This window comes from Dasypus novemcinctus, chromosome 5 (genome assembly GCF_030445035.2).
Source record: "Dasypus novemcinctus isolate mDasNov1 chromosome 5, mDasNov1.1.hap2, whole genome shotgun sequence".
NCBI classification, from domain to species: Eukaryota; Metazoa; Chordata; class Mammalia; order Cingulata; family Dasypodidae; genus Dasypus; species Dasypus novemcinctus.
The window spans coordinates 672770-744858 of NC_080677.1; the positions used below are offsets into that span (position 1 = coordinate 672770).

A 72089-nucleotide genomic window follows, 5' to 3' on the forward strand; every position below is an offset into this window, starting at 1 on the left:
AAATCACAGGAGCTGGGGCTGGCCTTTTTCATTTTTTATTTCTACATCTTGGAATGGCAGAACTCACAATTGGCAAGACTGGCAATTTCCCTGCTGCTTCTTGTTTCTCTGCTCTGTAGCAAATACAGCTTTCTTCAAACTCTGTTATTGACTTTCCAAAGTTACTTCAGAAGGAGCTCTTACAAGGCGAGACTGGTGTGACTACTTTCAAGTCTCAGGAAATAAAATAAAAACACATTTTCTTCTATGCATGCTACGATTCATCAGCAGGCAGTATAAATATTACTTGTAGAAAGGCTAAATTTAGTTGTATGTCTGAAAAGGAGAGGAAAGTCCTTCATGTATTTTATGCCAACTGCGTGATAGCATATGTCTGCAATAGACACCAACCCAAACCACCCAATATACTAGTGGAAACACACACAAACACGCACCCTATATAAATATATATAGAACAGATAGCCTCTTCTTGTTATCTTACACAGAATTTGAAACTATTTTTAGTGCATTTTGTTTAGATACATGAATAAATAACTAGGGCTATGAATAAAAAATCACCAGGGGAAAAGTTAATCTGATTCAATATATCCAGGACAATTTAATAATTTGACTCAGATACAATAAGTACCACATTACATTTTGTTGGGAATTTCACTCTATTTTGATAAAATTAATTTGGTGGTAAGGATATAAATGGAAACAATTTTGACACACATTAATCTTCATTACAAAGTGCAGCTAATAAATTCCAGGGCATATGAGTAAATTTTAAGTCAATTATATGTTCTGTTTTAGTCAAGCATCTTCACTGTTCAGTTCATTTGGTTGTTCTTTCATTTTGACACATCAAAGTCATAAAAGCCTGGAGATTTGTTGACAAACATGTAATGATATCCTCTAAAAGATGGGTTAACAGTAAGCTCAATTAAAGCCTCAAATGAAAGTCTTTCGAAAACAAGATGAACCACGAGGTATACTCTTGCTTTCTTCTGGGGACCTTTGATGTCTAAAGCACCAGCTCTGGCGACATGCTGCTTTGTTGGGGCTTTGAGTATCTAGTTACTCAGGATCTGAGTCCCAGGTAATATAAACCTATATTCATTGCACCTGTTTTAATTTATAAGAGAGAAACTATATTAAAATAAACCTCCCAGTTTGCTCTTGCGAGCGGCTGCTTTAGGAGCCCGCATCTGGTTTGCGTGTTCGCGTGCTGGGGGTGGAGAGGATGCCCTGCACTCCTGTGGGGTGCACCCCTTGGCACCAGGACCTGTTGAAGGTGTTATTAGTGGTTAGAGCATGGCCACCTGAATCAGCACGTGTCTCCATCCCATCCCTGCAGGACTGATACTTAGAAAGCCGGGGGAGGAGCCAGAAGCTGAAGTCAGAGGGAACCTGGAAGAGAAAGGAACGAACATCGCTTGTGAAGCAAGAAACCCACGGATTGCCTGCCATGAGAACACTCCTGACCCCGAGATGCCCCGAAACTCTGAGACCACAAACTATCCTGCTGTTCAAGCCCATCTGTTGTGTGGTGTATGTCACAGTGACCTGGAAACTCAGGCAGGCTGGGACTAGACATCTGGGGATCTGATTGCTTTTTATGTGGACCTTTACTCAACCCCTTATTTTCAGCTGCATTCTGAGCCTGTCTTTTAGACATAGCCGGACTTCCAACTGCTGAGCCTTTCAGGATTCTGTGATGCAGACAGCTTGTTCTTTTCTGGTGCTTTCCACCCCGCCACCTGCTGCAGGGCAGTTGCGTCATCTTAATTCTGCTGAGCCTAAGCCAGTTGTCATAGACCATGTGCCTGTAGCAAGTTACAGTCACCTGCTATCTCCTGTTTTCCCACCCTCATTTTCTTTATCCTTTGGGATAAAGAATTATAAACATCTAAATTTCTATTTCTTTAACCATTTCTTGGAGTTTCAGGAAGGCTTGGAGGACCTCCTGTAGGTTCAATTTGCCATGCTTAACCTGAGTGTATGCACCATTATCTAATTCCAGAATTTGTATTACCCCACGAATAAGCCTAATACCCATTAGCAGTCACTTCCTCTTCCTTCCCACCCCCAGCCCATAACAACTACTGATCTACTTCCTCCTGTGTCTCTGGATTTGCCTATTCTGGAATATTCTGTATTTCAAGGAAATAGAATCATATAATATATGGCACTTTGTGTCTGACTTCTTTCACTGAGTGTAATGTTTTTCAGTTCCATCGAAGTTGTAGCATGCATCAGTACTTCATTCTGGGAGGGGGAGTGCACTGGGGAGGAGTTTCCCAAGTCAGCGCTTCCCAGATGGAACAAGGCCAGGGGCTCACACAGGGAGTACTAGCCAGCACCAGACTCTCCTGAGGAGGGGCCGGCGGAGTGCCAGGAAGGTGGCAGGAGCTTCTTCCAGGGCTCCCCAAAGCTGCAGTTTCTTATCGCAGCCCCTGCCCAGAAAATGAAGCCCTTCAGCTCTCCTCTGCAGCTCCAAGGAAACCTATAGTCTTCCAATCTCCTCTGGTGCTTTTTGTCCATGGTGGGTTGGAGCAACGTCCATCCTTAGAGCTGGGCCTCCAATGATCCAAAATAGCTAATCGAAACAGCTGATCAGAACAGCTGATAAGAATAGCATGGTAATGTTTGGATATACTCACAGTGGCAACAATTAAAAACTACAGCTGGGGGGGTACTGGGTCCCTGGCCGGGGGTGCTGTGCCGTGGTCCCTAGGGGAGCAGCGGCAGTCCCCCAAGTGCAGCGGCAAGGACCGAGAAGGAATGAGGGCCCAACAGTGAGCCCCTGATACTAATGACTATGCTTGTGAGCCTATATGCCTGAAATAAGAACAAGGCCTAGAGCAGCACTGTGCCTGGGAATTTCCTCCTGACAGCCTTCATGTTACTCAAATGTGGCCAGTCTCGAAGCCTAACTCAGCATCTAAATGCAATGCCTTCCCCACAGCGTGGGACATGACACCCGGGGATGAGCCTCCCTGGCACCGAGGGATCACTATCAACTAACAACTGATAATGCAACTGGAAAATGACCTTGAATTGAAGGTTCGATGCGGATCAGTAGAATATCCCTGTCTACATAGAATAATATGACTTTAAAATGCTGTTTGACCTAATGTAAGGGGGAAATAGAAAGGAGAAATGAGTTTATATGGCTATGAGTCTCTAAAAAAAAAGAGTCTGGAGGCTGTCAGAAGGATTGCCCTTATGCACAACTGAGCAGAGTCTAAGAGACAGATAAAGTAGATACAATCCCCAGGTATTGGTTCCTTTGAGGGCTAAAGGGACCCATGGGTTCTATGGTCATGGCAGATAGGGTTCACTGCCATGTCAGATGGCCCTTCTTTGGAGCTGGTGTTTCTGCGTGATGAAACTGGACCCAGAGGGGATCTCTTTTCATAAGACTATCATGCTACTTTACTGGAATTGTAGTTGGTATTGGGGTTTAAGATATATTTAGGGGATTGAATCTTTTTACTGACAATATGATAGCCAGGCCCTGAGCCTCAACAGACTCCAGCTCCTACAATCTGATTTATTGGACTCACCTCACTCAGCTAAGATGGAGTTGAAGAAGGACAACCACCACACCATGGAGCCTAGAGTGCCTACAACTGAAAGCAGGAGGATTGCATCCAGTAACCATGTGGAATCTGAGCCTCCTCTTGACATAGAGGTGCAATGGACACAACCAATCCAAAGTCCACAGAGAAAAGGTGGCATTGGAGTGGGAAAAGTGGACATGGTGGCTGATGGGTATGGGGAATGGCAGGAAGAGATGAGATGTGGAGGCGCCTTTGGGACTTGGAGTTGCCCTGGATGGTGCTTCAGGGGCAATCACCAGACATTGTAAATCCTCCCAGGGCCCACTGGATGGAATGGGGGAGGGTGTGGGCCATGATGTGGACCAATGACCATGAGGTGCAGAGATACCCAGAGATGTACTTACCAAATGCAATGGATGTGTCATGATGATGGGAGTGAGTGTTGCTGGGGGGGGAGTGGTGGGGTGGGAGTGATGGGGTTGAATGGGACCTCATATTCTTTTAATGTAATATTTTTACAAAATCAATTAAAAAAAAAAAAAGAATAGCTGATCAGAACAGCTGATAAAAAGCGGTGATTAGCAATTGGACCATGGCTCCTCTCCCTTGGATCTCGAGGAAAGGCATTTTTATGTCCTTCTTTGGCACCAGCAAGCCATGCTGCATGAGGGTCAGACTCCACTGCTGCCTCCAGCGAGGGTGGGCTGTGGGCAGTGGCATCCACAATTCAGAGAGAGCAATTCACTGGTGTTTAGCGCAATTTACCAGCTTTTGCTCCCCTGCTTCCCTGGATGCTGTACAGAGTTCTACTGGACTACAGAGATTGGAAATAGTTGATTGAGGCAGCTCCTGCCTGTTTAATAGTTGTTCTGGTGGAGGAACGGATTCCTGGAGCCTCTGACTCCCCATCTTTCCACAATTCTCTGTGCTTTAATATATATATATTTTAACAAATACCTCTGGAGAAAATGCTGTTTGCACTGGGCAGATTCTGAGTCAGGTGAAGGAGCGATAGCCTGTGAGTAGGATCTTCCAGGAAACCACCTGTCAGGAAACTACCCATTAATTATGACCCAACCGTATGAGCTGGGTGTACTGCACTTAAGAGTGGTACTACATAAACATGAGTGGGAATCCATCCCAGGGTGCCAAGTGGTATAATAAAAGCATAGGTTAGACGATATTAAGGTGGCATTTAATTGTATGTCATGTAAGATGGCAAATTTATTAAAGAAAAATCAGGAAAAAAATTCTCTGGAAATAGGGATTTGAAGGAGCTCCAGCCCTGTTTTTCTCCCTCCAGTGGCTGTAAGACTGCTGGTTTTCACCATGATTACAGACTGCTGGTTTTTAAGGCAATTGTGGCATGGAGAAGGGGGAGGAAACACTGCAATTTAAAATCCCACATGGCTTGCTGTTGCTAGATTCAGCTGTTTTTCTTGAGGAAACACTCCCAGATTGCTACAAACTTTGGTTAATTTCCAGTTCTGAAAATGTTGATTCTGACCATTTTAGTCAGTATTTTCATTGCTTTTGCAAAATAAAATATTTTTGGATGTCCTTACTCCTGATTTTCACTGATGTCACTCACTAAACATATTTTAATGATAAAAGCATGCATTTAATTACAAATCCTTGATATCTTAGTTCACTATTTCATTAGACTATTTTCTTAGAAAGCCAGATAATTTTAAAGACCTTGTTCATGAAGTTTGGGCATAGGAAGCATTCTAACAACACAATAAATGGTAATTTTGAAATACAATTGACATAGGCACTTTGAATGCTTTGCCAAAATCGGTGATCTTGAGGAACTGTGTACCGTGCACTCCAGCAGCTCATCCCATCTTTTTGTGCTCTTCCTCTAACGAATGGCTGCACTGCAGTGGGAGGTCTGGGCTGCAAAGATAAGACTATTATCTTGTCTCTACAAGTGGAGGGTGAGCTCCAAACCCTGATCACCACCAAAGGTCACCTACTCACCTCGTTACATAACCCTGGACAAGACAGAGACTTCTTCCAAACTTCCTTGCTTTATTAATAAATGAAGAAAAACAACCCCAAAACAAATCCACACCTATGGAGATGAAACTGAAGGATACAATGTAGAGACCTAAATATTCAAGCCAGAAAACAGAAGATGTACTTTTATCTGTTTTCAGATCCAAGACGGAAAATCTTTTTTATTATAGCTGTCAAATCATTTTGAATTGTTCAAAGAAAGGGATTAACTCCCTGGATACAGATACATAACCAAGTAGAACGCGCCCTTCCTTTTTACCTTCCCACCCTGCCCGCACCTCCATCCTAGATACACCCTGCATTTTTTTTTTCCCCATTCAGTCTTCTGTGGGAGATTGCTGGGAAAAGTGGGGAACAGATTGCCACATAATGAGTGAAGTTTTCCTTTTAGGTAACTTGGCTTAAATCAGTTGTTGGGTTTTTTGTTTTTGTTTTTGTATTTTTTTTTTTAGCAATAAATTTGACAGAGGTTCAGGAAGAGTTTTGGCCTGGACTCATCCTGGAACACTTGATGCCACACCTTATTTCAGAACTGCATAGCCCTGGTATGTACAAGGTGTGGCATGCAGGGCTTAGCTCAGTTAAAAGCATAAATTATGTGTTCCCAGTCTCCTCTTGGCTGCATTGTTTTCTTCTTATTGACTCTTCTTTATTACCTAACATTTACCCTTCTTTTTTAAAATTAAAACTCCTTTCAGGGAAAAGATGTGATAAAGTTATCAGCTGCATAAAAGAAATGGATGATAAGAGTGAATAAGTACTTGGTCTGGGAGCATTTTAAATTTTAGCTGGTAGTAAAACCTTAAGCTTAAGGATGAAGCTTTCCTAACAGATTTGGTATACCAGTCGGGCAGGCTGGGAGCTGCTTTTGGGGAATAGTGTGCTCCTCCTTTTCCCTGACTTATATGCCTTCTTTTTTTTCTTTTTCTTTACGATTTATTTATTTATTTACCCCCCCCCCCCCCCTTGTCTGTTCTCTGTGTCTATTTGCTGCGTCTTGTTTCTTTGTCCGCTCTGTTGTTGTCAGCTGCACAGGAAGTGTGGGCGGCGCCATTCCTGGGCAGGCTGCACTCTCTTTTGCACTGGGCGGCTTTCCTCACGGGTGCACTCCTTGCACGTGGGGCTCCCCTACGCGGGGGACACCCCTGCATGGCAGGGCACTCCCTACGTGCATCAGTACTGCACATGGGCCAGCTCCACATGGGTCAAAATTCTCTAAGAATCCTTGGAAATACATATAACCTGGCGTTCCTCTCTAAAAAAGAAATTTATCTCTTCATTACTGCTGAATATCTGAGATTAAATGTATATAGTCTCTTAATAGAGTAACCTCAAAGTTTTACTAAACTACTAAGTAAACCTGAAAGGATTACACCAGTTCCTAGATAACATCAAAATATTTGTCTAGGATTATGAAAGGAAGCATAGCACTTAGGTGAATTTGCAGAAAAATTCCCAATTAGGGGAATTTGCAGAAAAATTCCCAATCTCACAAAGGTAAACATAAGCATGTGGCATTTTATATTGTACCCACTGAGTAAACAGTAGCTCAACAATAAGGCATAATTACTGTAACTTCTTGACCAACTTTGCATCTTGAAATATATTTTCCCCCAACAGCTACCATTCCAATTCTCCAGTGAGATAAGCTCTACAATGACTTCCCTTTTCAAAATATTTCAGACCATTCCAATTTCATTGAATCATAATTCCTTGCTTTTCCACTTTCTGTTTTTTAAATATTATCTTTTCACATACAGATGAAGCCAGTTCTTCTGCTGACAGCTATAAAACACTGTTTGCTCCTAAATACTCTGCAAGATGATCACATTCTGGTTTACTGGCAATAAGCTCTTCTTTTATGGGAATGTTTATTTCCACAAAGTATGGATATCTAATTGGTGGTAAGGCTACTCAAATGTGTACCTCTTTTGTACTGGATTCTTTGAGCTATTTTATTATGGAAAATGGTATTGCTGCTCACAATAGAATCATCTACAAGAACAATTCTCTTGCCTATGAAGTTGTCTGACAATACTCCAAATTTTTTTGCAGCTCCAAGTTGTCTTTAACCACATACTTGGCTAGATGAAGGTTCTTCCTACATATTGGTCACATGGAAGCCTACCCCTGACTGTGTAGCCAAGGGCAGCATATGTAGCAGACCCCAGAACTGTGCTGCCCAAATCTGCACCCACAGGTGCTTCGGTTGCCAGCTGCTGACCCTTGCGGTATCTCACCTTGTAAACCATTTGTCCTTCACATACACTATCTGGTCTCACAAAATAAACATATTCAGATATCTAAAATGTCATTGGATTTCCTTCAGACCTTGAGTCTTTGGACATTGGATATTTTCACAATTTCTCCAGGCAAGATTTCAAGGTAATATATTGCACCGATGGATGCAAAGCTACAAGATTTTGAAGATACCACCCGTCCTTCTGCTTCTGACGGATTTTTCCCTTTTTCACCTGTATCGGATAGAGGAATAAGATGACCAGCGCATAGAGGCCAGTTTCCACAAGGTGCCAAGACAACACCTCCGTGTGTGATAAGTGGGGAGTGTGTACAGGTGCCTCCTCCATGAGGTTTTAATCCTTGCTACCCGGTCCGGGGTGCCAGCTCGTTCCTGAGGCAGGGTGTGTGCCAGCTTCCTGGCAATCATTTCACTACCGGAACTTGTTGACACGCCCACACCATGATGCCGAAGCTTTTCCTTAATCGGGCATCATTGACCAGTTCGCCATTATGTGCCACTGCTGCTTTCCCATGAAGGGTTTCAACCAACAACAGGTTGACAATTTTCTAATTCAGTTTCCTGCAGTAGTGTACCTCGTATGTCCAATTGCAAGATTTGAAGTATAGAATTTCTTTAAATTGTCTTCAGGAAAGACGTGATTTTCCAAGACCCATACCCTCATGTGTTTTGACTGTTGGCACTGGAGTACACAATACCAGCACTTCCTGACCCACAGGGCTTGCTTGTTGTCTGTGGAAGTGCCTCTGCATGCATCCTCTTTTCCAGGAATTTTGCAAATTCCAGCTAAATCTCTGAACTCCAATCTCTAGTCAATTTAGTGAGGCCACCGTGCTTTCTTTGGTTTCTCTCCTCCTCGTGTTGTGCAGCTCTGTGATGGCCACAAACATGATCTAGCTCTCTACTTTTTAAGTCTTATTTCATGTCTCTAATAAAGTTTAATACTTTTCTCCCAAAAGTTCCCATGTTTCACTAATTAACCTTATTCCTTGGCCTCTCTCTAGTTAGTGTGCATACTATCATTTGATTTTTAATTATTTCAAACACAGAAAATTTTGAAAGTATAGAGAAGTTTCAGTGATAGTGAAAAGAACTACTCCACAACCCAGACTTGAAAATTTTAAACATTTTGCTACATTTGCTTTATCATTGTCTATTTACATCTATCTATCTATCTAGACATATATTTCTCTGAACTATTTGAGACTAAATTTGGTTAGGTTTCCAGTATAGATTCCAGTCCAGAATCATGTGTTTCATCTAGTTCTCATGTCTCTTTAGTATAATTTTAATTGGGAACAGTTTGTTGCTCACGCCATGACATTTTTTAAGAATACTGGACAATTATTCTCTAGATTGCACCTCAATTTGTGTTTGTCTGAAATTTGCTCATGATTGGATTCAAGTTAGGCTTTTATGATATGTCCTCAGAGATGCACCTGACAAGCTTTTCCCCTTATTGGTGATCTTCCTCCTCCCACCCTTTAAAAAAAATAATATCCATTTATTACCACTGGGAAAAAGAACAGCGATATTAAATTTGATCTTGTGTTGGGTTTTTGTCTGGCTTTTCCACTGTTCCGTTACTATTTTTCCTTTTGTGATTAACTTTTAATTTAATAATGAATAAATTTAACAATTTCTTCCCTCCAGTCTTTCCCTCATAACACTGCTTTGATGAAGCACCATAAATTTTGATATGCTTCTTTTCTGTATTTGTTCACATCTAAGTATTTTTAAATGTATGTTATGCATTTCTCTATGACCTATGTGTTACTGAGTAGTGTGTTTTTAAATGTTCAAATGTAGAGGTTTTAAAAGGTGTCCTTCCATCACTGATTTCTAAATTAATTTCATTGTTCATGAAATATGGCCAATGTGAAGCTTGTTGATACTTGACAGTTTCTTTCTCTCCCATCCCAAATTCTAGCCATCAGCAATTCCTGTCATCACTGGCTTTAAAATAGACGCCCAGGATCTGAGTTCTTTTCCCACCTGCCTCCACATCACCCACAGAGTAGTGCTGCCTCCTCCCCCTCTCCCCCACAGGAATTATTATTATAAAAAAGACCAAGTTTCCGCCAGAGCCAGCAAGAGCAGGTGCGATGCCCCCTTCTTCCTACCTCTACCTTGCAGCTTGCTTTCCTGCTCCGTGATTGCCTCCTCTGACAGCACCCTCTGCACATGCAGTCCATTGACTGCTCCTTCACCACCGCAGGAAGGCCCTTGGTAGGGCAGAGAGGTTGCTGCTTCCTTCGTTTGTTATTCTTCTCCCCTCAACCCCATGCACCGCCATCTGTTTTCTCACCTCCTCTAACTTTTTGTTCAAATGCCACCTCTTGGTGAGGCCTTCCCTACAAGCCCTCTAAACCTGTCAGCCCTCTCTACCAGGCAATGCTGTGCTCCTTCTTCATCTTGTTTTTTCCATAGCTCTACTATGGAAGAGTCTACTATGGGCTACTACATCTACCATGGAGAGTCTACCTTGACTCTCTGTATATATATATATATATATATATATACACATATGTATGTTTGTATTTCATGAGCGCATGTATTGTTTGTACTATTTTCCTTTTTGTTAGTTTTCTTTTTATTTATTTATTTTTATTTTTCTCATTGTAGCATAGCATCCCCTGTAACTCAAAAAGTGCCTGGCGCATAATGAGCAATCTGGGAATATTTATTCAATTTATCAGTTAAATTTTTGTGTGTATGTGTGTGTTTGAGAAGAAGGCATATATTCTAATTGTGTAATGCTAGCTTATTATGTATATCCATTAGACCATTACATTTTTCAAACAGTTTAATCTTTTTTCTTGATAATTCTTTCATTGTGGTGGTAAATTTCTTAATCTGCTTTTGTAATTCTATATAGTTTTGCTTCTTAAAAATTTTTTAAGCTTTGTATTTTGAAATACTTCCAATCTCACAGGACAGTTACAAAAATGATGCAGACCCCATACAGAGAACTCCAACATATCCCTGTCCCTCCAGACACTAACATTCAGCCACATTTGCCATATCATTCTTCTATCTATCATCTACCTACCTACCTATCTGTCATCTCTCTAGTATTTCTCTATCAGCCATCTTCTATTCATTTTCTAACACTTAAGTGTAGACTGTGTACATCGTGCTCCTTGAACACATGTGCATTCCCTAAGACAAGGATATTCACTCTTGTAACCACATTAAGTGCAGTTATCAAGTTCAAGAAATCTAACATTGCCTCCTCTTGACATAGAGGTGCAATGGACACAACCAATCCAATGTCCACATAGAAAAGGTGGCATTGGATTGGGAAAAGTGGACATGGTGACTGATGAGTATGGGGAAAGGCAGGAAGAGATGAGAGGTGGAGGCGTCTTTGGGACATGGAGCTGCCCTGGATGGTGCTTCAGGGGCAATCACCGGACATTGTAAATCCTCACAGGGCCCACTGGATGGAATGGGGGAGAGTATGGGCCATGATGTGGACCATTGACCATGAGGTGCAGAGGTGCCCAGAGATGTACTTACCAAATGCAATGGATGTGTCATGATGATGGGAATGAGTGTTGCTGGGGGGGGGGAGTGGTGGGGTGGGGGTGGTGGGGTTGAATGGGACCTCATATATATATACTTTTAATGTAATATTATTACAAAGTCAATAAAAAAAAATTTGAAACAGAAAAAAAAAAAGAAATCTAACATTGATATAAACCTTACAGTTCATATTCTAATTCTTTTTTTTATTTAATTCATTTTTTTAGTATTACATTAAAAAAATATGAGGTCCCCATGTACCCCCCACCCCCTCTAATTATTTCAAATGTCCCAGTAGTGTCCTTTGGAACTTCCTCTCTCCCATCGTTAGATCCTCCAGGATCATGGATTGCTGTTACTGGTCATTGTCTCTTTAGTTGTTCTTTCTCCTCCTCCTCCTCCTCCTTCTTCCCCTTTTTATTGTGTGAAAATACATACAGCATAACTTTCCCATCTCACACACTCCCAGCAGAGTGTTGGTGGCGTGAATCACCTTGCTCTGCTGCCGGACCCTCACCGCCTTGCGCTGCTTTCCCCCTCCCCAAACAGAAACCCTGCAGCCTTTTGGCATTAACTCCCCACTCCCCTTGCCCCTTCCCCTGGCAACCGTGTTCTAATTTATATTTCTAGGACCTTGAATAGTCTCTGATATTTTCTCTGTGGTTACTATGTGGCTTTAAGTTAACATCCCAAATCTATAAAAATCTCATATGCTTTGATACAAACTTAACTTCAGTAATACACACAAATTATGCTGCTATAACCCTCCAAACCCTCTGAGCAATGCATTTGAGATGTTGTTTAACATATGCTTACTCAGCTTTTTTTAAAAATTTATATTGGGAAGGTTATCAGTTTTCCTCATTTGCCTTTCCTTCCTCATGAATTTTTATGCTACTCTAAAATAACATAACATTTGTAAAGTATCCCTCAGGTATATTGTATATTGTATATTGTAAAGTATCCCTCAGGTAATATACTTGGTATATTATTTGGTAATAAAAACACAATTTCTTTCCTCTTCCTCCATTAGTTCAGTCTTTATTATCTCTTACCTGAAATAATGTTATTTAATCGAAGGACCTCTAATTTCTCTGCTGCCTTTTCACCTTTATGCTGAGACCAGAATGTAGACAGGAGGTCTTGCTTCCATTTGCTCAGAAGCTTTCCTACTCCATGAAAAATCCAGAGTTTTCAGCAAGGCAGTCAAGATAATAGTCCCACTAATTGGCTGTAGTTAGTACATCTCTATAGTTATAGCCATTAATAATAATTGCCGTAGATATGGGTTATAAGCAACTTTTGTAGATAGCAGAAAACATAGCAGTTAACGTGTATAACAATGTGATATGCCATGAACAGTAATTTTGTCATGATTTCAGTCGCAAATTAATGTAGCAATTGTAGTTGACATAACTACTGTAACAATGTGAAATGTATTTTATTGAAAAATAAATGGGCGATGTGGAAAACACTGGAAAAGAGAATTCACGTGATGTGAGGGAAGATGGCTGCTATGTCTGGTACTCTTTGAGCTCCAGGATGAGTGGACTGATAAGGTTGGCTAGAGAGGAGAAAGCCTGTGAGTTGAGCAGGGATGAAGGATTTATAAGCTGAATTATCAGAGAAGAGTGCAAGCTGAGAAAAGGTTTTTAAATGTTGCTTTAAAAAAGGCTTTTCCTTAATGGAGTGCTTAAACACAATTCTACTTGAACTAGGTACTCTAGAACTGCATCAAGTAGCAAAACAGATTAAGTTTTAAAAGATGAGTTACTGGGACAATCCATCAAAAGTTGTGCCAGTTTTGACACATCATTACCAACTGTAGATTTAAAAAAAAAAACTACTAAACATTCTAAAACATTTTAAAGCAATATGTTCAAGTTCTCAGGATATTTTAAAAGAAGCATAAAACATCCTTGAAACTAAAAAATGGAACTTCTCTATGACATTGCATAGAAACCAAGGTCAAGTCTCTCCTCTAGCATAGTTACTAGCTACTAGCATAGTTAGTAAGCATGCCAGTCTCCAGAATTTTGACCTGATTAGACGTAAATGTGCTTGAGTACACACACAACAAAACTTACTTTGAACACTGGAATTTTTAGTTGCTTGATAATTTACTTAAACTTTTCAATTCTCGTTTTTCAAAATATATCATAAACTGCTTTTCAAACTTTCCTAACATTGTCCTATGAACCTATCTGTTTATTGCAGTTCTTTCTAATCTGTATTCTGTTTATTTTTCTTCACTTATATTGACCCCTTTCATTTCCCTGCTTTTTTTCTACAGCTGTGCAAATTCCCATTCCCAAAGCCAAATTTATTTCTTTCATCAAGTTTTTCCAATTGGAATATTTTTCTCCTTTTCTTGGGCTCCTCCAATACTTCATTATGCATCTTTTATCACACATACTACTAGAGTTAGTTTTATTAGAGTTACGTTCCTCAGTGTTTGCCCCACCACTGTCACTCCACCCCATCTCCCTGACCAACAACAACCTCTGTTGTTTAGACTCTGTGGAGTCTAAAACGTTTTTACTGATCTTTTATTTCCTACCATGTCTAGCAGGCATTGAAATATATTTCTTGTACTGAACTGAGTTCTGTAACAATGTATTTATTGTGGAACTATAAGTTAATTACTGATCCTATTAGAGAGCAATAGTAATTATTTTCACTGTTCCAATTTGCATTTCAGCAAAGCCTTATTTTATGAATATTGCTGAATAAAACCCCATACATTTAGGTACTAAAATGATCAAATAGTAAAAAGATTTTTGATCCTCCTAATATAAAAAGAATTTTAATCATGTTAAATTTTCTAAAAAAATAAATAAAGCAATGACAACAGAAAATAATTCAGCCTAAATCCTTCCTATAACGTACTGTTACAATCTCACAAACCTTTATTGAATACCTATGGTTTCTAAGCTAGGAGCAAACCAATTTGCCTAAAACTAATTTGCTTAAAATCCACTCACTTAAGGACAATTTGTTTTTAAGCTAGTGGTACATTTATCTGAAAGTTGTGTTTATCCTGTGCCTATATTTATAATCTAGGCTTGCCTAATAAGATGGTTTTAACCCCTTTTGTAAGTGTTTATTCTTTTATGCGCCTATTTATCAGAACAAGTCAAAGTTATTTTAGCCAGTCTTGAAGGGCATTGCCACCTAAAACTTAGGTAAACAATAATCATACTTGAATTTCTGTCACATGATAAAGTTGGTCATTTTTGTATTTTCGATGTTTTTTTTTTCTCACTAGCATATGTTTGAACCTTTCCAGAATTTTGAAAACCTGCATTTATACCATTTGTAAAAAAAAAATACTTAGTTTTTCTAGTAAAAATTTACAGTGCTTTATTTATGTGTCATCAAATCATGATTTTTAAATATTTTGGGGCCATTTTGAGGAGTGTTTAGTACCTTTAGACATTATACAAAATATGAACCACTGAGACTATACTCATTGCTTTCTTCCTACGTTATGAGGTATTTCTCTTCTGAGTAAAGACAACAAAAATATAAAGGCTGTATTATAAGTTTATTTAATTTCATTGTCCTTCATTTTCCTCTGTCCCCAAACCATGAAGCAATATTGCACCACGAATTGCAAAGCGACCCACGAATCAGAAGAGATGCCGCGCACAACTGCCTCTGCACAATCCCAGGGGCTAGATAAAGGCCACCCCATTTCCCACTAGGGATTTGTTTCCCCCGAGGCTGAAGTCCTCACCAGCCTGCTTCTCACCTGTTCCCTAACCATCCATTCCAGTTAGGGTCCAGGGCACTCGAGTTCTGCAGAATTAGGTGGCAGCCACAGGGTCCACCATCTGGGGTAGCCCAAGAGACATTATCATTTGTAAAGATCACACTGATGATTTTAGCAAGAGACTCCAGTGACCTCTCGGCACCATGCAGCAGTTCATTTAAAATATATTCCCTGGGGTTCTGCTGTGTGGCAGCCACTCTTCCAGGTGCAGGAGGTACAGTGCTGAGCAGAACAGTCACAGCCAAACAGTAGGCACATTTGTGGTGTGATTCTCAGTGCCTTGGGAACTGTAGGTCAGGGTAAGGGGACAGGGCTTCGGGGTGCTGTCTACACAGGGCGCGGGGAGCGCTCTCTGAAGGACTGATGAGAGGCGGTGGGGAGTCGGTCATGAAGGTGTCTTTGGAGAGAGCATTTCGGAGAGGGACCAGCACGGCAGAGGCGCCGAGACGAGGGTCTTCTGGTAGGTCCAAGGACTGGCAAGGAGGCCGTGTGGCCGGACTCGGTGAGAAGTGAAGACGGCGGGGGCACAGGGGAGGCCAGGGCAGCCCCCGAGGCTCAGGGGGCGCAGCCAAGACAAGGCCTTTGGACCTTGGCCCGTGTCTGAAAGAAAGCCATCTGTCTTCACCTGCCAGTGCTGTTGTGACAAGCACCACAGACCATTGGCAAAAAACCCAGAAGGTACTGTTGGGGGTTTGGGAGGCTGAAGACCAAAGTCAAGGTGTCCGCGGGGTGGTGCTTTCTCCGGGCGCTGTGGCACTCTGGTGGTGGCCCCCGGCCCCCATAATCCCCCTCTGCCTCGGTCGCGTGGCCGTCTCTCTCCCCTTCCATCTCTGCCTCACTGTGTCCAAGTTTTCTCTGGTCATAGACTCCAGTCCTGCTGGACCAAGGTCCATCCTGGCTCAGTTGGCTCCATCTCAACTAATAACATGTCCAAAGACCCTATTCACGCAAGCACTCACGTCACGGGATCAGGAGCTGGGACTTGAACGTGTCTATGTGGGGACCCAGTTCAGTCCATATCACCGTGGTACGGCGTTGATCGGGGGCTGCCAGGACTGCGATTCTAAAGGCTCCGTCTGCTGCCCAAGGTGGATAGCAGAGCCCTCTGCTGAAGGAGTCGAGCAGCCTTGTATTCCAAACGCTCTGAGTGGTCATAGAGCTACTTCTTCTCTTGGACAGCTTGCAATAGTATATTCAGTGTGGGGTCCTGTGGGTCCCTTCCCTGAGAGGAGCTCAGCCTGCAGCACGCAGCAGCCTGCGTGCCCAGGACACAAGGTAAAAGCTAACGAACCTCCTCTCAGGGAAACAGGGTGCAGATGGTTCTGTAGACTGCGATTTTCTCCTGGCCATACAGATCCTTCCTACAGTAACATCACCAGACCCCACTTTTGTAACCCTGTTATGAGATGTCTTTGTGTGGAGAGCCTGTGCATTGCCCCTCACTTGCCCGCCTCTTTGCTGAGCACTGTCTTCATTGTCTGGACTCTGCCACTAGAGAGGATCTCTCCTCTCCGTCAGCCCCAACACATAAAGCTTATGCCTGGCACTGCGGACGGCATCCTTTCATCTTGCTGCAGCAGCCCCAACCCCTGCCCTCACTTAATTAGATTCTGTGAAATGACTACACACAAATACATCGACCTCTCTGAGCTTCCGTGTCCTCTGTAAAAATGGAGTAGCAGTGGAGTTTACTTCTTGACTGTAAGCTTCACGAGCACCAGGACAGCCACGTGCGACCTGCTCGCCCTGTCCCCGCAGTGTCCAGCACAATGCAAGTTGGGGATATCCAGGAATATGTGATGACAATGATGGCCTCATTTGTAAAAACAAGACGAAAACACAAACACACGTGTTCAAGAAGACAATAATAACCCTTTATAAAACAAATTGAAAAAACACTGATCCTTAAATCTCATGGATGACCAGAAGTGTGCCGAAAGGTATTTTGCCCAATATTTTATTATGAAAAAATTTAAATATGCAGACAAATTGAAAGAATCCAATAATGAGTATCCATATACCCTCAACGTAGATTCTATAATTGTTAATATTTTGTTACATTTGCTTAATCACATACATGTAAATCTACCCATTCATGTATCCATCTATCAGTCCATCTTAATTTTCTAAATATTTACAAGTAAGTTGCAGATATCAATATGGTTTACTACTATTGACGGCCGGCTGGACTCGGGAACTTTCTGTTTCAATCCCAAGCCCCGAACAAGATTTTTTAGTCCATTTTATACAGAGAGGAAAGGCCAAATGGTCCTTTTGTTTCAGTTCTCAATAGGCTTGAATTAGCATATATTTCCACATCTTAGGTAAGCTTTTAGCATGGACCTCAGGCATTCGATAAGCTTTTAGCATATTTGGTTTGCATTTCCCCTGAACACTTAAAGTTTATAGACCTTGCATTGTTAAACTGTCTCCTGCTCACCAAGGGCAGGACTGCAGCCTTTTATCATCCCACACCCACAAGTCACAGATAGTTTAGGTTATCTCTGAAGAGACAAAGAGCCTCCCACTCATAACCCACATCAGTCCCACATCTTCAAAAGCATTTAGTGTTAATCATTATTTTTAATTTTAACTTTTCTGGTCAGTGGGTTGTGTTTTTCACTGGTATCTGCTTGATAACTAGTAATATTGAACACTTTTTCGTGTGTTTCTTGGCCACAGTACATCTTTCCTTTTGAAGTGTCTGTTCAAAGCCCAATAATTTTTAGGCAGAGTAATTTAAGAAAAAAAGAGATCTACATATTTCATTAAGTGCCATAATTTCCAAAAAAGTAATAGTCTTAAAAAACAGAGGGTTGAGATATAATTGATAAAATCAGAAATAGACAAATTAGTAGAAAGAAAATAATAACTTTAATAATTATAAAATCAGTCTTTAAAATATACACTAGACAATTCTCTGGAAAATAAATTTTGGAGGAAAAGCATACAAATTAGAAAAAACAATTCAAAATAATAACAACACATAAAATTAAAGATGGGGAAGTGAATATACTCTATGGCACGTAGAAAATAATTATTAGAGGGTAACATGAACAAATTCATGCTAATAAATCTGATAATTTCTGTGAAAAGATTCTCCTATAAATTAAAACAATCAAAACTAACACTTTAAACCAGAAAAAATGCCACTGTTGATGAACAGAAAAAGGAAATTTCCAACTCTGCTTGTCAGGGGTAGAACCTTTCCTGCCACCACAAAAATATTTACATTCAAAGCTCTTGTAACTATTGGTACTTTTACTCAGGAAACCACTCCTTGTTAACCTAGAACTCTCTCTGAATCAGCTACTCTGGATTTAACTCAGTGCCTTTTCTTCTTGGCCCATTATTAGGTAGCCCATATTGTATTATCTTGATAATTGTGCTTTGGGCTTCAGCACTGGGCTGGATTTTTGGTTTCAGTCTGAAAGGGCAAGCAAGGTGTCAGGCAGCATGTTGGCAGTAGTTGGCAACAAAGATCTGTTCCCCCCAGCTGATATCAGGGAGGTTTCTAGAAGTGCAGGACTGCTGGCTAAGGGGTTTCTAGCTTCATGATAAAGACCTGGACTTAAAGGCTCGGTTAGAAAGTTTGGGAAGGACACTGATGTTACCACATGAAAATGACCCTGGACTCTCAATTTTTCTGATCGTAAAGAAACTTCTCCAGTAAAAGAGATCCACTGGGGATGTGCCCCACCACTTTTGCAGCTACTAAAGAACATTTCCTGCCAAGACCAGATGGAGAAGCCTGTGTTGCTGGCAATCTGCACTCGCTGGGCTCTTGCCCCTGGAGCAGGTGCGCCATCAGGCATCGCGTCTTCAATTCCTCTGCGTTGGAGGAAGCAATTTTATCCAGTGTCTGATTTCCAGAAGGTGTGGTGGCACAATTGAGGGTCTGCATGGGTCTCTGGCAGGAGGAGTCAATGGAATTGGTTCAAGGAGGGGGTGACACTTAGAATTAGTGTTCTTCCTTCTAGAATGGAGTAATTTTAGAGTAAGGAGCTATGGGCTGCTTGGTGGACCCAGTCTTTTCTGGCAGTTACAACTCAGTCATTATACCCAAGGCTTCCCAGTGTTGAGTCAACCCAGTCAATGGATATGCTCAGTGGAAGTAGCCAGTGACTCATAAGACCAATAGGTAGAGGGGCATGGCAAGAGGTGGATACTGTTATATCCTCTGCTAAACACTTCTCCTAGAGTCTGCCTTTCCCAACCCAAATATCCCTGGGAAAAGCCCACATGCACCAAATATATGTTAAACTGAACAAATGATAATATGGAAAGGTCCATATAATAAATAGAAACATGTCAAACATTGTAAAGAAACTCTCCCAATATAGAACTAGTCCAGATTAAGTAAAGGACCTAGTAACTGTGATGACAGATGTTAGTAAGGAAGAGAAAATACCCCCAGTAGAACCTCGTTACAAGTTCCAGTGCTCAACATCAGAAGCTGGGCACATGGGCAGTCATGAGTCAGTCTTTACAGGGTAAATCTTGATTACACCAAAGTTTTTAAGAAAAGCTTCTGGTACTGGAGGCCATAAAGGAAAGGAATCTGAAAGAAGAAAATGGAGCAATAAATTAAGGGTTGAGAAAAAAATCTGTGACCCAAAGATTTCAATTATTGGGTATGCAATAAATTCATGTGTTAATTTACTGGAAGACATGTTGAAGAACATCACAAATCAGAATTTAAACAATGTCCACATTAAAAATAACTGTAGAGGGAAGTGGATGTGACTCAAGCAATTGGGCTCCTGTCTACCACATAGGAGGTCCAAGGTTGGATTCCCGGGGCCTCCTGGTGAAGGCAAGCTGGCCTGTGTGGCGATCTGGTCCACACGGAGTGCTGGTCTGTGTGGAGTACTGACCCACACAGGAGTGCTGGTCCATGTGGAGAGCTGGCGCAGCAAGATGGTGCCACCAAAAGAGACACACAGAAGAGTGACAATAAGAGATGCAGCAGATCAGGGAGCTGAGGTGGCGCAAGAGAATGACCGCCCCTCTCCCACTTTGGAAGGTCCCAGGATCGGTTCCTGGAGCTACCTAATGAGAATACAAGCAGACACAGAGGAGCACACAGAGAATGGACACAGAAAGCAGACACCAGGGCAGGGTGGGGAGGGGAGGGAGAATAAATAAATCTAAAAAAAAAAAAAACTGTAGAAAGTAAAGATATATAATATAAAAAATTAAAATTCTTCCTATAAAATTGGAGAAAACATGTTAAATATTGGAAGGTGTGATGGAAAACAGAATGTGCAAAAAGTATCTTAAGTATTTCATCTTTCACAAGGGGGGGATGGAATAGTGGATGTTATATTCTTTATAGTGACAACAGTTCTCAAAAATGTTTAATAGAAATTTAAGTATAAATAGAATGACACTTCTAACTTTCAAATGGCAAAAAAGATATAAAAGTACCCAGAACAGAGGATCAGATAGATATAACAGATAAGAACACAAGGTAAGAGAAAAGCAAGAAAAAGAACATGCATATCTAAGTCAAAAGTCAGACCAGTTGTCTGTTCTCTGTGTCCATTCACTGTATGTTTTGGGGGGTGGGGAAGGAGAGAAATAAATAAAAAATAAATCTTAAAAAAAAAAAGTAGGACCAAACATATCAATATATATAAATACAGATGCAAATATGTTAATACGTATGGTTGATCATATTAAAAGCCACATGTTGAGAAAAACCTTAAAATTTGACTATACAGATCCTCAGCCCCTAAGCAAAATGATAGAGAATCATTAAACAAAGGAACATGCCATAATACACTAGTAAAATGCAAAGTAAAGTGAGCAGGTTGGTGAGTTTGCTGGTCATGATGGCAATTTTAGTATCAGACAAAATGCAATTCAATAGGCAAAGCATCCAATAGCACAGAGGGTTAGGTTGTATTAATACAAGGTGGCAGATTCTACAGTGAAAATATGACATTCAGAAACCTTTATGTGAACTGTAATACAGATCACAATAAAACAAACTCTTAGAAACTAAGAAAAAATTGACACAACCACAACTGCAATTTGCTATTCTCCCATTCCTCTTGATCCTTTAATTGATAAGTAAGCAATGATAAATCTGGTTAGAGAGGGTTGAAAAATACAATCAATGAGCTTGTTTTAATAGGTACACTTAGAATTTCTAAAAACATATCAAAACTCTCAATTAATTTTAAAATACACTCAATGACATAATGAAAACATCTAGATGTTACTAAGGTATAGCTACCCCAAACCAAAATCAATCTCATCGAAAATTTTAAAGTAAAAGCAACATCAGCAACAACAACCTTCCTACATAAGTATTAAGCAAAGGCAAAATCAAAACTCCAGTACTAGACTCTTAAGGCATGACCACAATAAAAATAGTCTATATCCAATAATTGGAAGCCAGAGGCATGTTTTAAGAGATCTTATTTTTTTAAAGGAATGAATATAAATCGATTAAGTATCCATCTCAAGAAGTGGGAACAAGTGAAATCATCTAAGGAATGTAAATGAAAGAAACCAAAATTATAAAACAAAAAGCGATAAATTTGAAAGGAAATATTGATTAATCCCCAAACGTGTACTTTGGAGAGATCAGGGAAACGAATAGAAGCCATAAACACTCAGCTGTGGTGGGGGAGGGGGCCTCGGTCTCTGGAATACAAACTCACCCACAGATCTTTAAAAGGTAGGCACACAGGCGCCATTCCGGGGAGATTCTCATCCGGGAGGTCAGAGCTGAAGTGTGGGTTTCATTAATTTAAACTACACTCCAGCGTCGATGTGTTTTTCAAATGACAGTGAACATGGGCCACTTTTAAAAGGGAAAAAAAAAAAACCCTCAATGTATCTTATTTTGATATATTGTAGTTGTTAGAGGTTTGCAATAATTAACAAGCTGTACCTCAGTTTCCCCTGATATGCATTGGGAAAAAGGTTAACCCCTCCCCAGTGTGGCACTTTCCCACAGATTAAACGAAGGAACCCCATAGAGACAGCAGTAAAGGGAGATAGAGATCTTCACCATCTGCATGTCAGAGGGAGATGGAGCTCTTTACTACCTCTACCTGCTTATCAGAGAGAGAGACAGAAACCTTCACTTTTTACAAACCCTTTAAAACTTTACAAATGAAAAGAAATTTCTGCTCCTGCAGCATTCCAAAAAACCGTGGACTCCCTCAATCCCCTCCCTCTACCTCACTGGAACCCTCATCCCCTCCCACTACCTATCATTTCCCCACCTAAGAAAGTTCTGTATAAATTCAAGGCCCCCCTTCCAGGAGCGGCTGAAGCCTCTCTTTAGACCCCCACCATGCTGGTGGGGGGGCTGAAGTCTGTTCTTCAGACCCCTTCATTGGGAGAGCTTCTTAATAAATTCTTTGCCTGTGGTCAATCAGGTCTCCGTGTTTCAGTAAGAGCCGTATTTTCTCCAACAGTCGTCATTCTGTTATTTTCCTGTAGAAGTTCCCTCTATATGTAGCTCTTATTCGTCTATAAAACCAATCACGTTGACTAAATGAATACCATTAGCAACTTTCAGAAAACGGACAGCAACGTTAATTCAGCGACAGGTGATGGTCTGCTGAAGCTAAACATTGTTGGAATTCATACGTGGGAGATATTTTGTGCTTTATATGTCACTTTCTTCACCCTTCATTTGCGCCTGTAGGACTATCATACAAGTCATCATCACCATCATTTTAACTCCTGCTATATTCTTTAGAATGTGATCAACTTAGTACACTTCAAATTTATTCTTAATTTTAAAAGTTTCCTTTAGCTAAAAACTCTTAACTGCTTCTTAAGTAATATGCCCACTGCTAAGAAAATGTTCTGAACTGGCACAAAGATAGAATAAATTCTGCATCTGTTTGTATAAGCTACTGACTGCTCAGCTTCCCTGGCGTGATTGTGCTGATCTGCTCTGCATGATACTGGGTTCTCCCGTGGCTTCATTATATTCCAGCGACTTTAAAACCTTCATTAGCCAAATGTGCTGTAGAAATACCATTGAGCCTGAAGTTGGCTCAAGGGCGTTGTTCTGCATTGCATTAAGCTCACCTCTGTGCTTGTACCATTAGCACACAGCAATTAAAGTAGCAAGTACAACAACACAGTAAGGGTTTCTTAGAATGTCAAGTCAGGCTCTTAGGAAGCTAAAGTCTCACACTAAAATAAGGCTTTTCAATGATTTATTTTCATCACAAGAGTGAAGTTTTGCCTTTCTAATTGTAAATCCGAGTGCATCAGGGAAGGGGTTGATTACTGACATTTTTACATTAGGTCTTACCCACTTAATGGGATCCATATATACTTATTTACCAAAATGTTAATTTTAAATGACACATCTTTACATGATTCTTGGTGACAAATTGTCAATGCGAATATACTTCAAACACTGAATTACATGGCAATACATGGGCAGTACTAGGTTATAAGACGATCTAGGATAAGCCAACATTATTTTTTTTGGCACCAATACCGTAATGAATATATAAAACCCAAAAGTTCTCAGAAAACTTGTGGATTCTTCAGAGTATGTCCACCAACATCCAATGGCTTGCAGAACCTGCTCAACTGGATGTCTGGTTTTGTGGAGACAATCAGAGTTGAAATTTCTGGACCTGCTATCCCTGCCTGAGCTCCGCCCAGACCATTGTTTAACTTTCAGATTGCTCCTTCTGGTTTGGGTTTGATAGCGCCTTCAGACTCCCCTCTCCTCTGGCCAGAATTAAAGTCCCACTTAAGTCCATGCTTTGCATGACACATTTTTTTTTGGTGATTCCTTTTCCTACTTCCCTCTCCCCTACCCATAATATGGAGTTGGCCAATTAGTCATTAAAAAATTGAGTTTCTTTTATGTACCAGGGTGTGTTCTAGGTGTTGGAGATGGATAAAAATTCTGGCCAAATAAGAATGGAGGGAGACAGGCAAAAGGAAATAAGCACAGAAACAAACATCAGGGGAAGGCAAGGAGCTGGAAAAAATATTATAAACCATTTTCAGGCAAACATCCATGGCACAAATATAATTTCCTACTCCTGAGGAGAAATAATCTATAGATATGTGCTTTTAGTAACCTTTATCTGATACTAATAATTTCTTCCAGTGCCAAGGTAAATCCAAAGTGGACTCAGAAAGTCCTGGTTCTACTTTTCACCTGCTTCCAATCTGATATGAACTAGCCTTTCTCCAGCTAGGATTTCTTGTCAGGCTTCTCAAGTGTCACGGTAAATGACAGTGCTACTACCTGATTTTAATTTTCTTTCAACAGGGATTGCAGAAAAGGTTATACTCAGAAAACATAACCTTAAATTTTCTGTCCAGTTGGTGTACCCAGTTTGTGTGAGAAGTGATCTTTAGGGCACCAGCTCAAGGTGTTTGTAAAGGAATAGCAGATTAAAGCTTCACCACCTTGCCTCTCCCCCAAAACAAGGAAATTATGGAGATGAAAATTGAAATTAATTAAATAGAAAATTAATATACAATAAAGAAAGTTAAAGAAATGGTGGTTTGTTCTTTTTAAGATCTAATAAAATTGATTGGTCTTGTAAGGGATTTATTGATTGGGTTTTTGCAAACAGGTTGACGATCTTTGTCTTTTAACGGAAATAACTAGTTCAGTTATACTGTGTCTTATTACAGATATACTTAGATTGACATTCTCTTTTTTACCATTTGTTTTTTATTTGTCCTTCTGTTTCCTTTTCTTTCCTTTTTGCCTTCTTTGGATTAAGCACTTTTACTTATTTCATCTCTCTGGTCATTAACTTGTTAGTTACATCTGCTTTTCCTATTCTTCAGTGGTACCCTAGGGATTATAACATATCCCTCTGATTTATTAGTGCCTAATAGAAAGTCTATTAGAAAGTAGAACTTTGACCACTTCCCAGACAATGTAAGGACTTTACAACATTTTAAGTGCATTTAGCCTCCAATTTTTTGTTATTTTCATGTTTTAATTCTACAGGTGTTTTACACCATATAAGACATTGTTTTATAAAGCTAATATTCTTTTAGTTTTACCTATATACTTGTTCTTTCCTTTGTTTTTCATTTCTTCATGCAATTCTGTTCTGATTAGAATAAAATTCTTTTGCACAAAGAACTCCTTTTCGTAGACTTTATTGGTGCAGGGTCTGCTGACACTGGTACATTAATATTAATTAAACTCCGGACCTTGCTCAGATATCACCAGTTTCATTAATTTTCCTGTTTTGGGATCCATTTCAGGCTCCCATATTGCATTTGGTTATTATGTTCATCGGTCTCTTCCCATCTATTCCTCAGTCTTTCTTTGTCTTATAAATCTTGCCCCTTGAAGACTATTTGGTAACACCAGTTTTCTTCCTCCCTCCCAGGGAAGTAACCAAGCACCACAGATGAGTTTCACTTAAACAACAGAAATTTATCATCTCGCGGTCTGGAAGCTAGGCGCGCGAACGGCAAGGTACCGGCAGGACTGTGCTTCCCCTGAAGGGGAGAATTATCCCATGTCTCTCCTGGCCTCTAGTGGACAGCCAGCAGTCCATGGTGCCCTTGGCCGGTGGCACAACTCAGCCTGTGCCTCTATCACATGGCAGTGCCTCTGTCTTGTCCTACCATCTGTGTCCAGACTTCCTCAGCCATGAGGATAACAGTCATGCTCACCTAAGCACCCACCCTAATCCATGTGGCCTCATCCTAACTAACAAAATCTGCGAAGATCCTTATTTACAACTAGGCTGACGTTGACAGCGTTGGTGTGAACGTTGGAGGGGCCCAACTCCACCCCTAACGGTGCGCGGTGGTTTTAAAGCACAGCTCGTAATGAACAGTGATGATGAGCTTCTTCTCACGTGTTTATTTGCCATCCTTATATCTTCTTTTCTGGAGTCTCTGTTTAAATATTTTGCCCACTTTTAAAACCAGGTTGTTCATTTTTTTATATATTTTGAGGAGTTCTATGTGCATTCTGGATACAGGTCCCTTGTCAGAAATGTGATCTCTAAATGTTTTATCTATTTCTGTGGACTGTGGTTTCATTCTCTTAACAATGTCTTTTTTTTCTATTTTTTTATTTTCATTTTTAAAAGATACTTAGATTGTACAAATGTCACACAAAATATAGGGGATTCCTATATGACTGCTCCCCGCACTTTCCACATTTTCCCACATTAACAACATCCTTCATTAGTGAGGTACATTCATTGCAATTGATGAACACATTTTGGAGCACTGCCACTAAGCATGGTTTAAATTTTACACTGTAGTTGACACTCTCTTCCACCCAATTCTGTAGGTTATGGCAAGATATTTAATGGTCTGTATCTGTCATTGCAACATCATTTAGGACAATTCTTAAGTCCTGAAAATGCCTCCATATTACACCTATTTTTCCCTCTCCCTGCTCTCAGAACCCCAGTGGCCACTGCCTCCATGTCAATGATATAATTTCTTCCATATAATTGCTAGGATTACAATAAGTCTATAGCAGAACACCAGTAAGTCTATTTTAGTCCATAGGTCATTCCCCAATTCTGAGGATTCTGGGATGGCGATGTCCACTTCACCTCTAATTGAGAGGGGACTGTGATCCCATAGGGCTGATGGATGGGATTCTCTTGTTTGCAGTTGTAGACTCTCTTGGTTCCTTGGTATGGTAGTTGTCCATCATCACCTCCTTGTTAGTTGTCCTGGGTGAGACCAATGAACTGGAGAGTAGGTGTCACAACTTCATTGAGATTCAGGGCCCAGCTGGCACATGCATAACCCAAAGATTTAAGTCTCTTGGACGTACAACTACCAACTCTAGTAATAATAGGTTCAAATAGAAGGACAGAAGAGCCATTTGTGGGGAAACCACAACTGAGTCCAACTCTGATTCATTGGGGAGCATAATTCCAAAGTAAGGCTCACTGGCAAGACACCAAATTCCTGAGCTATCTGCCCTGGGTATCATGTCTGGATGTCTCCAGAGCTCTCAAGAGTCCAGCTATTTGGGGTGTATCTACTTTGGCAGAAAAAGAGGTCCTGCTGAGACATGCATAAATATAACCTCTGGAATGACCTCCCAACTCACTTTGAAATCTCTTAGAAATATAAACTGATTTGTCTTTATTTTTTCCCTCTTTTGGTCAAGGTCTTTTTCCAGTTGCATTGTTAGTTGATGCTTGGTAGTAATCCCTTGGTGCCAGGGAGGCTCATCCCCAGGACTCATGTTCCATGCTGGGGGGAAGGTAATGTATTTATATGCTGAGTTTGGCTTAGAGAGAGGCCACATTTGAACAAGGAGGCACCCAGGAGGCAACTCGTAGGCACCCCATAATATTAGGCTAAGTTTCAATTTCAAGAGTAAATGTTCATATGCACAGTCATCAACATCAAGGGCCATCAATGGACCATCCTCCTTCACTAGTCATTGCCCCTGTACTTGGGGTGTTCTTGATGATCCATTGGAGAAGTGACAGAGCTCCCCAGGATGGGAATTTGATACTCCTTCAGTTGTTGCATGAATCTCCACCCACCATGATAATGCCTTATGAACATATGAACAGTTATATGCCTTATAAGCATGCCCAGGTGAGCCTCCTCCAATGTATCCCCATCACTGACACCCCACACCAGTGATCCTCCCCTGCCACAGTTGTAACCCTTCTGTGATCCAAAACTTTTTAAAAAATGAAACCAATAAAATAGCCAAATACAATTAATAAGAAAATGAAATAATGATAGTTTTAAGAATAAGAAATAAAACACAAAAACATTAAAAAAATAAAATTAAAAATAAAAATTTGGACTAATACAAATAGTGAAAAAATATTAAATTTTTTTGACCATTTTGCCTTTCATCACTGTAAGATCTGTTGTACTGTATGTACAATGACATTTCCCTCTCTTTATTCCCCCACTCTCTTACTTTTTTCATTTTGTCCTCAAGCAAGTTTTAGGTTACAGAAAAGTCATGTACTGAATACAGGAACTCCCATATAATACCTTCCCCCCTTTTCCCATTCCCCTATTAATAACATTTATATAAGGATGGCACATTTGTTACAAGTGATGTACAAATATTGAAACATAGCTACCAACCATGATGGTTTACATTTTGGACCGTACACTCTTTATAAACTTTAATGAAATTCAACATGGTCTGTAGCCATCATAGCAAAATCATGTAGAACACTTCTATTGCCCCCCTCCCCCCCAAATCTGCTTGTTTCCTCTATTCTATTCCTCCCTCCCTTTCCCCTTGGCACCCAAGGCAACCACCAGGCTTCATTCCTTGAAGGACAAGATTCATAGTTACTTGCAATAGCACTGAGGGCTTGACACAGTGGTCTGTCCTCCCCTATTAGGCAATGCCCTTGCTCTTGAGAGACTCCCGCCCCTCTATTTGAGAACATAGCTGGCCTCTCCAGGATGGGAATCCACCACCTTGACGCTCATTATGTGAGTCTCCACCCACTGATATAATAAAAATGTCTTTTGAAGAGCAAAAAGTTTTAATTTTGATGAATCCAATTTATCAATATTTTATGCATAGATAGAGCTTTTGGTATCATATCTAAGAACTCTTTGCCTAACTCAAGGTCACAGCAACTTTAATCTTCTGTATTTTTCTTCTAAAAGTTTTATAGTTTTACATTTTGCACTTTAGGCCTATGATCCTTATTGAGGTAAGTTATGTGTAAGCTGTGAGGTATGGGTCAAGGTTCATTCTTTTGCATATTGATGGTCAATTGTTCCAACATCTTTTATTTAAAAAAACTAACATTTCTCACTGAATTGCCTTGGTAGTTTTGTCCAAAATAAGTGGACTAAATTTGCATTTTTTTGGTTCCTTTGATCTATATGTCTATCCTTCCGCCAGTATCACACAGTATTGATTATTGTTGTTTTATACTAACTCAGAAAAAAATCAAGTAGTATACATTGTTCAACTTTGTTCTTCTATTTCAAAATTGTTTTGGTTATTCTAATTCTTTTAGCTTTTCTGATACATTTTTAGAATCATTTTGTCAGTATCTATAAAAAATTCTACTGGGATTTTAATAACAACTGTATTGATTCTATAGATGAATTTTGGGAAAATTGATATCTTAACAATACCAAGCCTTCCAATTCATGAACATGGTATATAGTTCCGTGATTTAGGTCTTCCTGATTTCTTTCATTAGAGTTTTGTAGTTTTCAGTACACAGATCCTGCACATATTGTATCAGATTTAAACCTAAGTATTTCATGTGTTGTTGTTTTTTTTTGCGGGGGGGGGGGTGGGTGGGTTTAGAAGGTAACAGGAATTGAACCACGGATCTCATACATGCAAAGCATATGCTCAACCACTGAGCTACACCCACTGCACTATTTCATGTTTTTGATGATATTGTAAATAGCACTTAAAATTTTTTTAAATTTCCAATTGTTTTTTTGTTAATATATTGGAATACAATTGCATATTGATCTTGGCTCCTATAGCTTTTCTAAACTCACTTTTGGTTCTAGAAGTTTAAGGGTTTTCTACATAATCGTATCATTTGCAAATAAAGACAATTTAATTTTTTCCTTTCTGATCTGCATGCCTTTGTCTCTTTTACTGGCTTATTCATGGGCTTGCACATCTATTATGATGTTGGATCACAATGATGAGAAAGAATATCTTTGCTTTGTTCTTCTAATATGGAGAAAGCATTCAATTTTCACCATTAAATATGAAGTGAGCTGTAGCCTTTCTGTTGACAGTTTTATCAGATTCAGGAAGTTCCCTTCTAGTTCCAGTTTGTGTAGATTTTTAAATACAAATGATGTTGAACGTTGTCAAGTGCTTCTTTTCTATCTTTAGTTTATTAATATGGTGAATTATACTGATGATTTTCTATTGGTGAACCAACCTTCATATGGTCATGATATATAAGTCAGTATATATTGTGGAATTTGATTTGCTGTTATTTTGTAGAGGTTTTTTATTTATAAATTTTCCCAAGTGGCTACTAAAATATGAATTCCACCAAACCAAGTGAATTTACTTAATAAAAGGGAATTATAGGAAATAGGAGAGAGGAAATGCAGCAGATGATAGAAGAAGTAGGAATTCCTGGATGATTCTGAGGACAGATCCCAAGATGACAGCATCATTCCACAGCAGCAGGCAAGGAGATGCAGATTGGTGCAGTGTCACTCAACAGGCAGACACGCAGAGGTCACCTCTGACCCCTGCTGTCCAAGCGTGGCCTTTTCAACGTGAAGACTGAGTGCCAGGGTGAGTCTAGCCTCGATTCTTATCAGTACCGTGTGCTGATGAAACTCCCACTCTTTCTTCCATGCTCTGCTGCCTTAGTCTGCTGAGGTTACTCATTTCATTAGGAAGAAGTGTTTTGCTCTGAATTATCCATGTGAATTGGGAGTTGGCCCAGGGGAGCTGAGAAGAAGGAAACATATGCTTTTCAAACCTCACTTCCCAACCATAGCCCTGCTGGACCACACAGCAGCCTTTCTGGAAGCCCCAACCCTTTCGCAAATTTCTCTTCTGACCTTGACTTCAACAGATGGGCTTTTGTAAAGTCCTATAAAAATTGGAGCCAGACTGTGAGTGAGGGAGAGACTCACATCAACTTCTCTTACCCTGGAGCCTTTACCTAACAGTGGCAAAATTGCTCTTTAATGAGAGAGGAACTTCTAAAACATCTAAATAGCATGCATATCATGCATATATTAACACATCTACAAGAAAACACTAAAGACAACTATGGATGGGATTTAGGAAGCATTCAGCAGAGTGGTTACCTTTGGAGGGCACAAAGGGAGGGAGATAAAATCAAGCAGGCACTTCTAGGGTACCAACAGTATTCTTCAATTGGGTGATTTGTACATGGCATTTGTTTTATTGCTAGTTTCTTAAACTATACACAAACACACACATACATGCAAACATACATACCTTATCCACTTTTCCAGATATATTATACTTTTAATAATACAATTAAGTATATTATACTTTTAACAATACAATTAAAATACATTTAAAACCGTCTTTGAATTACAAAACAGAAAATTTGGTAAATCCAGTAGATATCTCTGTAGCTCCCAAAGGATTGCTGAAGCTGGCATCTTTTGGATTCGCCAATGAAGATTTTGTTCAACTGTTATTATAGTGCTTTCATTGACATTGATCTCTGATTTTTAAACATAAATCCCTTTTTTTTCAAATAGTAAGTCTGTTAATATAATTAGATGTCATGTCATAATTTGATGAGTGGCATTTAATTTCATAATAAATCAGGTCATTGGTCTCATGTTAAGAACACTTTCCACCAGGCACCTAGTCCAGTTTTTCTTTCATTTTCTTTGCTGGTTTTAAGGATGTTTGCTCACCATGGAAGTTCCCTCCCCATAAGGGTTTGCTTCAGATTGCTCAAAATCTACTTTTCCCCCCAATAGTTGGAAGCCTAGGAGAAACTTCCCACAAAAAAAGCAACAAAAGAATACAAATGACAAAACAAAGGTTGATTGTCTATTGCAGAGTATAGAAAAATTGACCCAAGTAATGGGCATGTAAGTAACAGAGAAACATACAAAAATGATCCTGCACATTGAATTAATTATTTAGAAAGTTCTGACTTATACACGATAGAATAAAATTATCATTTACTGAAGTTGTGAAATACTCTGTGCTCATCATTCTGTTCTCTGATAATCTTCCCTGAACTCAATTCTCATGAGATGTTTTGTTTTCCTTTTTTGCAGATGGAACTCATTTTAATTTTGTACAATTAAGAATTGAAGACATTGTCCTTTAAATCTTGTATTTCCCAAGTCACTGAACATGTGCAACTTCTGCTTTGCTGTCCAATGTCAATGAGTAAGGAAATAATACTCCATTCTTCAGAAATGAAGTAAGTTCAGGAATATCTTCTTAATACTGAAAATAAGTCTCTCAAGACTGGGTTCAATAGGATGTGTCTGGTGAATAAACCATCTGAGAAATTCTGGAGTAATCTCATTTGCTAAGAAGGTTGATGAATTGAGTTGCACTATTTTTTCAGCAGTCCTTACATCCTCTCAGTCTAGCAGAGAATAGGCTAACATCTTCATCAGTACCACTTTTCTAAATTGAAGAGGCACAGCTCTGGTTGTGTGCTGGGTGGTGGGGAGGGATCAGGAAATTTTAAAAGTTCCAAGAGAGAGATAAATACTCGAATGATATTTTTGAACAGAAATTCCTCAAACCTTTCCCCTGTGCCTTTCTTGTACTATTGGTCTTTTCTTTCACTGCATTGATTTAGGCCTTAAAGCACGGGTTCTAGAGAGGTAAGGTGTTTTCACGTGCTCTGATACACATAATACATTTATCTTCTAAACTCTAGGGTATACTAGGTTTTTTCAACAAATGATCTTGATACCTTTTTGAGCTCTGAATAGGAACATTGCACCCTTTCACAGATGCTGTACATCTCTGTTATAACACTTATGTTTATTATTCACTTTCTGCCTTCCCTGCTAGTCCACAATTTCTGTGCCCTTGGGACCTGTCTCTTAGCCTCAGTTTCTAGTCATTAATGAATCCCCTTATTCAGTATATGTGTATATAGTGAATAAGGCTTACCAAATTCATCATGATAATGTTATATATTAATACTAATGTCATTCCAGTTTTATAAATGAAAAACAAGAATTATATTTTCTATCTAGGACAAAGTTTGAATCATTGAGCTGTGGCATTTTTAGAAAAATGTTCTATAGAAGAGTAGTTCTGTGAGATTTTAATAGTTGTTATTAAAACCAACCAACAAAAAACCTTATGTCATAAATTTGAAGAATTATAAATTGCAGGCTGAAACAAAATTAAACAGGTTATTTAACGATGGACATAGAAATGTATTTGATAGGCAGACACTGCAAATCATTAAGAGCGGGGAAGAGTCCACATCATTTCTCAGACTTATTTGAAGGGAATTTACCTCTTCACCAGGTTTCCTGCAAGAATGACAGTCCACTCTGGGAATGCTATCAGAACATGGGGTTTATTCTTGTTTATCTGAATATTTCATTTTAATTTGTTTACCTTTTGACTTGATGATATTTATGATCACCTGTGAAACATGGACGAAGGAGGGAGGAAAAACGGTCCGCAATTCCATTAAGATTAGCACTCGCAGCGTGCCAATGGGAAGACGGCTCAGTTATTCCAGTTTTACAGATGAGGAAACCGAGGCTGAAGCCCAGAGAGGTCGCACCGCCGGTGTGTGTGAATCAGGTGTGCCCGATTGCAGTGTCTAAGCTTGACCCACTGATTCTGTCACCGTTTCCAGGACATCAGTGCGCACGACTGTGACCAGTGCACCTGCCCAGGGCCCACTGGCGTCTCTGAAGCCTTGTCTGGGGTTGCCCTCCCTCCACAACCCTGGTTAGAGATCATGTGGCGTTGCCGCTCCTTGGAGAGTTTTCCTCTCCAGTTCAGTTTCCTGTGAACCTATGTTTTCTGCCCGTAAGTTCTGTGAGTCATCCCTAACTTCTTAAATAAGCTCTTATATATTTCCCCTTCCTGAAATAAAATTATGCCTGTCTAAGGCAAACTTGAAAGGAGGAAACTTACTTTGAACTCTTACGTAGGCCGGGCCCTGTGTGTGTGGATTTAGTGACCATGTGCTCCTTCCAGCAGGATGCGCGCCATCCTCCCAGGGCAGCGTAACTAGGAGAGGAGAACAAGCCGGGGCACCGGGCATCAGGCAGGATGTGGGGCCGGCAGGTGGGCACGTGCAGTCCTGGTGTGCATGTGTGTGAGCCTCACGGTATGAGGCTAGGACCTGCAAATGAGAGGCATTCTGGAGGAGGGGGCTTGCCATGAATAGAGGTTTCTGACCATATTAGATCCACGTGAAATCACAGACCTGTGATCAATATTAGAAGACTGTATGAGATGAGGCTGATGGCCAAACAGAAATCAGGGCAAAAATCAACAGTATACAAAAGCCAGCAGCAGCATTTGGGGTTGCACCAAAGATGCTTTCTGATGATTCTTTCATGTGCCCCCCCAGTTCTAATTTTATGTCTTTTAGCACCATTTTGAATGGGAGTGTTTGCCTTTTCCTAATTTATTTATGAGACTTAACTAAAAAGAATATTAACCACTGTAGCAGTTTGATATAGTTATGAATTCCAAAAATAGATATTGGATTATGTTTGTAAACTGGTCTGCACCTGGGTGTGATTAAATTATGATTAGGGCTTTGATTGGGCCACATCAGTATAAAAGACATGGCAAAGAACAGAGCTGGAGGGTTTTGATGTTGGCGTTTGATGCTGAAGTCTTAAGCTGGAGCCCCAGGAAGGAAGCACACAGAGGAGAGAGAAGCAAGCCCCAGGAAGAGAGTAATGCTGGGCCCAGAAAGAAGCAAGCCCTGGAAGAGAGGAGCCCACAAAGCCTGAACTCTGGCAGACATCAGCAGCCATCTTGTTTCAACACATGAAAATAGACTTTGGTGAGGGAAGTGACTTATGCTTTATGGCCTGGTATCTGTATGTTCCTAGCCCAAATAAATACCCTTTATAAAAGCTAACAGACTTCTGGTATTTTGTATCGGCACCCCTATGGCTGACTAATACAACCACTTTATTTTATATGGATTGCATATGTTTTCCCTGTTTATTTACTTTTTAATTTTGTGCATGGATTTTAAAAATGAACATAAGATTCAAATTATATACAACTGTATATTTACCTATAGGCATATATATTTCCTTATAGGTTCTCCTCGTATGTTTATTCTTTTTTTCCTTAGAAATTCTTAGTCCATTCAGACATTAATTTAGAGTCATGTATCTCACAGTTATTTTGAATGTACTTTATAATGGAGCAGTGTATGTCAAAGGGAATTTACTTCAAGTACTTTTTTGGAATAATCTTGGAAATCACATGTGTATGGTTAATAAGTGAATAATTAAATAACCAATCGGGAAAACAATCAGTTTGTTAGCCCAGAAGTCATATCCATTTTCACACTCTTGGCACCTGGAGGGAAAGCCAGGCATGCACCAAGTACTCAGGGAGGGTGACTGAGTCGATAATGGAGGAATGAATCACAGCACGTCACAGACTGACAGAGCATGGCCCCTCTGCTCTTACGGTTTGGGGAGGAAACTTCCTTGCGCATGCCAGCCATATTTATTGGCGACTTACTCTAGGAGAAGCACCATGCTGGGCTGCGAGACAGGAACATATTGAGAAATAGCACCTTCTTCCACAAGTTTAAAAGGAGACAAATGTATAAACACCATAAATGAAAGCACCGTTATGGACATAAGATGGTGTACCACGGTTGCACTAATCTTATATTTTCTCTCCCTGACTCCACACACTCACCAGAACGTAAGCTCTTCAGGGTAGTGACTTTGATTGTTCACAGTTGAATCCCCAGTATCCAGAATAGTATATGGCACATGCTAGGCATTCTACAGAAATTTATCAGATAGAAGGAATTGCTGAATGGCAAAAAGGAAGCAGGAACAAGTCACAACAGAAAGGATTAGAGATAACATTTCAGAAAGAAGGGGCATGAAGTGTTGCACAGCAGAACTGGAAGCATTGTTTTGGTCTAAAAGTATTGTCTAAGCAAATATGGGGAGTTGTGAATTTTAGGACAGGTCACAAGGTGATAAGCATAAAGATTTAAAAAGCAGGTTGGATTCATGTGTAAAGAAACTTGAAAGCCATGGTTCTGTGTTTTGGATTTTATTCTGTTAGTCTTTCTTATCCTTTGCTCCCAGAATTAAGATGCTAGATGACAGGGAGTCCATGCAAATGGTGCTCTGCAGCCAAACACATTCAGAACGCAGAGCTCCCTGTATGACTCCTTAGAGAGCAGAACAGACGTCAACACCCAAAGGAGTCTGTGGGGAAAGCAACCACCAACCCACCAGACACACAGACTCTGCTCGACTTCACTTAATCCAATCAATGCTCCAACTTACTTGGTCATGGAACTCTTTACTCAAGAGCCATCTGTTTATAAATTGTTTTTTATTTTTTAATTTCTTTAAGAGCCATCTTTTAACATGTGCCGGATGCTCTACAGAGACTGGTTTGCCTCAGGTAACTGGGATCTGAGGACCTGAATTGGGCCCGCATTGACCCATTAAGTTTTTGTGCAGAGAAACCATTATCTCAGTCTAGCTTGGAATCTAACTTAGGCTATCCTTCCAACCTCCAAAGGAATTTTGTTTTGACAGCAGTAAAATGAGGAGACTGAATGAGATTATCTATAATTTATATGATTTTTCTTAACTATCCCCTTGGGAGGCCTAGACTTCAGCTCAATAAGAAAATTGTCCTTGAAGACCAAGGACACGATGACCTCAGAGAGGGGACGATGTTGCAACTTCCTCCCAGACATGGCCAGGCTTTCACACTTCATCTTCCTCTCTCGATACATCATTTGTGTCATGGTGTTAACAGTTGAATCTGACTTGTGTCCTGGCCTTTTTTACTACGGTAACCTGGAATTGGCTTGGACATAAAATGCTCTCAATTAGTTTGGAATGACACTCTCAAGATCAGGCAAGGTCAAGATTCTTCTTTAGCTGATGAGGTTTTCCACACTGCAACCCACTTTTTGGAGGTTTTGAGGTTGATTAATCTTGATTATTGTTATTAACATATAAATATGGGCATTTCAAATAGGTATTATAAGAAATAGATCTAAGTTTGGCTACTTCTTTAAAAGGTGACTTCAATTACTTAAAGCAAATAACTATAATCAGAGGGTATCAAATAGTACAAAAACCTCTTTTTTAAATGTAATTAAATAGATCAGTATTTGCTGCTGCTTTTAATTCACCAAACTGGTAAGGAGGGAAATTTGTATTTATACATGAGAGTCTATGATATTTAATACTTGCCATTCATCAACATTTATAAGGGAAGAAGGGATGAGAATGACAAGTCTCTTTCCTACACTGCCCTCTCAGCCACTCATTTTCTCTTTCTAAATACAACCAATGGGGAAGTGGATTTGGCTCGACAGATAGAACGTCTGCCTACCACATGGGAGGTCCAGGGTTCAACCCAGGACCTCCTGACCTGTGTGATGAACTGGTCCATGTGCAGTGCTGATGTGCACAAGGAGTGCTGTGCCACGCAGGGCTGTCCCCTGTGTAGCAGAGCCCCATGTGCAAGGAGTGAGCCCCGTAAGGAGAGCCGCCCAGTGCAAAAAAATTGCAGCCTGCCCAGGAGTGCCACATACATGGAGAGCTGAAGCAGCAAGATGACACAACAAAAAGAGACACACATTCCTGGTGCTGCTAACAAGAATAAAAGTGGACACAGAAGAACACAGTGAATGGATGCAGAAAGCAGATAACTGCGGGGGTGGGGGGGTGGGGGGATGGGCAAGAAATAAAATAAAAATAAATAAATCTTTAAAAACAAAAATCCTCCTCAAAAATAAATAACATGGATTTCCCTGAGATCTTAATTCCCTATACTGTGTTGCAAGATCTGGAAATACATGGCCTGTGATGGTTTCTCTGATTTTCTGTTCCTGACCAAGTACTCCACATTTCCTCTACACTGAAGTCCTTTCAGTTCTCACTGGGGAATGGAACTCCTTGCCTTCAGTCTTCTGCTGGAACACTGCCTCACTCCTCCACTCCACAGTCTTCTGAACTGTTCTTTGGGGTACTCAATAATTTTTACAAGTTGTGGTAGGCTGAGAAATGACTCCCTAAAGGCATATTTCTGCTCTAATCCCTGGAATCTGTGAGTGAGTTTATTTGGAGAAAGGATCTTGCACTGTGAGTAGCTAAAGGCTCTTAGATGAGGGCACCAGGAGTACCTGAGTGGGCCCTAGAGGCCGACCAAGGGCCTGATCAGAGAGAGACAGAGGAAGACTCACCGAGGCACACAGAGCAGAAGGGGATGTGATGACGGAGGCAGAGAGTGGTGTGCTGGGGCCACCAGGAGCTGGAAGAGGCCAGGAAGCGGTCTGCCTAGAGCCTCCAGAGGAAGAGCGGTTCTGCTTACACTGATTTCTGCCCAATAAAACTGATTGCAGACTTTTGGCCTCTGGAACTGTGAAATAATACATTTCTGTTGTCTTAAGACTGAACTTTGTGACAATTTGTTACAGCAACCACAGGAAGCTAATCCATGGATGCAAAGGAATCCTGAAATTAAAAAGTGGGAGAAATGTTGCCCAAAAGATGACCTGGCCAGGACATCTTACAGCAACTCCACAGTCCATAAGCAAACCCATGCCACAGGGCTTCCAGTCAGAAGGAAGGACACCTCAAAGGCAGGTGACATTAACAACCTTTGAAAGATGAGAAAGATACTGAATGCATGAAACACATACCAAAAAAATTGATGCTATTGAAAAATAAAGAAAAAAAAAAAGAAGATATTTAGAGAACAAAACGAGCTCTAAGAAATTAAAACTATGACAACAGAAATGAAAATCTCAATTAAAGGATTAGAAAATTAAAAGACTCCCAAGAAAGCAGATCAAAAGAAAAGAGAAAATAGAAGAGATAGAATATTTGGAAGACTTATCTAAGATGTTCAACTTCTAAATAGAAGTACCAAAAAGAGGGAAAACAGAATGGAGGGAATCACAAAAACAATGATTCAAGGAATTTCTAGAACTGAAGGGCATGAAAGTTCAGATTATATTGCCCAACGGTCTGGTCTCCAGAACAATGGAAATAGATTTGCACCAACATACTCACTGCAAAATTTGAAAATGCTTAGAGCAGATGTACCGTCATCTCCATCCATTTCCAAACCATTGCAATCAATCAAATTACAAATTCTGCACTGATTGAGCATCAGCTGACCAATCTCTACTCCCCTTCTGTCCTCTGGTAACCTCTCTTCCAGTTTCCACTGCATAATTATACTCATTTATAATTCCCCTACTCATGACTCTTCTACTCCTTTTATTTGAACCTATAATTTTCAATGTACCTATTAAATATATCTCTGAGAGACTTAAATGTTTGGATTCTTCACACGCCAGTTGAGCTCTGAATTCCAGCAGAGTTGCAGCCAACTCCTACTCTCCAGTTCTTTGGGCTTGCCCTGGACAACTGACAAAACATTGATGATGGACAAGTTTCATCACAAAAACAAGGAGTATCTACAACAGCAAGCCAAATAGTTCCCCTCTCAGCCTGAAGCAGTCAGAGCAGACATCATCCGAAATTCCTCAATATTGAGGAATGAACAATCATAAGGGGGAGTGTAACCTTGAAACAAAATAAATTTATCATAGTTATTACCTTGTGTTAGTGAAAAACTTGTAGCATTGATGTAAATACAGTGGTTGCCAGGGGTTCAGAGGGAAGAGGGAAGGAAGAATAGGTGGAACACAAGGCATTTTTAGGGCAGTGACATTGTTCTGTATGATACTGCAATGACGGACTCATGACATTATACATTTCTCAAAGTGTATAAAATTACAGCCCAAAGAGTAAACTGTAATGTAAACTGTAGACTTTGGATAGTACCAATGCTTCAGTATTGGATCATCAATTGTAACAAATGTACCACAAAAATGTAAGAGGCTTATAATATGGGAAACTGTGTGTGTGTGTGTGTGTGGGGGGGGTGTTATATGGGAATTTCCTATACTTTCAGCGTAATTTTCTGTAAACATAAATCTAAAACTTCCCTAGAAAATAAAGGTTATTATTACAGAAAAAAAATCAGAATGGCATTGATGTCAGCAGCAAGATAGACAACAGTGGAGCAATATCTGGAGGGAATATTGACATCCTGAGGGTTGATGCTTTTTTGACATATAATTTTGAACAGACAGACTCTCAGATAGTGTGACGGTAGATCAAATTTCAGAAGTATTTTCAGGCTTACTGAATAACTCATAATATAAAAACATAATGCTCTGAAAATGGAGCAAAAAATTCCTGGTAATTAAAAATAAGATTGACAAAATAAACTAATCAGGAATAGGCATTAGTGATTGATGGCCAAAATAGGCATTAGTGATTGATGGCCAAAATAGTAAACTGGAAGATAAAATAGAAGACAACTCCCTAAATGTGGAGTAAAATGTCAAAATGAAAGCAATAGAGAAATTTTAAGGGAACAGGGCACAGTTTCAGGAGACGAATATCTACCTAATTATACTCTGAGTTAGAAGGGAGAGAAGGAAATAATTTAAGATGTAATACATAAAATAAATAAATCTTTAAATAAAATTTGAATAAAAATTTATAATTTCCTGGACCAAAACATTTGAGTCTTTGACTAGAAGGGCCCAGGAAATACTGAGGAACAGTAATGTAACACCCAGGCAAATCCTGATGATATTTCTGATTGTCAAGGATAAAGAGCAAATCCTCAATAATAAAAGGAAAAAGCAGAAAGTCTGCTACAGAATGAGAGTGAACTGTCAGAGACTTCATGAGATGAGAGCCCAACAATGCTGTCAGAGTGTCTAAGGAAAGAGAGCTTCTGCCCATCCATATCACTATTTATGCTTGCAAGCACAATCTGTCTCAAACACCCTGTCTGAAAAGGAAAAAAAAATCATTTACACTGTGATTTATTCAAGCAAAACAGAAAGTGAATCCAAGAAAGTCAATATGTGATACAAGAAAGACTGGTAAGAGAAGAAACCAATAAAACTGAGTTGAGTGCAAGTGATTGATGATAATGTTGAGTTTTTTGACACAATGGTTGAGAATGGATTGTTATAAATGAAAAAGATGCAAAGTAAAGCAAAATGGAGCTAAAATGCTATATGATTTTAACACATTATGTTTGGTGTGGGGAGAGCTAGAGAGTAAACTGAAAATTTCTCACCTGGTTGTGGGGTTGCTTAGATAATGATTACTTTCCAGCATTGATTGAAACATAGTTTTACTGATAGTTTAAGGTCAATCATTAGAGGCAGAGAAGTAGGATTTATAACTACAAATATCACTGCAGAGAGAGAAAAACAATTATACAGAAAAGATAATTCGATAAAAGAGGAAAATGAAAGAAAAAAGTGAGTTGTTAAAAGAGGATTAATATTCATAAAAATATCAAGCTATTTTAGTTTTGACAGCAACACAGTGATTCATAATGTCCCCTTACCTTTGTGCAATATCTGTTTTCTTATTGATTCCTTGTTCCTCTGGGCTGCAATTAGTCTAGCTTCTCAGTGCATTTTTATACAATACCTAAGAGTGTACTGAGCCATCTGCAAGGTTGACTTTGCTAACAACCCCTCCAGAAGTCAAGATAATCTTCTTTCCCCATTCCTTCCTTGCATCTTCATTTACTCCTTTTCTACCTGCTCTTTCATCATTTGGGTTTCAACTGTTTCATCTTTTCTCTCAGTTGGCAATGTGTGTTCCTTGCTGTTCACTGGTGAGTTGCATGACTCAGGTTGGGTCTCCGCCCTCTTATTGAAGTTTTATATAAACAGAGAGAGAGAAAGAGATACAGAGAAAGGAAGCTGCCATTTTGACTTGGCCATGTGAGAGAGATGACTCATGGGTCACTAGCAGCCATAGTTGAGGCACAAAACCATCAAGAGGCTGGACCCACAGATCAGCTCAAGGCTGAGAAGATGAGCCACATGGCTAATATCCCACACCTGAACTTGGGAAGAAAGTGAAAGTGAAGACTGAGAGAGTAGGCCCAGAAAGAGACAAGCTGTATGCTTGTTCACTCATAGCTGGGTTCCAGGAGATGGTGAGCCTGGAAAAGAGTGCAGGTACCTCAACAGAGATAGGCTGCCATCTTGCTTCAGCACATGGCTGGATGCCAGGATCACAGTAATTGACTTTGGTGAGAAAGCACCTCTGCTGATGACTTGATTTGGACATTTCATGGCCTTGGAACTGTAAGATTTCCCCTAGTAAAATTCCTATTTCAAAAGCCAACCCAGAGTTAAAGTGAAGGTTGATCCAAGATGGAGAAGTAGAAAAAATTCAGCAAAGGCTCAGGTAATTGAATGACAACACGAAATTCACAAACATACACAGTAAAGGCATCCCAGAAGGAGAAGAGAAGGGAAAGGGGACAGAAAGAGTATTGGAGGAAATAATGACAAAAATTTCCCAACTTTTTTGAGGGACATGGATGTACAGTCCAAGAAGCATAATGCACTCAAAGCAGTATAAATTCTAAAAGGCCTACCCTAAGACACATACTTATCATATTTTCAAATGCTCAAGATGAAGAGAGAATCCTGAAAGCAGCAAGAGAAAAGAGATCCATCTTATGTAAGGGAAACTTGATAGGATTAAGTGCTGATTTCTCATCTGAAACCATGAAAGCTAGAAGGCAGTGGTATGACATAGTTAAGGTGCTAAAAGAAAAGAAAACATGCAGTCAAGAATTATGTATCTAGAAAATCTGACATTCAAAAATGAGGAAGAGTTCAAAATATTTGCAGATAAACAGAAATTGAGAGTTTGTCAACAAGAGTCCTTCCCTTCAAGAAATACTAGAGGGAGTGCTGCAGGTTGAAAGGAAAAAAAAACAAGAGAGAGAGGGTTGGAGGAGAGTGTAGAAAGGAAGATTAATAGTAAGAGTAACTTAAAGGATAAAAAGAAATTAAAAATAAAATATAATATATATAAACCTAAAGAAAAAATGACTAATGTAAGTATTGCCTTTACAGTAATAACATTCAATGTTAATGGATTTAACTCTTCAACCAAAAGAGGCAGATCAGCATAATGGATAAGGAAATATGATCTACCTATATGCTGACTATAAGAAAATTACCTCAGACACAGGGACAAAGGAGGTTGAATGTCAAAGTTTGGAAAAATGATTTTACACACAAACAGTAACCAGAAAAGGACAGGAATAGCTATACTAATATCAGACAAAACAGATTTTGAATGCAAAATGGTTGTAAGAGACAAAGAAGGAAACTATATATTAATAAAAGGGGTAAACTATGAAAAAGAAAGAACAATAATAAATATTGATGCTTCTAACCAGGGTGCCCCAAAATACATGAGGCAAATACTGGCAAAAATAAAGTGAAAAATAGATGCCACCATAATTTTAAATTCTACCAATTATCCCAGAAATAACTAACACCAATCCCACTTAAACTCATTAAAAAAATAGAAGTGGAGGGAACATTGTTTAATTCATTCTATGATGCCCAAATCATCCTCATACCAAATCCACACAAAGATGTCAAAAGAAAAGAAACTACAGACCAATCTCTCTAATGAACTTAATTGCTAAAATATTCAACAAAATATGTGTTATTTGTAGCCAACAACACATCAAAGGAATTATATACTATAATCAAGTGGGTTTTTATTCCAGGTATGGAAGAATGGTTCAACATAAGAAAATCAATGTAATGCACCACATTAACAGATCAAAGAGAAAAATCACCTGATCATCTCCATCAATGCAGAAAAGGCATTTGACAAAATACAGCATCCTTTCTTGATAAAAACATTAAAAAAAAATTTGAATAGAGGGAAGCAGACTTGGCCCAATGAACAGGTGTCTGCCTACCACAATAGGAGGTCCATGGTTCAAACCCCGGGCCTCCTTGACCCGTGTGGAGCTGGCCCATGTGCAGTGCTGATGCGCACAAGGAGTGCCGTGCCACACAGGGGTGTCCCCCATGTAGGGGAGCCCCACACACGAGGAGTGCACCCCATAAGGAGAGCCGCCCAGCACAAAAGAAAGTACAGCCTGCCTAAGAATGGCGCTGCACACACAGAGACCTGACACAAGATGATGCACCAAGAAGAAACATGGATTCCTGGTGCTGCTGATAAGGATAGAAGTGGTCAGAGAAGAACACATAGTGAATGGACACAGAGAACAGACAATGGGGGGGGGGCACAGATAAAAATAAATAAATATCTTTTTTAAAAAAAGATATGAATAGAAATTTCCTCAACATGATAAAGGGTATATATGAAAAACCCACAGCTAAAATCATACTTAATGATGAAAGGCTAAAGGCTTTTCCTGTAAGATGTGGAACAAGGCAAAGTTGCCCACTGTCAAAACTCTATTTAATATTGTATTAAAAGTGCTTGCTTGAAAACTTAGGCAAGAAAAGGAAATAAAAGGCATCCAAATTGGAAAGGAAGAAGTAAAACTTTCACTATCTGCAAATGATATGATCCTATATGTAGACAAGTCCCAAAAAATCTACAAAAATGTTACTAGAGCTGATAACAAAATCAATAAAGTGCCTAAACATACAAAAATCAGTAGCATTTCTGTATACTTGTAAGAATCAATCTAAGGAGGAAATCAAGAAAAAATTTCATTTATAATAAGAACTAAAATAGCTAAATATCTAGGAACATTAAGGATGTAAAGAAATTGCTAAATATATGGAAGAATAGGAGGTGGGGCAAGATGGTGTCTGAGTGAGTGCACTTCACAATTGCTCCCACAAAGGACCGGCTGAGTAGGGTTGGAAACTTGCCGAAGTGGGCTGTTTCAGGGGCTTGCAAGGCAGGAGGTGTTTGGACATCGACTTGGAAAGACGTGACATAAGTAGTGCTTGCTAAAGGTAGAATTGTGGGTTTCTAGCACTGAGGTCAGAAGTTATGAGGAGGTGGGACCATTTCCCCTAGGGCTGGCAGCCGCAGCATCCCCAGAACTGTTGGTAGTGTGGCGGCATTCCCAAGCCCTGTGTTCCCCAGAAGCGTGGTCCCCAGGTCCATGATCCCTAAGCCCCCATAGCACCATTCTGCAGACCCACATACCCTGAGTCTGCAATATCCCAGACTTCCCTTTCCTGAATCCATTGCTCCCTGAGGTACAGGATTACCCTAGCCCTCTGGTTTGGTACTGACTCCATGAGTCAGAGGGTTTTGGTGGGAGGTGCAGAGGGGACAAATGAGTGTGGGTTCAATTTTCAGGTCCCCCTTCCACACACCCCCCGCCTTTTGTTTTTGAACTTGGAGGAGCATACCAGCTGGCTTGGGGAGAGCTGGGAAAGAAAGGAGAGGCAAATCTGCTGAGAAAGCCCAATTTACCTAAAAAACCCTGGGATAGGAAACTTGGTCTGGGAGAAGGTGGAGTTAGAAAATCAACTAGCCCTTCTGTAAGCACACCTAAGGGAGAGGGACTATAGGACATATTTTGAAAACTTCCAGTAGCATATTTGGGAGTCCTGGTGAGGTGTGGGTGCTCTCTTTTTGGAAATTAAGAGTCATTGTTTTCTCTGGTGATTTGGTTCACCAAGGGCCCACTTGAATCTCCTACTGGACCCCTCACACAGCTTGCCTGCTGCCCTGGGAGAGAGGGAAGTGAGAAAGGGAGAAACAGTGAAGGTCAGACTCCTAAGTGTTTTATTTAACTGCAAAGAGGAGTCCTTGCTTGAAACTTTGGTCTTTTTTGTTCGTTTGTTTTCTTGTTTTTCCTTACCCTTTATCCCTCCATGGCCCTTTCTTCTTCTTTTTTTCCTTCTTCTTGCTTGCTTTCCTCTTGCCCCTTTCCCCCCTTTTTTTCTTTCTTTCTCTTCCTTTTTTATTTTTAAAATATTAGGTGCTGCAGAGACTGCTTCACATTTGCTGTGTGTCCTCATCCTTGATTTCCTATTTTCTGTGTGTACTGATTTTGGTTACCAATGCTATCCCCTTTCCTCTACATCTTTCTATCTTTCATCATTTATTGTTTTTCTTACATTGCACCTCTCTTTGTTTAGCCCCCAATTTTTCTGAATTTTTATTTCTAATACCTTTGTACTATTTTCTGTCTTATATTCACTCTCTATATTATTGCCCTTTCTTTTCTCTTTCCCTCTATCTTGACCACACTGGTCTTTTAATTCATACTATATTACTCCCCATATTCGCTTTACTGTCTCATTATAGGTATTCCACTTTTCTTACTGTTATAACCCTACACAGCTTATATGAGTTTAATATCCATTCTCCTAGATCTCACATGGTTCTGATAACATTTACTATCAATACTACTATTATCCTTTTTCTTTTCTTACTCCTTTTGCTTTCTCTTGCCCTAATATTATCCTTCAAAGTGAACTTAGCCAGCAACAAGGAAATAGAATAAGAAGAACAAAGTGACAAAGAGAAGATTTAACACACACACACAACAAATAATTAAGCCCTGAGACTAGACAAAGAAGCTAATCAACTGAATAAATCCACCAAGATAAAATGATGACCAGACAGTAACAAAAAACTACAAACCAAACAAATAATCAGGAAAACATGGCCCAAACCAATGAACAAACTAAAAACCAGGAAGAAGAGCAGAACATCAAACAAGTAATTAAAGACCTCAAAACATATATTAAGGACCAATTTAATGAAGTGAAGGAAGAGATTAAGAATATGAAGAAAACACTTGGAGAGAATACAGAAGAAATTGCAATCATGCACAAAAAGATAATGGATATGATGGGGATGAACAGCACAATCCAAGAAATCAAAAATACACTCTCAGCAAATAACAGCAGATTTGAAGAGGCAGAGGAAAGAGTTAGTGATGTGGAAGACCGTACATCTGAAATCAGACAGTATAATTGATAGAAAAAATATAGAAAAAATCCAGCAGGGACTTAGGGACCTGAATGACAATGCAAAATGCACAAACATGTGCATTATAGGCATCCTAGAAGGAGAAGAGAAGGGAAAGGGAACAGAAGGGGTGTTGGAGGAAATAACAGCTGAAAACTTCCCAAACCTATTAAGGAGATGGATGTACATGTCCAGGAAGAACAATGCACCCCAAATAGCATAAATTTCAACAGGCCTACCCCAAGACATATACTTGTCAAATTATCCAATGCTCAAGACAAAGAGAAAATACTAAAAGCAAAAAGAGAAAAGAGAACCACACATACAAAGGAGGCTCCATAAGATTAAGTGCTGATTTCTTATCTGAAACCGTGGAGGCAAGAAGGCAGTGGTATGGCATTTAGTCAAGGTACTAAAAGAAAAAAAATTCCAACCAAGAATACTCTCTCCAGCTAAACTAGCATTCAAAAATAATGGAGAGATCAAATGTTCACAGATAAACAGAAACTAAAAGAGTATGCCAACAAGAACCCTGCCCTTAAAGAAATACTAAAGGGAGTTCTACAGGAGGAAAGAAAAAAACAGGAGAGAACAGAGTTGCAGGAGAGTGTAAGAACAACTAAAAAACCAAAAAAAGAAAAAAATCAAACAAAAATTGACAAACACAAATCCAAAGAAAATATGGCTAATAAAATTAATTCCTTGAAAGTAATAACACTGAATGTCAATAATTAAACTCACTGTCAAGAGACTCAAACTGGAAGAATGGATAAGGAAATATAATCTATCTACATGCTGTCTACAAGAAACACATCTTAGACCCAGGGATTCAAGAAGGTTGAAAGTGAGTGGCTGGAAAACAATCTTGCAGGCAAATAATAACCAAAAAAGGGCAAGAATAGCTATATTAATATCAGACAAAATAGATTTTAAATGCAAAACAATTGTGAGAGACAAAAATGGAAACTACATATTAGTGAAAGTGACAATCCTTCAAGAAGAAAGAACAATCATAAACACTTATGCATCTAACAGGGCGCCTCGAAATATGTGAGGCAAACACTGGAAAAACTAAGTGAAGGAATAGATGCCTCTACAATTATACTGGGGGACTTTAATACACCACTATCAACTTTGGACAGAACATCTCAAAAGAGAATTAATAAAGAAACAAAGACTTTGAACAATATATTAGAGGAGCTGAACCTAATAGACATACAGAATATTACACCCAAATACAGCAAGATATACATTCTTCTCAAGTGCACATGGATCATTCTCCAAGATAGACCACATGCTAGGCCACAGAGAAAGTCTTAACGAATTCAGAAAGATCAAAATTATAAAAATAACTTCTCTGACCACAGTGGAATGAAGCTGGAATTCTGCAAGGGCCACAGACCCAGGATTGGCAACAAGATATGAAAGTTAAATAACACACTCTTAGAAAAACAGTGGGTCAAGGAGGAAATCTCAAAAGAAATCAATAACTACCTTGAAACAAATGAAAGTGATAACACAACATATCAAAACTTACAGGATGCAGCAAAAGCAGTACTGAGAGGGAAATTTAGAGCCATAAAGTCATACATCAAAACAGAAGAAAGAGCTAAAATTGAAGAACTAACTGCACAGTTGGAGGAATTAATTTTAAAAAAACTACAAACTAAACCCAAAGGAAGAAGAAAGAAAGAAATAACAAAAATCAGAGCAGAACTAAATGAAATAGAAAATAAAGCATTGAAAAAATAAACAAAACCACGAGCTGGTTCTTTGAGAGGATCAATAAGATTGATAAACCCTTAGCTAGACTAACAAAGAAAAAAAGAGAGATGATGCAAATACACAAAATAAGAAATGAGAAAGGAGATATCACCACTGACCCCACAGAAATAAAAACTATCATAAGAGGATACTTTGAAAAACTATATTCCAACAAGAAGGACAATTTAAAGGAAATGGACAAATTCCTAAAAACACATAAGTAACCTACATTGATGAAAGAAGAAATTGACGATCTCAACAAACCAATCACAAATAAAGAGATAGAATCAGTCATTAACAACCTCCCAACTAAGAAGAGCCCTGGGCCAGATGGCCTCACAGGTGAATTCTACCAAACTTTCTGGAAAAAACTAACACCAATCTTGCTTAAAGTCTTTCAACAAATTGAAACAGGAGGAACGTTGCTTAACTCATTCTATGATGCCAACATTACCCTAATACCAAAGCCAAACAAAGACACCACAAGAAAGGAAAATTACAGACAAATCTCTCTAATGAACCTAGGTACAAAAGTCCTCAACAAAATACTTGCTAATCATGTTCAACAACACATTAAATGAATTATAAACCACGACTAAGTGGGATTCATTCCTGGTATGCAAGGATGGTTCAACATAAGAAAATCAATGAATGTAATACACCACATAAACAGATTGAAGGGGAAAAAAATCACATGATCATGTCTATAGATGCAGAAAAAGCATTTGATAAAATACAGCACCTTTTCTTAATAAAAACACTGCAAAAGATTGGAATAGAGGGAAACTTTCTGAACAAGATAAAAGGTATATATGAGAAAGTCACAGCTAACATCATTTACAATGGTGAAATCCTAAAATCTTTCCCTCTAAGATCAGGAACAAGACAAGGATGACCCCTATCATCTCTTCTATTTAACATCATGTTAGAAGTACTTGCTTGAGCACTGAGACAAGAACCAGACATAAAAGGCATCCAAATTGGAAAGGAAGAAGTCAGAACTTCACTATTTGCAGATGATACGATCCTATACATAGAAAACCCTGAGAAGTCTACAACAAAGCTTCTAGAACTTATAAATGAGTTCAGTAATATCGCAGGTCACAAGATCAGTGTGCAAAAATCAGTAGCATTTCTGTACACCAATAATGAGCAATCTGAGGAGGAAAACAAGAAACAAATACCATTTACAATAGTAAATAAAAAAATCAAATACATAGGAATACATTTAACTAAAGATATAAAAGACTCATACACAGAAAACTACATAAACTGTTCAAGGAAATCAAAGAAGATCTAAATAAATGGAAGAATATTCCCTGTTCATGGATAGGAAGACAAAATATTATTAAGATGTCTATCTTGCCAAAACTGATCTACAGATTCAATGCAACCCCAATAAAAATCAACACAGCATTCTTTAATGAACTAGAAAAACTAATATGAATTTTATTTGAAAAGGAAAGAGGCCCTGAATAGCCAAAGACATAATGAAAAAGAAAAATGAAACTGGATTAATCACACTACCAAACTTCAAAACATACTACAAAGTTATGGTAGTGAAAATGGCATGGTATTGGCACAAGGAGAGACACACTGACCAACGAAACCAAATTAAAAGTTCTGATATAGATACTTATATATACAGTCATATGATATTTGATGAGGCCACCAAACACACTCAAATGGGAGAGCATGGCCTCTTCAACAAATGGTGCCTAAAGAACTGGATATCCATATGTAAAGGAATGAAAGAGGATTACCAACTCACACCTTATACAAAAATCAACTTGAGATGGGTAAAAGACCTAAATATAACAGCCAAGTCCATAAAGACCTTAGAAAGCAAAGTAGGGAAACATCTACAGGAACTTGTAATAGGAAATGACTTCATGAACTTCACACCCAAAGCACGAGCAGTGAAAGAATAAATAGATAAATGGAACTTTTTCAAAATTAAAGCCTTTTGCACCTCAAAGAAGTTTGTCAAGAAAGTGAAAATAGAGCCTACTCAATGGAGAAATATTTGCTAACCATATATCTGATAGGAGACTAATATCCTGCATGTATAAAGAACTCCTATATCTTGAAAATAAAAAGATAAACAACTCTTTTAAAAATGGGCAAAAGACTTAGACATTTCTCCAAAGAAGAAATACAAATGGCTAAAAAGTACATGAAAAAATGCTCCAAATCACTAGCTGTTAGGGAAATGCAAATCAAAACTACAATGAGATACCATCTTACTTCCATTAGACTGGCAGCTATCAAAAAAACAGAAGACTACAAGTGCTGGAGAGGATGTGGAGGAATGGGAACACTCATCCACTGCTGGTGGGAATGCAGAAGGATCCAGTCATTCTGGAGGACAGAGTGGCGGTTTCTCAAACAACTAGCTATAGATTTGCCATATGACCCAGCAATTCCACTACTGGGTGTATACTCAGTAAAACTGAAAACAAGGACACAAACTGATATATGCATACCAATGTTCATAGCAGCATTTTTCACTATTGCCAAAAGTTGGAATCAACCAAAATGCCTATCAACAGATGAATGGATAAATAAAATGTGGTATATACATACAATGGAATACTACTCAACTAAAAGAAGGAATATATCACAAGCACATGTGATAACATGGATGAATCTTGAGAACTTTATGTTGAGTGAAGCAAACCAGGCTTTGAGGACAAATACTACTGACCTCTTGGATATGAAATAAGTAAAATAAGCTGTCTCAGAGAGCTAGAGACTGGATGATAGACTTAAAGGAAGTTGGGGGGAGAGAAAGGTTGTGAGCTGACACCTACATGGGTGAAATCTATGATAAGCTGGAGGTAAGTATTTGTAGAGGGAAGGGATAAAATGGGGGCATAGGGATAACTTTGGGTGGAGCTTTGAGGGCTTGAGGGGGGCTGGGGATGGGAGGATGGGTCAGATGGCCCAAAAAATTGGGGGGGGGGGAGGATGGGGGAACATTTGGACATAGGAGAATGTCAAGTAGGTGGTTGAAACTATAATGTTGAGAAAACTCATTAGAAAATATAATAAGGAAGTGTACCTGTTTAAGATGCTTACGGGGGGACATCTGACACAGCGCAGATTTCTAGGGAGTGTGTGAGTGCTCATTTTGCCATAGTGGGTTATATCATTGGGTGGAGATCCATACAGTGAGTGTGAAGGTGCACACACATCCTGGGGAGAATTGATGTTCTCCAACAGAGGGAATTGTGTCTCTTGAGAGAATTGGTGGCTCCCAATGGGCAGTCAAGTATGTCAAGCCCTCAACATGTTGCAAGTATATGTGAATATGGTCCTTCAAGTAATGAAGATTGATTGTCACTGTGGGCCCTGAGGGGAGGGGAAAAAAGGTATCAAATATATGGAACCAATGTAACTTTGGGGCAATGGAAGTGTTCCACAAGAACATGCAATGATGGATATAGGACATGCTAAATTACACCAAAAAAAATGTATAAAAGTCTATAGGCTAAAATATAAACCATAATGTAAACCCAAATGGAACCATGTTTGAAAGCTGTTGTTTCAATATCTGTACATCAGCTGCAGCAAATATGACATGAACATGTAAAAAGATCACTGCCTGGGAAGGAACAAAGTGTTTGATGTTGGATATGTGGGAGTACCCAATATTGTATATGTGAATTACTATGATCTAAAACTTTCGTGAAGACAAACTTAATAATTAGAGAAAGAGAAAAAAAGGATGTAGACACTGAGGAAGAAATGGAAGAAATTGCCTTGCCACTGTACATACAGGGCAACACCTATAGCAGTGATGAAAGGCAAAATGTCAAAAACAAAGCTTTTTCATTTTTTCATTTTTTGATACCTCAATTTATTTTGACTTTATTTAATTTTTCTAAATTAGTATGTATTCTATATCTAACCTTTAGCCCCATCACTATATTCCATTTTACTATTAATGGAAACTGGCAATATATTAGGCTTCATTTTTGAAGAAGTTTTGGACTACAGAGAAGTTCAACTATAGCAGGAGAGGAACACCAGTGTGGGGTGTTATTGATGGGGGGCACATAGTTGGGAGGGAGTTCTCCAGGGCATGTATATAGCGGACATAAAAATGTTTGGATAGTTCCACAGTGGTTACAGTTAAAAATGACAGCTGAGGGAGTGCTGAATTCCTAGCCAGGGGAGCTCTATCACATTCCCCAATCGAACAGCAGCAATCCCCCAAGTGCAATGGCAAACACCAATAAAGAAGAATGGTCCAACATTGAGCCCTTGATACTGATGACTATGCTTATGAGCCTGTGTGCCTGAAATGTGAACTAGGCCTAGAGCTTCAGAGTGCCTAAGAGTTACCTCCTGAGAGCTTCCATGTTGCTCAAATTTGGCCACTCTCTAAGCCAAACTCAGCATGCAAATGCATTACCTTCCCCCCAGCATGGGACATGACTCCCAGGGATGAGCCTCCCTGGTGCTGAGGGATTACTACCAAGCAACAGCTGATGATGTAACTAGAAAAAGACCTCGAATAAAAGGGTCAACTCAGATCAGCAGAATATCTCAGCCTACATGTAATATCAGAATTTAAAAATGTTTTTTGACCTGAATAAAAGGGGGAAATAGAAAGGACAAATGAGTTTATATGGCTATGAGTCTCCAAAAAAGAGTTGGGAGGTCATCAGAGGGGTCATGCTTATGCACACCTCAGCAGGGTCCCAGAAACAGCCAAAGTAGATACAACCCCAGGTACTGGTTCTCCTGGGCTCCAGAGACCCACAGATTCTATGGTCTGGCAGATGGCTCTGGAGTTCAGTGCCATGTCATTTTGGCCCTCTTGGAGTTTGTGTTCCTGAGTGTGATGGAGTTGAACTCAGATGTGACCTTTCTACACATGTCTCTTCTGTCACTTTTACTGGACCTGTGGTTGGTATATACTCAGGAGACCTGAATCTCTGGACAGCCAGCCCCTGAGTCTCAGCAGACTTGCAACTCCTACCCTCTGGTTTACTGGACTTACCCCGACCAGCAAACAGGGAGGTGAAGAAGGGTGCCTACAACTGCAAGTAGGAGAATTGCATTCATCATCCATGTGGAATCTAAGTCCCCTCTCAAATACAGAGGTGGAGTGGACATAACCATCCCAGGGTGCACAGAATGGAGGAATAGAGTATGGATTAGAGTGGACTTACTGATATTCTACTATGGAACTATTGTGATTAGTAATGGAAGAAATTGTAGCATTGATGTGGAGAAAGTGGCCACAGTAGCTGCTGAGGGTAGGGAGAGGGAAGAAGAGATATGATGTGGGGGCATTTTCAGGACTTGGAGTTGTCCTGGGTGGTACTGCAGGGACAGATGCTGGACATTGTATGTCCTGCCATGGCCCACTGGGTGTACTGGGGGAGAGTGTAAACTATGATGTAAACCATTATCCATGGTGCAGCAGTGCTCCAAAATGTATTCATCAAATGCAAAGAATGTGCCATGATTATGAAAGAGGTTGTTGATGTGGGAGGAGTGGAGTGAGGGGTATGTGGGGGCCTCTTATATTTTTTTAATGTAACATTTAAAAAAAATAAAGAGAGAAGAAAATAAATGGAAGAATATTCCATGTTCTCATATTGGAAGACTAAATATCAATTAGATGTTTATCCTACCCAAATTGTTTTACAGATCAGCACAATCCCATTTAAGTTCCAACAGCATTTCTTTTTTTAGAGAATTGGAAAAGCCAATTATCAAGTTTATTTGGAAGGGTAAGTGGTCCCAAATAGCCATAATCACTTGAAAAAGAAAAATGAAATTGTAGGAATCATGCTACCTGACTTTAAAGCATATTACAACACGATAGTGGTCAAAACTGCATAGTTTTGGCAAAAGGATAGCCACATTGACCAGTGGAACCAAGTTGAAATTTCTGATATAGATCTTCACTTATACTTTCAACTGATATTTGACAATGCCACCAAACCAGTTCAACTGGGACAGAATATTCTCTTTGATAAATGGTGCTGGGAGAACTGAATATCCCTTTCCAAAAGAATGAAAGATCACCATCTCATGCCCTATACAAGAACTGAAGATGAATCAAAGACCAAAATATAAGAGCCAAGACCACTAAGCACAGAGAAGATCATGTAGGGAAGCATCTATAAGATCCTGTAGTAGGAAATGGTTTCATAAACTTTGCACCCAAAGCAGAAGCAATGAAAGAAAAAATAGATAAATGATGTCTCCTCAAAATTAAAAACTTCTGTGCTTCAAAGGAGTTTGTCAAGAAAATGAAAAGGCAGCCTACTCTATGGGAGAAAATATTTGCGAACCACTTATCTGAAAAGGGCTAATATCCAGCATATATAAAGAAATCTTACATCTGAATTAACAAAACAAAACAAACAAAAAACAGGAAACCCATTTAACAAATGGGGAACTGATTTGAATATACACTTTTCTAAAGAACTACAAATAGTTAAAAAAGCACATGAAAAGATGCTCAATATCAATGCTCAATATCACTAACTACTAGGAAAAAGCTGATTAAAACTACAAAGAGATATAATTTTACACCTAGTAATCTGGCTGCTATTAAAAGAACAGAAAACTACAAGTGTTAGAAAGGGTGTGGAGGAAAGGAACACTTATCCACTGCTGGTTAGAATGTAGAATCATACAGCCATTATGGAGGATAGTTTCATTTTCCTCAGGAAGCAATTGTCACATGATCCAGCAATCCCAGTACTAGGTATATTCCCAGAAAAATTGAAAGCAGGGACATGAACAGACAAATGCACACCGATGTTCCTAGCAGCATTATATACAATTGACAAAAGATGGAAGCAACCCGTGTCCATCAACTCATGAAAGGATAAACAAAATTGTACCTACATACAATGAATACATTCAGCTGTGAGAACAAATGAAGTATTGGCACAAGTGACAACATGGATAAACCTTGAAGACCTTATGTTGAGTGAAGTAAGCCAGTCACTAAAAGACAAATATTGCATGATCTCACTGATATGATCTAAGGATTTTGAGCAGACTCACAGAGGTAGAGGCTGGTAGACAGATTACCAGAAGATAGAAAGGGAGTAGAGTGGTAAGCCAATGCTTAATCTGGGCAGAATCCATGATAAGGTGGATAGTGGTGGTCTAGAAGATGTCAGGAGTGAGGGTGGGGCAGCAATGTGAGTGGGATCAACAGTGCTGAAATGTGAGGGTGGGTGTGAGTGGGATGGGGGTGGGTGGGTTGGATAATCCATGGGCTGGAGAGAGGGCTAGATGAAGGAACAGGTGAAGGTGTGGCTTGGTGAACTCTGGGGAGGCCAAGGACTGTGGTTGAGAACACAATTGTGAGTGTTCTCTCAGGATTTATGGCAGGGGAGGGTCCCTGGAACAGGCTGTGGTGGTGGGGGATGTGTAGGGAAGGGGTACTGGGGACAAGCCTTTATGGAATATGACTGTGTGCATGTGGTCATAGGGAGTTATCTCAATTGATGGAGAGCCACACAATAAGCAAAAAAATATTAAACTCCCATCCTGGGGAGTCCTGCTATGTTCTCAAAGAGAGTGGCAAATATCTCTGGAGTACATAGGCAGTGCCTAATAAAAGAAAACAGACCAATATGCCAAGCCTTTGATATGAATACTTGTGCTTATGAGCCTTATTCTTATAAAACTGAAACAGCCTAATAACAACAAATGCCTAAGAATTACCTCCTGAAAGCCTCCTTGTTGCTCAAATGTGGCCTCTTTCTAAGCAAAACACAGCATATAAACTCACTACCTTCCCCGTGGCATGGGAAATGACTCCAGGGGATGACCCTCCCTGGCACTGAGGGTTTATTACCAACTAGCTATAAATTTGGAAAAAGACGTAGACTAAAAGGGGGAAATATTAAATACAAATGAGTTTTTATGGCTAAGAGAGTTCAAAGTGAGTTGGGAGGTCATTCCAGAGGTTATACTTATGAATGTCTCAGGAGGATCTAATTGACTGCCACAGTAAACTGGCCTCAAGCAGAGGTGCTCTGGAGGACTCTAGGGGCATCGAGACACTATAGGCAGGGCAGACAATCTCAAGAATTCAGCACCCTGTCAATGGGCCTTACTTTGAAATATATGCTCCCCCAAGTAACAGAGTTAGACTCAGTTTCCCTACACATGGTTCTTTTGCCCCTTGTATATGAACTTACAATTAGCACTATAGCCATTAAATATATGTCCCACACTTACATCTTTGGTTTGTTCATTGCTGGTTGAGCTCTGAATCTCAGCAGAGTTGCAGTCAATACTGACTCTCCAGTTCGTTGGACTTACCCAGGACAAATAACAAAATGATGATAAAGGACAATTCCCATGCCCCAAAAAACAGAGAGTATCTACAATTGCAAGCAAAACAGTTCCTTCCATCTGCTCCATAGGACCTAAGCCCCATCTCATTCTGAAACAGAACAGGCATCATCATCCCAAAAGCCTCAAAATTGAGGAATGAACTAACATGGGGGGGAATGCAACCACAGACCAAAGTAGACTTACTATTATTGTAGTAACATTGATATAAAGATAGTGGTTACATAGGTTCTAAGGGGAAGGGGAGGGAAGAATAGGTGGAACATAGGGCATTTTTAGGGGACTAGAATTGTTCTGCATGATATTTATTGCAATAGTTATACATATTGCATTTTGTTAAAACCTATAAAATGTTACAGTGCAAAGTGTAACCCATAGTGTAAACTATAGACCTTGGTTAGTAGCAATGCTTCAATATTTGTTCATCAATTGTAACAAATATACCACACTAGTGAAAGATCTTATTAATAGGGGAAAACGTGGGAGGAGAAAAGGGTGGGGTATATGGCAACCCCCATACTTTTGATCTAACTTCTCTGTAATCTAACATCTCTAAAAATAAAGTTTATTATATAAGAAAAAAAAAAAGCCATTTCTAGTACTTTGCATCGACACCCCTGTGGCAAACTAAGTCAATCAGCAATTGCATTTAATTATTATGCCTCTTTAATCTCATTTAATCTAGAACATTTCTATAATTTTTTGTCTTCCATAATACAGACAATTTTGGATATCATAAGTAGATTCTGTCCAATATTTGCAACTAAAAAATATATCCGTGCAGTTTTATAGAGGGACAAGAGACAATTGTGTGCATCCTTGCTCAGCACTGTCTCCTTGACATCATGTTGGTAGCCTAAAGCCAGCCATGCTGGGAATATTTACACTTTGGAAATTGGCAAAATCTACAAATTTGGATTTTCTCCCCAAATCCCTTCCTTCCCACCAACCACTGCTGCTCTGCTCCCCTCTGTCCCCCGTGGTCCAGTTTTAACATATACAGGCACACTGCTGCATATGTCCTTTGACACTTCCACTCTACTTATAACAATGTGCCCTGTTGAAAATCTCACCCACATTGGATCAGTTCAGTTGAAAGTAAGAGAATCCCCAAATGGCACGGAATTATACCATCAGGAAATGTGTTCTCTCCTCCAGTGCGTGTTCAGAAGCCAGGCATAAGGGATTAACTCTGGCTCAGCGGGGTCGGTGAAGAGCTGGCTCTTTCCTTGCTGTGTCCTGCTGCTCATAGCAGTTGGCCCATCGAGAGGCTGGCTTTTCTCTTGGTGGTAAAAGGGATAAACCTCCCTGTTGACTATGGCGCACAAGGTTTTCCTCTCAGCACGACTGGGCCAACACAGAAAATGTGTGTACCCCGAGTCCAACAAGGTCACCAGGGGAAGACAGCCTGATGGCTTAACCCTTCAGGATCCACCCGGGCCTGGGGACTGGTGGCCACTTGAAGAACTTAGGGAGCGTTCCCCCAGACCAGGGTATGTTCTGAAGTGAAAACAAGGCAACCAACAAGCCAAAAAGCCAACAGTGACAACCACCACCAAAGAAAGAAGGAAAAACTGCCCAAAATAAAAACAATAAGCAGGGTATAAGCCCATTTACAGAGAAAGCAACCACTCCTCTGGGAGTATGTGTTTATATCCATGCAGGTGTGAAGAGGGGAGAAGACCGAAGAAGAAGGTGAAGACAAGGGGGCAGAGCAGGAATCTCAATCCAGGTTGAAATTGCAATGGCTGTGTGACCTCAGGAAAGTTATCTGACCTCTCTGGCCTGCCTCAGTTTCTCTGTAAGCAAAATGAAGATAATAACGGCATGTACCTCATGGGATTTCTGTGAGGATTAAATGCAGTGGTATATATAAAGTACACTGAAGATGTGAAATGCTGTGCAAATGTGTATTGCTGACTTCCCTTTTCTTTCCACGTGGCTATCGATAAGCTTTTAGATGAAAGATTTATTTTTAAAAAGTAAAATAAATGAAAAAGAGGACAAGGGGGAAGAAGGGTCCTAACGGCTCTTGTGTACCTGGTACATGCAGTCCTGTGCGCACAGGGGCTGAGGGGAGCAGGCACAGGGAAGGGCCAGCAAGGGGCCTCGGGTTCCTGGTCTTACTGCTTCCTTCAGGCGTTTCTTCAAAGGAAAGGGCGTATGCCTTTCTCGTTAAAAAATGTAACTGCGAGGCACTTCTCTTTCGAATTATTAGTTTATGCTTTATAATTGCAATGGAGTGGGAATCTTCTTATTTATTTTCTGCCTTGAAAGAACTGTTCTTTTTGGTTCTAGAGAGCCCACTGCAATTTGATTAAATGTTATATGTATTTTTTATTGTGTTCCTTGCAAGTCTAACACAGTGACCACACAACATTTCCATGGTCTGACACGCAGCTCTGAATCCGGGGGGAGGGGGGTTTGGTGTTATTTGGACATTTATTTGCACATGGATATGTTCATTCAGTGGTATGGGGGTGTGAGAATGATTTTATAGCTTCGTTTTAAAACCTAGCATATGTGGAGCTGTCCTGGGTGATGCTGCAGGGACAGTTACTGGACACTGTGTGTCCTCCCATGGCCCACTGGATGGAACATGGTAGAGTGTGGGCTATGATGTGGACCATCGACCATGAGGTGCAGCGGTGCTCAGAGATGTATTCACCAAGTGCAATGAATGTCCCATGATGATGGAGGAGGTTGTGGTTATGAGGGGAGGAGTGGGGTGAGGAGGGTGGGGGGTATATGGGGACCTTATATTTTTTGAATGTAATATTAAAAAATAAAGACAAAAAAAAACCCTAGCATATGAAAGACTGCAAGTCCACGTTCTGCTTGGCAGCGACACCCCTGAGGTGCTGCATCCTGGGGTGCACTGTTGGGGTTCTCGAAAGCGCCCCTGGGTTGTAGGCTCAGGAGCCCTGCCTGCCTGCTTCTTACAAGGGCAGGATTGTAAATCCTGCAGGAACGCTTCCAAAACACCCGCAGAACCCGTGTCCCGGTGGTCCTTTGTTCTATCTCTGCCAGGTAAGAGAGAAACGGGGCCGGGCTGACTTCGGGCACTCACCGCTTGACCCGTGGCCTCCACTTTGCTGTCTGTGCGGGGGGCTCTGTGCGGGGCTAGGGCTGCGGGGGCCTGGGGCTCCCCGGCCAGCCCCTCCTGTGCTCTCCAGCCAAGGCCGTCTGTGCTCCATTCTTGAGCCCGAACAAGAACTGCGGTGCAGCTGTGGCCACCGTGTCACAAGGGCAGCTCGGGCACCATAGCAATGGGCAGTGGCTGCCAGAGAACCCTGTGGGGTGAGACTCTGCCTCAGAGGACAGGAGAGGGACACCGACCAGTTAGCGCCCCCACATCCATTTGCTAGGACAGAGCTCGTCTCAGATCAGTATAACAAGGGAGAGAAAACGCAAATTAGTCACCCTGGAGGGACCCAACAAATGATATTAAAACAGCAAACGATTGCTAGCCCCCATTATTTCTAGCACGCTTGGGGAGAGGGCGAGAAAGTGGGGCACAGGTCCCCAGGGAGGCAGCGAGCCTCGTGGAGCTTGCAGAAGACCTGGGTGGAAATCCAGCTCTAAAATTTGGGCTCAAAATTTGGCACATGTACATGCTTCTCTGGCATTCTGTAATATATTTAGAAAGTATCCGTGTACTTAATGAAGTGTGGAGAAATTTAATGGGAAAAAATCACATATTAATTTCTTGGGGCACAGTGAACAAGCTGGGACTTCCTTAGGACAACAAGACAAACAGAAAGTTAATCAAGAGGCACAAGGACAGTTGATGCCCACAATTGCAACTCCACAAGTTTAACACTTGAAGTGCCTTGTGAATTATGAATTATAAGACAGATGATTTCTGTCTTGTACAGTTTGCTTTACCAAGCTATTCCTGAAAGGCATTATATTCGGAACATACATCACAAATATTTAATTATTTGGAACCTAAATTAACCAGTATTTTCTATCTAATTCTCAATAAATAATTACTATTATTAATTTTAGTATAAAGGCCACCTCTTTCCCCCCCTGGTTATTTCTGATTATAAGAATTGTGTGTGTAGTAAATTTGGAAGGTAGTTAAAACTAGAAAAAGGCAGGGAAATATATCCACACCCAGAAAACCAGTATTTACATCGGAAGCATTTTTCCTAAGTCTTCCCTATGCATCTTTTTTTTTTTTAACTTTTTTTTTTTTTTAAAGATTTATTTATTTATTGAATTCCCCCCCTCCCCTCCCCTGGTTGTCTGTTTTCTGTGTCTTTTTGCTGCATCTTGTTTCTTTGTCCGCTTCTGTTGTCGTCAGCGGCACGGGAAGTGTGGGCGGCGCCATTCCAGGGCAGGCTGCACTTTCTTTTCACGCTGGGCGGCTCTCCTTACGGGCGCACTCCTTGCGCGTGGGGCTCCCCCACGCGGGGGACACCCTTGCGTGGCACGGCACTCCTTGCGCACATCAGCACTGCGCATGGCCAGCTCCACACGGGTCAAGGAGGCCCGGGGTTTGAACCGCGGACCTCCCATATGGTAGATGGACGCCCTAACCACTGGGCCAAAGTCCGTTTCCCTCCCTATGCATCTTGTGGGCATTTTATATTGCTTACTAACGTAGTACACATTAGATCCAAACCCTGCAATTTCTCAGCACGCCCCGTTTAGATCCGTCAGGTCTTCTGCCTACTGAGACCCCTTTAAGGGGTGAAACGATTTAAATACAATTTAGGCACACATTGATTATGAAGACGCATTTCTCTTACTACTTCTCTACCTTGGTACAAATAATCAGGCCAAGAAAGGCCTTCACCTCTGCCGCTGCCTCCCCGCGCTCGCAGAGGGCCGCCCCCGCCGCCGGGACGCGTTCTCCACGTCGACGCTTCGCACACGGCGCGCAGGAGGCGCTGCGCAAACACCCGGGCGACGGCATCCTTGCAGAGGAGGCGGAGCGCCGCTTCAAGACTCCCTGCCTCAAGTCCATTAGGCAACAGAACTCAGAACCCGTTCAGAATTCAGGACTGAGCTTCCGTCCCTGCTCCTCGGGTCGACAGAGGACCCCTGGTTTTGGGTGCGGAAGCGCAGCCGGAACTCTCCTGCCGCAGGGCGGTAACCGCGCAGGAAAATCAGGTTAACTTTGTTTTTTTTCTTAAAGCAGATGCTGGCTGATTGCTATTACATCTTGGACAAGCCAACTGCCTTTATTATTATTTTTATTTATCAGTTTTTAGTGGCTGTAATCAAATTGCAAGCTTAAATCCTCATTCCCCCTAGTAGGGTTTTAGATGCAGTTGTTTTTACGTTGACTTCTAAAAGATGACTTAGGCATTTTCATTTATATTTGATAGCTTTGATTGCAATAGATTTTGATTTAGCACCCATTTCTAAGCTGGCTCTGTTTAAACTACTTGGCATCTGAATTAAATGAATATTAAGGATGCACCTGGGGTGTTTTTTTGTTTGTTTTTGTTTGTGTTCTTTTGGTATTGAAGTATCTTCAAATGTTTGTATATGAGATAACCTGGCCAGTAGTGTAATTAGATAAAATTCTCCGGTCTGCTCAGGGTGAATTTTTTTTTCAATTAGGAATGCTCATTTAAAAATTGTAGCTGTAGGTAAATTCTTCTTTTACCTGGGGAGTTCCACTACCCTTTCAGCATGACAGTGATGTAGTGTGAGGCCCTCCCATTTGCCTCATTCAGTTAGAATGGAGGAAGTTTTAAATTTAGCTATTGTTTTGCCTAAAGCATAAACATTATGAAAACCTGGAAAGTGAGCCTTGGAGAGTCTAGTCACACCATATCCATCTCGTATGACAGGTATTTAAAGTAGGGGAGACATCACTAAAGCTATTTATAAACCTGAACAATCTTTCAATATTTTCATAAGGTTTAGCAACGTAATTATCCATACTGCATCTAGAGATTCAATAAATTGCATATTTTGTGCTTTGCATACATTAAAATCCTCAAATGCATTTCACACCATGATGGTACCTTCACATCATGACTATTTAAAAGCAAATATGATAGATACTATACCTGGTAGTAAAGCCAGGCAAACCCCCCACTCCATTCAAAAGGCAGCAATATACGATCTAGTTTCCCTAATCTATTAAATGAGTGCTTTTCTTTTATAATCAGAATGGGGGAGGGTGCAGTCATTTTTCCCCCTTATGCACTGCTGAGAGGGGGAAATCCTCTAAATTTTTTCTTGTTCCTTTACAGCATTATTTCTTCTCAGCAAGTGAGTAGATGGATAATGAAAGTGATAAGGAAAATATTTCTCATCTTATACATCTTCCTCCAGCTCCTAAGATTCCCACCGACACTTTGAGGTACATGTGGCAGTGCCAGCATCTCTTCAAATACAGCTCCTTTCACTTCCCACTGGAACCTCCCAGGATGGCTCCTTGAGGATCGCACCCAGACGGACCACAAGCCTCTAAACCAGGTCCTGCCACAGCTGCTCCTCGAAGGTTACAGCTCTTCAACCCGTATTTTCTAATGGAGCAAACTCAGTTAACGCCTGTCGTTTGACTTCCTTCCATATCCACCCCTTTCAGATCAGCACGTTCTAGATCGGCTTTAGGACCAGAGACATCTTCAAAATGACAGTTTCAAGGTCATCCCTTCTGCATCAGAGCATCAAGCCCTGAGCCCGAGAGACCTGCTGCTCAAGATTGGTAGAGCAGAGGTGAGCATGCGCCAGGGTTCAGGCTTGGGCTGGCGGCCTTCGGGTTCACGTGCTGAGGAAGGACGGGGCTGGCGGCCCTGGCTGTAAACGCGGGCAGCCCCTTCTGACTTGGAGGCGCCAGCCGAGGTGGGACAAATCCCTTCCGGACAGCCGGCGAGTGGTCGCCTGGCGGCTGGGAGTTCTTCACGGGCCCCTCAAGGTGTTCAGCGAACGAATCCTAGCACCAACCCGGCGCTCCCAACACGCCTAATAAATTAACGCCACCGTTTACAGTGACTGCTCAGAACGGCTCGGGACGCTCGGGCCTCGGCGGGTCCGGCGCCCCTCCACCGTCTCGCTCATTCCCGCAGCCGCCCTCGGCGCGCGGGAGCCCCGCCGCGCTGCCCTCGCTGACTGCGCCTGCGCCTGCGCCTGCGCCTGCGCGTGTCGCGCTCCCGGCTCCCGGCGGCCCGCGCGCGGGGAGCGGCGCGCGCCCCAAGGAGTGCGGAACCCGAGGCTCGGGAACGGCCCCCTCGCCCGGACAGAGCCCCTCATCGCGGATCGAAGCGGGACCCATCGGCACCTGCCCCTTGAGACACACCGGAGGCTTCTGTGCGAGTTCACTGCGGCCACAGAAAGCCAGTCCGGCGGGGCCCTCGCCCAGCAGCCACCTCCCACCCTCGGAACATGGTCCCCCGCCTCGCGCTGCCCTCCGGGTCCTGAGGGCCGCGTCGTCCGCCTTCCCTTCCTCCCGCCCGCTCCTCTCCTGCCCTTCCCCTCCCTCGCTCCCGCGGACCCTCCGCCGTTGTCCACCTTTCCTCTCTTACAGACACCCTCAACCATCCCACACCCCAGGGTTGACCAATCAGCCCTATACGTACATACATACATACATACATACATATATATTTTTAAAGAAATTCAATCCACACTGTACGTGTTTGAAACCTTGCTGTTTGACAGTGCTATTTAAACACATTTTTCCTTTGGCAGAGGGAGGCCTGACAAATTCTAAAGGTTGCATAATCTATTCTGTATCATGATTTTCTTACCTATGACCATATTACAAGGAATTTTCAGTGTTTTGCTTGTTAAAAGTAATCCTTGGTTAAATAGGATTGGCATAAATATTTGCCCACAGTTCAGATTATTTCTGTAGAATAGATTTCTCAGAAGTGGAATTACTGCATCATTATGTATGGAAGGTAATTGGTGATATTGCCAAAATTCTTTTCTGAAAATTTTCTGTTTGACTCTATTTGATTAGCAGTATCTAAGGGTGCCCAACAATCTTAATCTGTTATTCTGATTTCTTTAATCTTTGCATCCTTGACATTTGAAAAGTTATTTAATCAGATTAAAAAAATAATTAAGAGGCAGATGCCTTCCAACTGTTATCTAACACCAGCAATTTGTTTTATGTTATAGTTTATTAGCTTATGACATTTGTTTAAAAGATGATTTTGCTTACGTGAAACAGAAACCTAAGCTATTTGAACCAACAATTCTGCTAAAATCAATGAGAAAATATGCCAAAATATCTACTAGATAGCACAGAAAGCTAACAGCACGGTGTAGTGCTGTGCCAGGACTCGGGGGAAGAGTGAGGCTGGTGGCACGCAGGGGTCTCTATCAGGAGGTGTTTGCTGCTTCCAGAGGGCACAGCTCAGAGGCTGAGTTGCAATTTGGACAGCTTCATGGGGCAGAGAATCGGAGAACTCCTCACAGGAAGAATGGATCTGATGACTCCCTCACTTTTTTTTTTTTTTTTTCCTTAAACAATGGGAATTTATAGCTCACAGTTTGGAGACCAGAAGTCCATCAGCAAGGCCTCAACAGGCCAGGCTTTCTCCCGGAGTCTGCGGCGTCCTGGTGCTGGCTTGCAGGCCCTCCTTGGCATACCTCCTGGCATGTAGATGCATCTCTCTCTCCTTCTCTGGCTTCTCTTCAATGTCTCACTTTTGATTGGGACCCTGAAAAACTGCCCCCCGAGTGGTGAACTGAAAAATCAGTGGACCTTCCAAAGGACCATGCTCAGCTGGGAACCATCTCAGTTATTGACCTTAGATTAAGGACATCTCCAGATGCAGGTGCCCCAGGCATCTGGCAAAAGTAAATGCAAAGCCTCTCTGAAAGAAACGTGCCATCTTGGGTCTGAACTTATTTCTACAAACAATTCTCCAAATATGCCATGTCTTTTGGCCACTTCTTGTACATCACTCTAAATCTTCCCAGCCCACCTCTTGCTTTAGCCACTGGTGCGGCAATCTGTTCACCCAGACTTCCACCTGCTTTGTGCTTCTGCCGCCCGACAGTGCCTCATCACGGGCCACACTGGCACAGCCTCACTTCCTGCGCTGGGACCTTCCCACTGCTGTGGCATGGGATGTGCAGGGGACTCCACCATGCATCCACACATGCTCGTGGACAAGCCAGGGAACGCAGGGGAGCGAACCCAGGGATCCACCAGCCAGCAATGGATGATCGAAGATGTGGATATCTGCCTCCCCCTTCCCTCCCTTGGAAACACATTTCTTGAAGCTGCTCAAGAGATCCAATGGACCTGAGCTGCAGAAATCCCTAGCATGGCCAGCTTGACAAACATCTGTGCATTGGGTTTCCATCTCTCCTTCTTTCACTCCTTCTATTCCTCATTGCTACTTCTTGGGATCATTTTCCAAAAAGCACCAGCATGCAAGCCTTTGTCTCCAGCTCACCTTTTGGGGAAACCCAATCTAAGACAGTTGTTATCAGAAGGAACCTTAGAAAGCAGACATGTAGGATGAAATTTGTGGCATTTGAAGCTTTTGTGGACCCCAGAAAATCATGTCCTTAGGGTTAATCCTTTGATTAAATTACTTAGTTAAGGGCCTTTGATTAGGGTGTGTGACCCAGGGTGAGTCTTAATCCTCTTACTGGAGTGCTTTATAAATGGAGAAATAAAAAGCTGCAGACACAGAAAAAAAGGCTTCAGAGACAGAGAGGAGCCCAGAAACTGTGAGAGAGAAGGTCCTGGGCACGAGAAGGTGAAAGCAGCGGAGCACAGAAGCTGGGAGGAAGCCTGGAGGAGAGGGAAGAGAGGAGCAGTTACTGCCCTGTGCCTGACTGCCCACAGCTGCAGCTCAGGAAGCAAACCCTCCCAAGGAGGCCTTGATTTGGACATCTTCACAGCCTCAGAACTGTAAGTTTATAAGCTAATAAACCCCGTTGTAAAAGCCAACTCATTTCTGGTATATTCCTTGGCAGCCTTTAGCAGACTAAACCAGATTTCTACAGCCAGAGCACTCTCTGTTCAGATGGAAGAAAGGACACCATTTCTGGTTGTGAGTGGAGTGGTGGCTAGCCCTAGCATGTAGAGGCATCCTAATTGATGTGACTGTTCTCTGTGAGCCTGTGAAGAGGTGTTCGGAAGGGGAAGCATTGTGTTTTGTACTAGCTGCAGTGCTTGGAGGGCATAAGGAATACGGTAATTAAAATCTGGCCTTTGTTAAGTGCATTGAAAGCCTTGATAAAATAAAATAACATTATCATTTCAAAGGACGCTATGAAAGTCGGAGGGTCTATGAGGCAGTTTGTTAAGTCTCTATCTTCTACAGCCACAAGGGCCCAAGTGCAAAGGAGAATAAACAAGTCAATGCTCAGCCCAGCCTTAACAGGTTTCCTACAGAGAGGATCCTGATAGAAACTGTGGAATCGGAGACCTGGGATGGTGACATTTATGTAGATGAGCTCAGGACCTGGACCCCTAGAAGATGTAGCAGCAGCATCCTTTCTCTTTCTAGAGGACAGACTCCCTTCGTTTGCAGTCCTGAAAAAGACCTCACCTGAGAGTTGTCTCACAAAATGACACCACCCTCCAACTCCTCTCATAATTACAGTCAAATCTCAGCACAGTAGAGCAGAGAAATATAGTCCCTGCTCCATGAGGAAATGGCTTACACAGAAAAGAATATCCCCTGAGTTATATATACTGGCTGGAACTGGGAGAAGATGTGGGGAATGGATCTTGAGAGTCCAATGGGAGAGGTGGTGAAAAATGGAGGAAAATTCATTTTCATGGCAGCACTCACTCATGACTTGGGTTCAGCAACTTTCCAAAGATGACTGCATCCAATCCTGATACAGTCCTGGGAAGGCTATTTGAAACTTGGGTAGGACAAGTGAGATGGAGTTGTCACAACAGCATCAGCCCACCATGGAAGAAGGAAGCAGAAGATTCAAGGAGGTGGAAATTATATAATGGATTTTTCTTGTAAGGAAATTCCTATGCCTGTTGGGAATGCCCTGAAGGCATTCACTTCACTAAGGTAATGAGAAATACTGTGAGAGGGGGCAGGGCAGCAGCCTCTTTGAAAATCTCTGTGATGTTTATGCTAGAAACGATGCTGGGAGATCCTGCCACAGCGTGAGGCTCCTTAGTATCAGTGGGGATGAGGGTATTGTGGCATGGCAGAGCCAGGCGCTAGCACTTAGCCATGAGAGGCAAGGTGAGTATAACCACTGTAATTGCAGTGATTGGAGTCAATACTGGGGTGCAGTGTGGCGTGTCTTGCCTACAGGGATCTGTACAGGTAACTGAGACAGGCAAACAGCTTTCTGGGGTGTTGCTTGAATTTTTTTTTTTTCCAAACTGGAAACAACCCAAAATACTCATCTCATATTGAATGGATGAATAGTTTGTGGTATAATCATGTAATGGTATTCTATTCAGCAGTGAAAATGAACACTAACTACCTGAAATAAGATGAATGTATCTCACAAGCTTAATATTGAGTAAAAGAAGCTAGACACAAAGAGTACATAATACAAGATTCCATATATATAAAGTTAAAAAAAAAATAGGCAAATCTAAACTATAACAAAATAAATGAGAAAAATCATATGATCATTTTTATAAAAGTGGAAAAAGTGATAAAATTCAACATTCCCTAGCAAACTAGGAATAAAAATGGATCCCAATGCAATATCATATATATGAGTAAAATATCAAAGTTTTCTTTTGAAATTGGAAACTAAACAACAATGACCACTACTGGAGGACCCTAGCCAATTCGTAAGGCAGGATAAAGAGATAAAACAACATCTAAGGATTGGAGGAGAAGATATAAAACTGTCATTTGCAGATAGCATGATAGAAAATGTAGAAATTTACAGATGGATAAGCTATTAGAATTAATGTGTGGCTTTAGCAACACTTCTGGATAAAAGATACAATTTTATTTATACAAAGCAGTGTCTTAGTTTGCCAAAGGCTGTCAAAGCAATATACCACAAATGGGTTGGCTTTTGTAGTTGGGATATATTAGGTTAAAAGCTTCCAGGTCTGAGGCTGTGGAAGTGTCCTAATCAAGGCATCATCAGAGACACTGTCTCACCAAATGTTGGCTGCTGGCGATGCGGCACTCCTGCCATGTGGCAAGGCACAATGGTGGCTGGTGTCTGCCAAGGTCTCTGTCCCGGAGTTCAGCTGTGGAGGACCAGGCACATGGCAGTGTACAGTGGCAGCTCTGCTCATCTCTGGAGCTCAGCAGTGGATGATCAGGCATAGGGCTCACCTTTCCCCACTCCTCCAAGCCTTGTCTCTTCCAGCCTCTTGGGGGCCTCTTTCTGTGCCTCAGTGCTCTGCTGATTCCAGCCTCTCAGAGTTTCTCTCTCTCTCTCACTTTTCTCTGCATCTCTGCTCTCAGTCCTCCATTTATAAAGGACTCCAGCAAGAGGGCCAAGACCCACCCTGGGTCACGCCTCACTGAAGTCATCCAGCAAAGTTTCCCACACCCACAGGACGGGATTAGCTTCAAGAACACAATCTTTTCCGGAATCCACAGAAAGTTTCAAACTCTCATAACCAGGAACACTTAGAAAATGAAATTAAAAGTGAAACTATTCACAATAGCATAACCATCAAATTCTGAAGTATAAATCAAATATGAAATGTGCAAGCCTGCTATTTTAATTTCCAGCTGCTATGACAAATACCACACAATGGGTTGGCTTAAACAATGCTGTATTGGCTCATGGTTTCAGATACATGAAGGCAGGCTTTCTTCTGGGGTCGGTAGTGCTGGGAAGTCACAGACACACTCCGTGGCCATCTCCCAGCCTTGCCTATCCTTCTCCTTTTCTTTGTGTGCAGATGTCTCAATGTGTTTCCATTTTGCAGCCCAGGAGAGCTGTTAGATCTAATGGAATGGCCTAACTATGCCTTGAGCCCCAAACCAGGAACAAGTAGCCCCAGCTGCTTATCAAATGGGAGCTCTGCACAAAAGTTGCCTGACACATGCTTTTTGCTCAGTGGTAGGGTCCCCTCCCCCTGGCGTATGAAAATCTAACTCTTGGGCAGCACAGACTAGCCTCTCCTCTCTGACGCAAGACGGGTCTGTGGAGCTGCTGATCACTGAGCTGGTGGCCTTCCCAGAAGACTAGCCACAATTGGTTCTCTTCCGCTGCTCTTTCCAACCCTTTGTGCTGTGTAAGTAATGAAGAAGCCCTTGCTTCGAGACCTCGTTGGGCCTGAGCCTGAGCACCCATGATGCACTGTATGGCACCTTGCTCCAAGGCAGGATTCTGGCTGGCTGGCAGTCCTTGGGTGTTTTCCTTGGCTTTCCCATCACATGGAAATGTCCTCTCACTGACTTTGGCTTCTAGCTTCTCCCCATGGCTTTCTCTCCATGTCCAATTTCCTTTGCTGATAGTGACTTTAGCCATATTGATTTTAGGCCCACCCTCATTCAGTTTGGGCTGTTTATGAGAGGATTCACACGATAGGACCATACCTGTTGAATGGGACAGGATTCAATCCCCAATGCTTCCTATGTTGGAAACTTTAAAACAGCATTGAGGAAAACAAAACAAACAAACAAGCAAAGGCATCAAAAGAAACTAAAGAAGACCTATTTAAATAAAGGTATATGCCTTGTTCTTGGATTGGAAGACTGAATGTTATCAATTTGCCAATTTTCTGAGAATTAAGTTGATACAATCCCTATATAAAGGAAGATGTTGTGTCTGTGCTTATGTATAAACTGATAAGCCAGTTCTAAATTATGGAATTTTAGTTCCAAGACAAACTAGAAGAAGAATTAAAAATTTAAAGGATTTATATGCTGAATATCATGACTTACTATTGAACTAGAGTTATTAAAATATTGCTGTTGGTGCAAGGATAGACAAAAAGACCAAGTGAACAGTGTAGAGAGTATAGAAACAGGCCTACATATATCCAGTAACTTGATTTATGATATTTTTTGCAGAGCAGTGAGAAAAGAACAATTAATAAAATGTCGCTCTATCAAGTATATATCCACAAGAAAAAGACTGCATCTTAATCCTTAACTTACACTCTACACAAATATAAAATCACAGTATATTGTAGATCTAAATGTGAAAAGTAAGTCAGTAAAATTTCTAAGAGATAACAAAGAATACTTATGCCTTTAGGGTTAGGGAAAGTTTTCTAGTTTTCTTAAACAGTCCATAAATGTATTAACCATTAAGGAAAAAATGATTACAGAGAGATTATATTAAAACTAAGAAATATTAAGTGAGTGAATAGGCAAATCACTGAGTCAGAGAAGATATTTGCAGCATATATAACTGACAAAGATCTTGCATCAAAAATAAAGAATAGTACAATTATAAAAATGTTCTTTCACAAAGCATAACAAATGTATCACACTAACAAAAGGTATTAATAATAGGGTCATATATGGGGACCCTATATTTTATATACTTTTTGCATGATATTTTTGTAAATCTTTGTAGCAGTTTGATATAATCGATGAATTCCAAAAAGAAATATTGGATTATGCTTGTAATCTGATCTGTACCTAGGCATGATTGAGTTATGATTAGGGCATTGGCAAAGGTATGGCAAAGAACAGAGTTGAGGGCTTTTAATCTTGGAGTTTGATGCTGAAGACTTAAACTGGAGCCCTGGGAAGTCAGCACGCAGAGGAAAGAGAAGCCAGCCCCAGGAAGGAAGGAACCTTGAACCCAGAGAAAAGCAAGCCCCAGGAACATAGGAACCCAGGAAGCCTGAACCCTCACAGATGTTGGCAGCCATCTTGCTCCAAATAGACTTTGGTGAGGGAACTAACTTAGGCTTTATGGCCTGGTATCTGTAAGCCCCTACCCCAAATAAATAGCCTTTATAAAAACCAACCAATTTCTGGTATTTTGCATCAGCACCCCTTTGACTGACTAATACAATCTTCAACTTCTCTAACAAGAAGATTATTAATAAAAAAATAAAGAATTCTTAAAAGTCAACACAAAAATGACAAGTAACCCAATAAAAATGGGCAAGAGATTTTAATAGGAACTTTACCAAGAGCATATACAAATGATCAATAAACATATTTAGAAAGTCCTCATGCTTGGTCACCTGGGAAGTGTAAATTAAAACTACAATGACATTCTGCTACACACCAAGCAGAATGGGTAAAATTAAATAGGCCGGTGACAGCAAAGGGCCTAGAAGGATGTGATTCTCTCATCTACTAGTGCTAGGAGTAGAAACAGGTGGGTCACTTTGGGAAACTTGTTCCCATTATCTTTTAATGCTGAATTTGTATTACTCTAAGTCCCTGCATTACCACTGCTAGGTTTAAACCCAACCCCACAGAAATGCATACTTATGTCAAAAGATGTGTCCAAGAATGTTTACAAATGTCAAAAGATGTGTCCAAGAATGTTTATA

General features: G+C 40.7%; 1 pseudogene; it reads right to left on the reverse strand.

Moving 5' to 3' along the window:
* Positions 1–7190: 7190 nt before the first annotated feature.
* On the reverse strand, positions 7191–8582 carry LOC101442326 (amidophosphoribosyltransferase pseudogene; annotated as a pseudogene).
* Between the last annotated feature and the right edge of the window lie 63507 nt (positions 8583–72089).